A 72,089-nucleotide genomic window follows, 5' to 3' on the forward strand; every position below is an offset into this window, starting at 1 on the left:
ACAATGGGTTGCAGCCCAGATTAAACAAAAGAGAAATAGTAAATGCATCCCTCGACAAACTTCGCAGGATTTGATCTTGGCACATCCAGATACGAAGAAAAGAGTCGACGTCTTCACCTTGAGTATTTACAGGTTGGTCATCTTCCCCAAAGCACTAGGGCACATAGACGATGCAGTTTCAGATTTATTTGACCGGCTTAACAAAAAGGTCACACTCGTCCCGGTAATTTTGGCTAAAACTTTTAGATCTCTTAGTGCATGCTAGAGAGTGGGTGAAGGAAGATTTGTCAGATGTGCACAACTCTTCCTAGCTTAGTTCCATAGTCATTTTTAGAAGGTAGAAAAGGTCTCTTATCGAGTATTCTTCAAGAACTACTCTCTGTTGAAAGAATTCGCGGCTACTCCAAAATAAGACAACATTTTGGAGGAAAAGTGGATGGCGATTCTCTAGAGTCTCCAAGACGAAGACGTTGAATGAAGGGCCCCTTGGATGATCCCTGATGAAATTTTGTACCGATGTGGAGACTTAGACTAGGTCCCTCTACTCGGGATATGGGAAGCTATTGGATATGCCCCTCTACTAGTATTAAGGCAATATAGTTTGAGGTAGTTTATACCGACAACGCAAGGGTTGGCTTAGTGTGAGTTTGCATACAAAGGTGATAATTACAAAAAGAAGGTCCATGAAATATCAAACGCTTGGAACCAAACTCACAAAATGAAAAGATTTGTCACAAATCCCATGACGACCCCCGAATATGATTGGTGGTAGGGTAAACGAATCAATGACAATATCCCTACGTCATGTCAAGAAAACACTCGATCAATAGAAGAGCACTTACAAGTGATCCCGTTTGAGTTGGAGATCGTAAAGAAAGACTTCGAAAAGAGGAGTTCAGAGCTGGGGATAGAACAGTTGGAAGAGGAAAAGATGCAACTTGGATTAAAGGTCGACGTCCAGAAGATAGAAGTCGAGAAAATGAGAAAAGGAAATAATAAGGCTGAGAAAGACTTGGACAGTCTAAAAATAGATTCTAAGAAGTTGCGTTTGTCGATAAAGACTGTCGGTTTGGGTAAAACATCAGAAAAATGGTAGCAAGAAATTAAAGAAGAAAAGATTAAAGCTGATCAGCGGGAAAGGAAATTCCAAGATGCTCGAGTTCAGATTTGTTAGAAAGCCGAAATGAAAAGGTTAGATTGAGAGCCTAGGCAGCAGAATTAGAAAGTTTAATGCATTAATATCGTAGTTGTATCCGCAATTAAGTTGAAAGCAAGCCTAAATAAGATTGAAGAGTTGAAGGGAAAGATAGAAGAGCTCAAGGCCACACCGCAAAATTGTGAACTTCGAGTTGAGCTTCTTGAAACGAACAACGAACACTGGAAAGAGCAACTCCAACAATCTCAATGCTAGATTAAGGATAGAGATCATATCATAGGCGAAGCTGTGACTCAAGTACGAGAAGTAGCCAACCATTCGCAAACCCTAGCAGTTCAAGCTGACATGCTGAGCTTAAAACAAGGATCAAAATCTGACCAGGGCCGAGAATTAGATTGGCTTATTAGGAAATTCAAGGCTTTGAGTATTAGGGCAAGGTCGTATATGTAAAATATTCATTTTATGTAAAAAGATTTATTTTCTAGTAAAGTTGTTCTAATAGAATTGAATCAGAATCAATGCCTATTTTTGCATTCATTTCATACATCAGCATTACATTTCATCATATGCATTAAATTTTATAAAAAGACCCTAATTAATCGAAATTATGATAGTTACCCTGGAAACCAACAAGAATCTACCAACTGAATATCGTTACGGTACCTTCGGAAAAACCAAAGCCATGGATCAAAGATTAGAGAGATTATAACAAATTCAGAAAGATATGCAAGATCAGTTGCAAGCACAGCTGCAGGAACAATTAGGTAAGGTATAGTAAGACGTAAGGGATCAAATACAAGAATCCTAACAAAGTATGATAAGCCAGTTGACCCAATTGCTGGTCGGAGGGATTGAAAAAAGGAAAAGTATTGTGGTTAACTCTAGGGATGATAATGAAGACCCTACATCCCCCCAAGCTTACCCCAATGAATGTCCAAGACCAACCTGACACATATCCACGAAGGGCACCCGTTACCATAAGACTTCAACAATACCAAGTCGGCACTTCAACAGCGTTGAATTACGCAAACAGGTTCAGGCTCCAATCTTGGAGATAATCCAACCAACCTTGTCGTTCCAGATTTAGACGATATGGGGGAAATGGATAGAGTAAGAGTAGAATTGCCAAAACAGCTAGAAGATCGGTGCAAGTGGTTGGAGGAGAAATTCAGAGTTATGGAGAATGCTGATTACCTTTGTAGGGTCAATGCTAAGGAATTGAGTTTAGTCCCATATCTAGTGCTCCTACCGAAATTAAAAACTCTAGAATTTGAAAAATATAATGGGACTAATTGTCTTGAAGCCCATATCACAATGTTCTACCGAAGAATAATGGGATACGTCAATAACAGCCAATTATTAATCTATTGCTTCCAAGATAGCTTGATCGGGTCGACTGCCAAATGGTAGAATCAACTAAGCCATGCCAAAATCAACTTATGGAAATGTCCTAGTATACTTAGTAGAATAGTTAGGATATAATTGGCATGTCATAGGGATTAGTGTATGTGCTTATGTTGAAAAGATTGTTCAATGTTAAGACAGTGATTTATCCCTTATGGCATAGCATGTAAGTGCATCGTGGGCCAATATTTCAAGGTGTTTGAGTGAATGTACCTTTCACAAATTATGTGTTAAGGTGTTCAGTTGAAATTTCAAGTAGTTGAGTGTAACACCCCAAACCCGGCCTAGACGCTATGGCCGAATCTAGTGATGTCACATGGAATGGAATTCGAAATTGAACTTATCAAGTTAAATCGTTCCCGTTTATTTGCCTTTATTTAACTTTCATCCATTTCAAATCTATTTTTCTTATTAATTTGATTCGTTTAAACACATATTCTGTAGCGGAAGCTTTTAAAACTGTGAAATTTAAAGGAAATGTTTGCGTTTAGGAAAAACGTTGTGTTTAATAAAATCGAGTTTTCATTGCAATTTGAAATTTTATGAAAACCATTAAAAATCCCAAAATAAACGCAAACCGTCCAAAAGTCCCAAATTACATCTAGAATAACCCATAAACATAGAGAGTAAACCATTAATGGAGTTTAAGTAGTGCAATAAACATGTGGTCACTGTTGAGTCCTCTATCGCGCCGGACCATCTAAGTTTGGGGATTACCTATGCAGTTAAAATAGAAAGGGGTGAGTTTACATAAACTCAGTGTGTAATCTACATAGAAGACATGCATACAGTCAAATAACAATCATCAGTCAAATGCAGTCTGGGCCTAAGCCCATTTCAGTTTCAATATCAAATATGCATTAGGGCCTAAGCCCATCATAGTAACAGTATCAGATATACATTAATCAGTAAATAGAGTCCTACCCAACCAACCTCTACACACAATCTCCGTCTATCCCTATATTCCATGTGTGGTTTAAAACACCCACCCATCCCTACACTCCAAGTAGTACCGAATGCAACACATAATCAGTAAATTGCAGCCGAGCTGCCAGATAATAGCTTTAAAAGCCCTTCAGTATACTTCCTCCAAATATCAACATCCCAACCAAATGCAATGCAATATACAGCATATGACATGCTAATACATGAATATCAGTTATACACACAATTCAGTAGGCATTCATATTATCATCATGCTCAATACATACATCATACATCCAGTTCACGCATTTAAGGGTCTAAGTAGTGCTTATTGACCCTACAGTGGGTTCACAGTCAACTTGGGAAACCCTTGCAACCTTAGAATAGATTTAAGTTAAATGGGCTCACTCACCCGTGTGGACTACCCGTGCGGACCCACACGCTCATGTAGCCCACACGACCCAAATCAGTCTAGCCCGTGTGTCACACACAGCATACCTAGCTATCACATGGTTGTGTCTCGTGCACAAGGCCTGGCCTCGTTGATTACACGCCCGTGTTATGGCACATAGCCTACTACATAAGTGACCACATGCCTGTGTGGCGTCAACAGTGGGGTTTTCAACTTTCACCGAAACCCTATTTTCTGCATTTTCGTGTACCCACCTATATTGTTTATGTTGCTAAAACAACCACGAGCACTCCCAAGCCTACACATGACATTTTAACACCCAAAAATCAACCTAAAACCATGATTTATTCGAAACCACCACACTAGCAAAGACTTAGAACATCCAATTAACGCTTACCTCGAAACCCCCGAACGCTTTCCACTACAATAGGCACGAGACAACCCCTTACACCTGATTTTCGGCTATCAAAACAATATACATAGGTCTCCAATTAATATCTTAAAAACCAAGATTATGGGGTACCAAAATCACTTACCACTACTGACAAAAATAGAGAGCAAACTCCGAAATAGTAAATACGAACGAATAGCAAAGAGAGTAGTAGCGTTTGAGAACAAATTGACAAAAAAAAAGAGAAGAAGGAAGGAGAGGGTTGCTGTCCAAGCTTTTTTTTTTGGAAGGGGAAAGAGTAAAAATAAAATCTAACCTAACATATGATAACCCCTCAATCTCACAATCCCTTAATTTTTTCAATTAACCACCCAGTAGCATCCACTACTCAGAATTTCAATTTAACTTGAACTCCACCATACGTCATATGCCTCAAGCAAAAATAATTCCCTTGCTCGCGCAAGGACTCAAACATAGAACCTCCAGCCAACACAACACACCCTTACCACTCGAATCAGCAGGCTCATTCTAATATGGTTTTATAAAAAAATTAATATAAGCCTACTATTCAATTATAAAGCTTAAGTTAGAAAAATATCAAAATTTGCTAAATGTAAGGCTTGGACTTGGGACCTCTCATACACACCCAGAACAATTAACTACTGAACTAGATACAGATTTGTGTCACATTTCCACAAAAGCCGAAATAGAAATTTGAGGGGTTATAACTCTACCCCCTAAAAGAAAATTGCGGCTTCAAAATTTATCTGATTAGAACAAATGAGGATACTGCTGACGCATCACATCCTCTGGCTTCTACGTGGCCTTCTTAGTGCTATGATTCCGCCACAGCACCTTCACTAATGGAATAGACTTCCTACGAAGAACCTTTACATCATGATCCAGAATCTAAACCGGCTCTTCCTCGAAGGTAAAATCTGGCCTAACCTCAATCTCCTGAATAGGAACAACATGAGTAGGATTAGAGTAGTAGCGCCTCAACATCGAGACATGGAATACATCATGAATATGGTCTAGCTCTAGAGGTAACTCCAACTGATAAGTGGCCGGTCCCACTCGCTTCAGAATTCAGTAAGGCCCAATAAACCTAGGGCTCAATTTTCCCTTACGAACGAACCTCTAAACCTTCTTCCATGGCGAAACATTGAGAAACACAAAACCCCCACAGAATACTCAATCTCACGCCTTTTCAAATCTGCATAGGACTTCTGTCAATTAGAAGCCGTCTTCAGACCAAGAACCCGTCGTTCACCCAACTCAGTCCAACATAGGAGAGTGTGACACTTACGTCCATACAAAGCTTTATAAGGTGCCATCTGAATGCTAGACTAGAAGCTGTTATTATAGGCAAACTCTGCTAGCGGCAGATAATCCTCTTGACTGCCTCGAAAATCAATAACACAACTCCTCAACATATCCTCCAGTATCTGAATCACCCTCTCAGACTAACCATCGGTCTGAGGATGGAACACAGTACTAAAGTCCAATCTCAAACCCAGAGCCTCATGTAACTTTTTTCGGAATCGAGACGTGAAGTAAGGATCTCTATAAAAAATAATCGACATCAGAACCCCATGTAGTCTAATTATCCCCAAGACATACAGTTTCACCAACTTCTAACGAGAATAGTTAATCCTAACCGGAATGAGGTACGCAGACTTGGCCAGTCGATCCACGATGACCCAAACAAAATCCTTCTTAGTAGGTGCCAAGGGCAAGCCACTAACGAAGTTTATCGTCACTCGATCCAACTTCCATAGCAAAATATTAACCAACTGTAGCAAACCCGAAGGTAATTGATGCTTAGCCTTAACCTGTTGGCATGTCAAATAATAAGCCACAAAATTAGTAACCTCCCGTTTCAATCCTTGCCACCAATACAGTTTTCAAAGATCTAGGTACATATTATTCCCATCGGGATGCATAGGATAAGGGTTACTATGCGCCTCCTTCAAAATAGACTGCCTCAGATCAGTATCATTTGGTACACAAATCCGACCACAAAAATAGAGTACCCCATCGTTATTCAGCCCAAAGTCCGTAGTGCTATCACTTTCAACCTGATAGAACCGAAGACCCAATGATTCATCCTCTAACTGTCTATCCTGAATCTGTTCTATTCAAGTCGATTTAACCTACAGTTCAGCCAACAAACTACCGTAGTCAAACAAACTAAGTCGAGCGAACATCACTCTCAAATCAGTCATCACCCTATGACTCATTGCATTGGCCACCACATTAGCCTTGCCAGGATGGTACTCAATAGTACAGTCATAGTCCTTAAGCAGTTCAATCCATCTACACTGCCTAAGATTCAACTCCTTCTAAGTCAGGAGGTACTTAAGGCTTTTGTGATCGATGTAGATAATACACTTCTCACCATACAAATAGTGCCTCTAAATTTTTAAGGCAAAGACTACGGTGGCAAAAACAAGAGCAGCATAAAAAAGAGTAGGCTACCTAGCCTCAGTCTATCTAGCACCTCTGTCTGATGCTCTTTGTCCACGGCCCATACCGTTACCACCCCTTACTTGACCATGACCTCTTGATGGTTGTTGAACTACCTTCTGTGGTTGCGTAGTACCAGAACCCGGAGCTTGCATCTGATCGACCCTCAACGGATACTCCCGAATGCAGTGCTATAATGACCCACACTTCAAACATGCCCTAGTCTTCCTCCAACACTAGCCCTGATGGCGTCTCCTACAGTCTCTACACAACTGCAATCCAGTAGGAGCAACATGGGGCCCAAATCTAACCGGCCCATCAGTCCTGGCCTTTTTCTTAGGCCTTTGTACCAAACTCGAGGGCTCTGAATCCCTTTTGTTCTTACCCCTCTCACAGTCTCTATTTTGGCGCTCAGCGCCCTTAACCTCCTCGGTGATTTTTTCCTTCTCTACTAGGACGGAGAACTCTCGCTTCCTCTGCAGAGCTATCAGTACCCTCAAATTATCCCTAAGGCCATCCTCAAAACGGATACACCTCTCATACTCGAACGCCACCATACCTCGCGCATAGCGGCTCAATCTCAGGAATTCGGCCTCATACTTGGCCACAGATCAGTCTCTCTGAGTGAGATTCAAAAACTCACGCCTACGGGCATCAATATAACTTGCTCCCACATACTTCCCTTGGAAGGTAGACTTAAAGAGCTCCCAAGACAGGCGATCGGGCTGTGTGCCTTTCTTAACAGTCAGCCACCACTGATAAGCCTCATCGTGAAACAACGAGACAGTATCCTTCAATTTCTACTAAGGGGTACAGTCCAAATCATCCATTATCCTCTCAATATCCAGGCGCAGTAGAGGCGACTCTAGTGACACCCCTAAAAAGTTTAACTCTATTGGACCAGAGTCGTTCTGTAACTGACCCTCAACCCTCAGACCCAGTGTTGGGTCCAGCAACCCTCTCCAGTAACCTTAACATAGCCTAAGAAATGTGTCATCCTCAGCCATGCGATCTTGAAACCCAGTCTTAGTAGCAGGTGACACTGGCGTCTCACTCGTATCTAGATTCGGCATGCTGCCCAAAGAAGAAGACTCAGCTCGAGCCCCTCTACGGCCTCTACCTCGGCCTCTAGTACCTCGTCCACGGATACTCGTGTGCTCATGTCTATTCAAATTATCTATATTATGAATTTTATGAATCAGTTACAGTTTCAGTATTTACTAAAAGATGTTTTATGTAAAGCAGTATCATAAATTCAGAGTTTGTTTTTCGCAAACACAGTTTCTAACAGTTTCAATTTCACTATGGTTTTAGTAGACACTAACTAGAGTGTTTTCATGACAAACTATCTTATAACATCATAACAGTTTATCGAAATACTTACAGAATCAACGCCCGAGACTTTGTGTAGCATATTCTCAGTCTAATCACTTCAAATCATTTGAAAATCAGTTCTTAAAAACCAAGTTTTAAAAACCAAAATCCACAGCCGAGTTTTGCAACCTGGCTCTAATACTACTAAATGTAACACGCCAAACCGGCCTAAATGTTATGGCTGAATCTAGCGATGTCACATGGAATGGAATTTGAAATCAAACTTATCAAGTTAAATTGTTCCCATTTATTTGCCTTTATTTAACTTTCATCCATTTCAAAACTATTTTTCTTTTTAGTTTGATTCATTTAAATACATATTCCGTAGCGGAAGCTTTTAAAACCGTGAAACTTAAAGCAAATCGTTTGCGTTTAGGAAAAGCGTTGTGTTTAATAAAACCAAGTTTTCATTGCAATTTGAAAGTTTATGAAAATCGTTAAAAACCCCAAAATAAATGCAAACCGTCCAAAAGTCCTAGATTACATCCGAAATAACCCATAAACATAGGGAGTAAAACCACTAATGGAGTTTAAGCAGCGCAATAAACATGTGATCACCGTTGAGTCCTCTGCCACACCAATCCGTCTAAGTTTAGGGATTACCAGTATAGGTAAAATAGAAAGGGGTGAGTTTATGTAAACTCAGTGTGTAATCTACACAGAAGACATGCATACAATCAAACAAAAATCATCAGTCAAATGTAGTCTGTGCCTAAGCCCATTTCAGTTTCAGTAGCAGTTCGGGCCTTATCCCATTTCAGTTTCAGTATCATAAATGCATTAGGATCTAAGCCCATCACAGTAACAGTATCAGATATACATTAATCAGTAAACAGAGTCCAACACAACCTCCCTCTACACACAATCTCCGTCCATCCCTATACTCCATGTGGGGTTTAAAACACCCACCCATCCCTACACTGCAAGTAGTATTGAATGCAGCACATAATCAGTAAATTGCAGTTGAGCTTCCAGATAATAGCCTTAAAAGCCCTTCAGTACACTTCCTCCAAATATCAACATCCTAACCCAATGCAATGCAACATATAGTATATGACATGCTAATACATGAATATCAGTTATACACACAGTTTAGTAGTCATTCATATAATCATCATGCTCAATACATACATCATACATACAATTCACGCATTCAAGGGTCTAAGTAATGCTTATCGACCCTATAGTAGGTTCACAGTCGACTTGGGTGACTCGTGCAACCTTAGAATACATTTCAGTGAAATAGGCTCACACGCCCATGTGATTTACCCGTATGGGCCCACACGCCCGTGTAGCCCATACGGCCTAATTTGGCATGTGGATCACACTGCCTGGCCCAGATTTCCACACGCTGGTGTTGACTACCCTTGTGGACCCATACATTTTTGTGGCCTTCACGGCCCAAAACAGTCTAGCCCATGTGTCACACATAGCCTACCTGGCCATCACACGATCATGTCTTACACGCACGGCCTAGCCTCACCGATCAGACACCCGTGTTATGGCATACGGCCTACAGCATAGGCGACCACACGTCCGTGCAGCATCGATAGTGGGGTTTTCGGCTTTTACTGAAACCTTATATTTTACTTTTTCAGGTACACACCTGTATTGTTTATGTTGCTAAAACAACCATGAGCACTCCCAAACCTACACACGACATTCCACCGCCTAAAAATCAGTCTAAAACCACAATTAATCTTAAACCACCACACTATCAAAGACTTAGAACATCCAATTAACGCTTACCTCAAAACCTCCGGACGCTTTCCACTACAGTACGGCACGAGACAACCCCTTACACTCAATTCTCGGCTGTCAAAATAATATGCATAGGTTTCCAATTAATTTATTAAAAACCAAGATTACAGGGCACCAAAATCACTTACCACTATCGACGAAAATAGAGAGCAAACTCCGAAAGAGTAAATACGAACGAATAGCAAAGAGAGTAGTAGCGTTTGAGAACAAATTGACAAAAGAGGGAGAAAAATGAAGGAGAGGGTTACTGTCCAAGCTTTTTTTTGAGAGCGGAAAGAGTAAAAATAAAATCTAACCTAACATATGATAACCCCTCAATCCCACAATCCCTTAATTTTCTTAATTAACCACTCACTAGTGTCACGGGGCTAGACCTTTCGTCTCGCAATCCATGCGACCTTAGGCGATTCGTTCGTCTAAACTCGACTAAGTCAGCCTTTACTCGAGTGAGGATTCCTTAAAAGCTCCTCCAAGGCACCAAATTGAACAGCGAAAGTGATTTATGCCAAAAGAAGCAACCAAAAGAACAACAGAAAGAGCTTACAAAGTGTTTGAGTAAACGCTCTCTATTCTCTTTATTCACAAATAATAATGAAACAATGTATGGAGTGAGTACAAATGAGGGGGAGGCTCTCTATTTATAGTTGAGCTCCTCCAAAACTGACGATCAAGATACATTTACATCGACGGATGAGATTAACCATATCTCATGATTCAAGGGATTTACAAGATATTGCCATATCAAATCCTATATAATATTTACAAGATATGATTCCCTCTATCTTTTAAGATTAGTTACCATAATTGCCTAAGTTGTCATATCTTCACTATTAGGCCAACCAGGCTTCAATCTGACAGGCTTCTCTAACAGTTCCTTGAATTGGGCCAACTCTCGTGGGCCAAATGATCCTTATCTAAATAATAGAACTCCATCAGATACATTTGGTGTGATGGTCATGGGCTTTGAACTCTGACCCGTGACTTCTCCCCCACTCATTCTCGTAACGTCCTCATTGCAACTTCCAAATAGAACTAACTTGATTCGCCTCAATCTCGTCTTGATGCCTTAGTCTTTCTCTTTCTTCGGGACTTTTGTCTCGGCTTTCGTTGCTTCTTAACTCGAGCCATCCTACTCGTTTGTACATCTCAACAATAAGGAGTTATGTCACTCCCTTGTCCACATTCTAATTCCCCTAGAACAGAATCCTCGTGATTCACAACTCTTGGCTTCGCTTTGCCCACTGATCGCGATTTTCGTGACAGGTAAGTTTTAAATATTTATAATTAATCGTTCTTGAAACTAACTATTATCGCGATGTAGGCAAGTGTACCTATCGAACAGTAGTATAGTTTTAGCAAGAGCGGATTGTCGAACCCAAAGAAACTAAAAGTATTAGTAATGACTGTCTTTTTATTATCTAGCCTAAGAATAAGGTGGTTTTGTTTTAACTAGCTAATTAACTAATCTAAGAATTCACAGAAAGTAGAATTGGGGGATTACCTTTGGAAAACGATTGAATTAAGACAATACCTAAGGAAAAATCAACCTAGATTTCACTTGTTATTCTAACTCCAAATTGGACAATTTTATTCATTTCAATTGTTCCGTAGAGATCCCTAAATTATGTTATTATCCCTATTCAAGACTAATAACGTCTAATCCCTAGATTGAATAATTGAGACTTTTCTCTAATTAACATCCTAGGGTTGCATCAACTCGATCTATGAATCCCCTTATGAGGTTTCACCCTATTCTAGTAAAATCTTGTCACCCTATCTCTAGGCGCGTAATCAACTCCGCTTAATTATGACAAATGTACTCTTAGGCAGGGTCTATTCCTCCTCTGAATAAGAGCTTATCTTGAATCAGTATCCGAGGATATCAAAACAAGAATTAAGAACACATAATTAAGAACAAATTAAATATCTATCATACAATTCATAAAATAATAACAAGATTCGTCTTAGGTTTCATCCAGCTTAGGTATTTAGGGGGTTTAGTTCATAACTAAAAAGGAAAACATCTCAGAAGAATAATAAATACAAAACACAAAGAAAACCCAAAACTCCTGAAGGGAAATTGAGGGGAGATCTTCAGTCTTGATGGTGACTCCGGCTTCTGAGATGGATCAACCAGCTTCCCTTGAGTAGTTCTCTGCCTCCTTCTCTCCGTCTCCTTTCTTCCTCCTCTAGGGTGTATTTATAGGCTTTGGAATGCCTAAAAACCATTAAAATTGGCCTTTTTCGAATTGGTCTAAACTTGGGCTCGGTAGGGACACGCTCGTGGGACACGCCCGTGTGACATGCTCGAGTGACACGCTCGTGTGAGTCGTGCTTCAATTCTGCCGGATTGACACGGCCGTGGGAGGAAGTCTAGGCCGTGTTGATTTCGTACTATGGCACATTTTCTCAGTTTTTGGCTTGTTTCTCATTCCTTTCGCTCTCCTATGCTCACCTAAGTATAAAACATGAAATTAAGGCATTAGGAGCATCGAATTCACTAATTCTAAGGAAAAATTATCGATAAAATGCGTTAAGCATTGGGTAAAAATATGTATAAATTACGGTTTATCAAATACCCCCACACTTAAGCATTTGCTTGTCCTTAAGCAAAATTCTCAACTCATAATCAAAATAATTCTTTTCAACTTATAATTTCTATCAATAATAACTCAAAATAATGCATAGGTAATCATACATTGAGAATTCAACTAAAAGAACATCAAAGTTTTAATTATTCCAAGTTGAGCATTTTATTCTGAAAACATAGGTATCTCCTCTCTTCTAAGTAATTACCTTTATTCAAAATGTCATAGAGTTTTACATACTCACTAAAGATTCACTCAAATCAATTGAGGTGTTTAAGGACAATAAATGAAGCACTCAATAGTCAATAATGAAAAGTCATTACCATAGGCTTGCACGAAAATCAAATCTCCACCACTATAATTTGAGATGATACATCAATCAAAAGGTCTTTAGAGGGTTGTAATGAGGCTTGGTTAGGGGGTGTGGTCACAAGCTGAAAGAAAAGGTTAGAATCGAGATTGACTTGAAAAATTGTCTAACTAGAAAAATAGCTAGTCATCAATTGCATACAACAGAGCTTTTCTCAGAATATGGAATTTAACTTCTTTAGCTCAAATGATTACTACTATTAAGATGTATACATTTTTTTAAGAACAGGTTAAATACAAAGTAGAATAAAACTTAGCTAAGCAACTATTTCAATTCCAATCTCGACAAAAAGTAGGGATCAAATTAATTTAGGGGATTTCAACAATAATGGGTTAAGGGTTAATATTAAGGGTAATACAAGAAATGGTTTTTTAGCTTAACGAGGTTCACTAAGGGTTAATCGTGGAGGTAGGCTTTTCATGGCATGAGTGGGTTAATCTTAAGTGCCTTTCTCATTTTGATAAATCAAATCAAATGGTGTGGTCTTGACATGTATAATTAAGCAAGTTCTAGAATAACAATTCAATACTGATGCACTCAAAGCAATAATAAAAGTGAGCATAAAAGAATTAATAGATCAAAAAGCTCAAAAATCTCACAAAAATTATGGCTTTTTTATGTTTAAAACTTCTGAATTCCAACTCAAAGTAATATCTCAACTTTAGGGAAACAGCCTAAAATTTTAAATTCTTAAAAATCAACTTATCATGATTGATTCTCTAATGTCTTAAGGTTTAAACAATCAATGCATAAATGCCTATGTTTTAATTCAAGATATATTAATCAAAATCATAAATCAATCAAAATTTATCCTAAATACGATATGAGAGATTTTCAAGAGAACAAGGCAGTCATTTAGGGATTTTTCTGATAATGAAATAAATACCGCCACACTTAAGACGTACATTGCCCTCAATGTACAAAGATAGAAAGGAAAATATAAATTTGTAATCATAAGATAGGGGGAGAAGTGAAACTTCCTGTATGATGAATTCCTCGAACTGGAGAGTATTCGGTGTGAGAGTGGAGGACGATACTCCGGCGGTGGTAGAGGTTCATTAATCCATAGGTCGATGACGTGCCCGTGCGACATACACCATAAAAAATAGGCGTCGTGAGTGTTGATGACGCCAGTGCTCTCTGGCCTTCCTGTAATTGTGTGAGCCAAAATGGCGTGCAGGTACCTCAGAGATGGAGGGAGAGCCAATGCCTTGGAGTGGCTAGGATTGTAGGTGGCCCCACCTGGTACTAGTACATCCCAGCACCGTGAATGAGAACGATGGATATGGTGGTTAAGAGTATCTAAGTCATTCTCCTCCATGAATTCCTCCGTATATAAGCCAAGTGCTGTACTGAATTCTGGGACACTGAGCTGGAGAACTAATCCACCTAGGCAAAATTGTACCATGCCAAGATTATCGTAGTTCGTTATCACGGTCTGAAGATGAAATGTAGAGCATAATTCCATTATAAGCTCGAGATACGTCGACTCGATGACCCCAAAGAAAAGCTCCCAAGGGTCGGTGGTTAGGAGGGCCAGAATCGCATCAGCCAACTGAACTTGTTCTAATGCAGCCCAGTCGATGCAGCGGCTCGTAATTAAAGGTCAGGCCCAGAGTATTTGGAAGAGTTCTTCTTGGGCCCGATGGGGAACCTCAGGAAAGGGTGATAAACTTTCGCGGTCGGACCCGAGGAAGATGATGCTCCCTTCCTTTTTTGAAGCAGGGACAACAGCCTTTTTACCACGTGAAAACGACATTGTATACCTGCAAGTGGAAAAATCAATTCGTCTTGATGAGTAGACAAGGAAAAAAAGATGCGACTAAATTCGAAGAGAAAAATGCATAAATATGTACAGCCACAACTATAAAGTTTAACTAAAACAATAAGTTCAATGACCTATTTTTATGGCATTAGCATGGTGATATAAGTAAACATGGTAAAGAATGGAATGCAGCATACTATATGAATGAATAGAAATGTCAACACAAGAAGCATGAAAATTTCAACTATCCTAACCATGAATATACACTTTTAATTAATTAAATGGAGTGGAGAAATCATGTAATGAGTAAGACGTCGACCATGAAAAAGATGATAACTTTTTCTATAAATGAAATTTGTGTGATAGAAAGATGAAAATAACATGAAAAATATAGATTACTATGATAAATAGCATTATAAATCAGTGAAATAAAAGAGAAAGGAGTAAACAAACACTAAAGGAAAGAGATTGGGTGTCGAGAATAAAGTTGGGAGCGACGCACGGGCATGGTAGGGAGGGCGCTTGGACTTGCAGGGGCTAGGGTTAGGGTTTTTGGGTGAAGAAAAAAATGAATAGTGCAGCCTATTTATAGATTTTGGGGCACACGGCCATGGAGGACGCCCGTGTTCCCCAATTTTTACCCGTGTGACTCGTGAATTTAGAATTTGGGTGCGTCTGAACATTTAGTCCACTCCCGTGTTGCTTGGGCATATGGTTGAACACTGCCGTGTCGCACGACCGTGCCTGGCTTCGTTCACTTCTTCCACGCCTGTGTATGTAGGCCCACGCCCGTGTTAGTTTAACAGGTTCGACCACGGGTGCTTGGTACGGGCGTGTCGAACGCCCGTGTTGATTTGACAGGTTCAGTCACGGGTTCTAGACACGGGCGTGTCGCACGCCCGTGTTGTTTTGGCATGTTCGCCCACGGCCATGTCGCACGGCCGTGGTGAGTGATCGTAGCTCGTGTTGCGAAAATCTTTACGTTGTTTTCACACGACTGTGTGCTTGGCCGTGTCTATGTGCAAAAGCCTGTATTGAAGATCTCTGTTAGTAAGTTAGGTGTTAAATTCTAAAATTTAAAGAAGTTAATACAATTAGTGCTCGGGTTGCCTCCCGAAAAGCACTTATTTATAATCTAAGCTCGACTTACATTTCCATTGAATGGCCATGGTGGTTCAAGAAGTTTATACTCCTCATTCCTGCTATCATTCTCATCAAAATAAGGTTTTAGAAGGGTGTTGTTTACCTTAAAAGTGCCGAACTTAGGATGACTTACCTCGACTGTACCGAATGGGAAAATGCTAAGTACCGTCAGAGGAATTTCTTCATTCGGTGTGGTAGTGATAATGTGAGGATCTACGGCATCTAATAAGACATTATATCCAACCTGAAGTTGATGTGGAAAGGTGTTGAGCTCATTCTGGCATAGTTTTGGTTTATCGTGTGTTCTCGGTTTATGCGTTCGCCATTGTAGCCTTCGATCTTCATGAAGAGGTCTTCTGCTACTGCTTGAGAATGATTCGTGTGCTTCCTTCAGTACCATATTGTCAATTTTGGTAGAATGGGTTAAAAGATCACCTTCAATTTTCGATGTGTTGCCAGAATTACGTGCTTGAAGGGTGATTGTTTCGTCTCCCACACGGAGTGTGTGTTCACCTGTGCCAACATCAATAATCGTTTTAGCAGTTGCTAAAAAGGGCCTTCCTAAAATCAAAGGAGTGTTGCTATCTTCCTCTATGTCTAAAACAATGAAGTCAACGGGAAATATAAATTTATCGATTTTAACTAACACATCTTCAATAATACCCCTTGGAAATCTATAGTTTTATCTTCTAATTGAATGTTCATCCTATTTTGTTTGGGTTTCCCAAGACCTAATTATTTGAACATTTTGTAGGGCATGACGTTAATATTAGCCCCTAAATCAACTAATACATTATTAACATCTGAACTACCAATTAAGCAAGGAATCGTAAAACTCCCTGTATCTTTTAGTTTGTTAGGTAGTTTATTCTGGAGAATAGCTGAGCAAACTGCGTTTAGCTCCACATGCGATGCCTCGTCCAACTTCCGCTTATTTGCTAAAAGCTCCTTTAAAAATTTCATTGCGTTTGGCATCTGCGATAGGGCTTCAATAAACGGTAAGTTAATGTGTAATTTTTTTAAGAGTTTAAGGAATTTACCAAATTGTTCATCTGAGCGGTCTTTCCTTGTTGCGTTGGGGTATGGCACACGAGGTTTATATTCGACATTCACTGATTTATTTTTACTATGACCTACCTTATCTTGATCTCTACTCACCACAGTTTCTTGCTTCGGTTCTGGCTTAGGCTCAACGAATTCTTCTTCATCCTGAACATTAACCGTGTTGAGCTGTTCCCTTAGGTTGGGTTCAGCATTACTCGGTAAGCTACCCTGTGGTCGTTTGGAGATTAGTTTGGACAGCTGGCCTATTTGCATTTCGAGCCCTTGGATTGATGCTTGTTGATTCTTAAGTGCTGTCTCGGTATTCTAGAAACGAGTTTCTGACACCGATATAAACTTTGAGAGCATCTCTTCAAGGTTCGGCCTCTTTTCCTGTTGGTAGGGTGGTTGTTGGTAGCCTGGAGGTGGTCTCTGATTTCCTTGGCCTCCCCATGAGAAATTTGGGTGGTTCCTCCAACCTGCATTGTAAGTGTTACTATATGGATTGTTTTGAGATCGAGAATTATTACCCATGTAATTTAACTGCTCGTTATCCATGTTGTGGCGATATGGTTAGTATTCCGAATTGCTTGATCCACCTCCACTTACTTCGCACTGCATTACTGGATGAACCTGTGAAGAACTAAGAAAACCATCAATTTTCTTATTCAAAAGTTCTACCTGATTAGAGAGCATAATGACCGAATCGACGTTATAAACACCGACAGTTTTTGTTGGCTTTGTCCTTATGACTTGCCACTGATAGTTATTCAGTGACATCTCCTCTATAAACTCATAAGAATTCAGGTGTTTTATTATTGATGGTTCTGCCAGCAGTTGCGTCAACCATTTGTCGAGTCGAAGGATTCAAGCCATTATGGAATGTTTGAACTTGCAACCATAGGGGTAATCCATGGTGAGGACACCTTCGCAGTAGGTCCTTGATCTCTCCTATGCATCGTAAAGAGTTTCTAAGTCCATCTGCACAAACGAAGAGATATCATTACGTAATTTAGTCGTTTTAGCCGGTGGAAAAATTTTAGTAAAAAATTTCGATCATTTTTTCCCAAGTAGCAATTGACCCTCGTGGTAACGAGTTCAACCACTGTTTAGCTTTGTTCCTCAATGAAAAAGTGAATAACCGAAGATCAATGGAATCATCAGAAACACCATTAATTTTAAATGTATCGCATAGTTCCAAAAAGTTTGCTAAGTGAGTGTTGGGATCCTCATCCTGTAAACCATCAAACTGAACAAATTGTTGTATCATTTGAATAGTGTTAGGTTTTAGTTCAAAAGTATTTGCAGCTATAGCAGGTCTAATGATCGCGATTTTCGTGACAGGTAAGTTTTAAATATTTATAATTAATCGTTCTTGAAACTAACTATTATCACGATGCAGGCAAGTGTACCTATCGAACAGTAGTATAGTTTTAGCAAGACCGGATTGTCGAACCCAATGGAACTAAAAGTACTAGTAACGACTGTCTTTTTATTATCTAGCCTAAGAATAAGGGAGTTTTTTTAACTAATTAACTAATCTAATGTAACGCCACTTACCCGTATCCAAGGCTGGAACAGGGTACGAGGCATTACCAGACTTAACCATACACAAAGGCGAAAACTGGGCCATAAATTTTCATTTAATCCAAAACTTCTCAAACACATGCATATCGCCCCTTAAACATCCATGTCCAAGGCAACATTACTTATCTCCGTATTACATATTTAATTCATAATCCATAGGCATGCATTCAACTTACAGGATATATTACTAATCATGCATAACAAACAACCTAACTATATCATCACATCACAAACATAAGACATAACATGTTTAATTAAACTTACAAACCATAATGAATAAAGGTCATATCTCATGACCATATATGATAGCTCAATGCAGATCAAAACGGTTGTCCAAAGTCATAATAATAATACATATCACAAACTAACTTCCTATACATGCCACTCACTTGATATTTCTAATATTTGAATTAATTCTCCCAAAAGAGATAGCTTGATAGTGTGATTCTGCCTCCAACGATCTCCAACCCCGAGCCGACCTTCCAAAACTAAAGAAGTGGAGAGGAAGGGGTAAGCTTTACGCTTAGTAAGTCCATATGAAATTCATAAGCAATTACCATCATGCTTTTCTAAGATAAAACACCAAAATTGTACAATTTACACATGTTCAGGTTAAGCTGTTTTACCAAGTTACAATTACTAAATCATTTATATCTAGCGATATGAAACTCCAAATTAATTTTTTATAATTTTCCTTGAAACTACACTCATATACCTTTCTTCCATAAAATTTTCAGAATTTTTAGTTTAGCCAATTAGTACAATTTATTCATTAAATTTTCCCCTATTTCAGTTTTCAGCTACTCTAACCTCTGTTCACTACGAATCAGTTTTCTTTTTGTACAGAACTCAAAGCGCTATGCCATCTATTTATCTTAAAAATAGACTCAATAAGGAATCTATATATGTAAAGAATAACTCCTAATTATTTTTGTACAATTTTCAGTGAATTTATAAAATAAGAACAGGGGATCTTGAAGTCATTCAGACTCTGTCTCACAACAATTTAAATATCTCATAACATAAAGTTCAATTGCATGTACCGTTTCCTCTATGTGAAACTAGACTAATTTATATTTAATTTCATATTTTATTAAGCCCTTAAATAAATTTTCACAATTTATGGTGAATTTCCAAAGTTGCACCACTGCAGTAACCCAAAACTGTCAAGGCTGAATTTACTCATTCACCACTATTATTCACCAAATCCATACAATATCATTTCATCCATCATGGTAAGAACACATAATTATGCTTCATAAGCATGGACTCATAATCACAAGGTCATCACAAAAGCATTCTCATGATCATTCTTACCACACAATTACAATATATCAAGTTCTCTACTCAAGAGTTTACGCACATACCTGTTCATCGTACTCATTTCACAACACTTACCAACATGTCTCTTTCATCTGGAGTATTTCACTTCGTTCACTTGAGATTTACCCATTGAACACATCAGAATATAATTCAGATACACGACATCAAGCTACCATAATTTCACCCATATTGAACTCGGAACGCAACTCAACGAACTTGGGTGTTCACATCCATAATGAACTCGGAACACAACTCAACGAGTTTGGATGCTTGCATCCATAAGTGAATTTGGAACGCAACTCAATGAGTTCAGATGCCTCATAATTCTCACTAACTCAGAAGGCAACTCAACGAGTTCGGATCTCAATTTCCTAGTGACATGTCACTTGTATCCTAACCTATTCGTAAGGTTCAAACGGGCTCTTTCCTCGATCATACGCCTTTGCCATCTTTCTCATGATGTCAATATCGATACTCCGGTGGCAACTCATATTTTTCAAGTATTCCACATAATTTGTATAGTAATTCAACAATAATCATAGAATGCAACAATTCGTAAACAATAATCATCATACAATTATAAAGACATCAACAACATATAGTAATGTTACACCATTTACATAATATCAAATTATTCACATATATGTATACTTATAATTCATATAATATCATAACATTAACATTAAAATACACATTGCATTATTAAAATCATAAGAACTTACCTCGTATGCGAAAATGGTTATTTTTACCATTTTGTCCACAACTTGGTATTTTACCGATTTTAGCCCGAATTTCAATTTTCCTTGCTCTGTCATTTCAAATATAGCCTAATTAGGACTAATATTATTCAAATCAACCAAAAATCATATTTTAGAAAAATTAAAATTTTGCCCCTAAACTTTCACATATTTACACTTTTGCCCCAAATCTCGTAAATTAAAATTCATCCCATTTTCTTATGTTTTATGACATGATGATCATTTTTCCCTTTTATAGCAACATCCAATTCTCACTCTAACATGTACTTATGAACATTTGGTATTTTTACCGATTATGTCATTTTACTCGTTTTCACGTAAAATCGCTTAGCAAAAGTCATTTATCTAATACCAAACCTTCATTTTCTAACATTAGACATCAAAATACTTGCATATTATTCATGGGTAAATTTTTAGACATGAACCTTAGCTCAAATTAATGGTAAAAATAAGTAGAATAAGTTACCGGGATTTCAAAAATGTAAAGAACTTTAAAAACGGGGCTAGGGAGCACTTACAATCGAGCTTGGGAGTTTGAACAAACCCTAACCATGGCTAATTCTGGTAGAAATAGTTGGATGAAGAAGATGATAGCTAATTTGGCTTATTTTCCTTTTTAATTCTTTTAATTATTAGTTTACCAAAATACCCCTAACTTAAAAATATTTTATTACACCCATTTCATGTCCATTTTTGTCCAACAATTAACCAATGGTATAATTACCATTTAAGGACCTTTAATTTAAAAACTCATAACAATTTGACACTTCTAACATGTAGAACTCAACTTTTGCATTTTTTACAATTTAGTATTTTTGACTAAATTAAGTGCCCGAACGTCAAAATTTTCAAACGAAATTTTCACGAAATTATTATGTGAACTCATAGACCTTAAAAATATAATAAAAATAAAATTTTCATCATCAAATTTGTGGTCCCGAAAACACTGTACTGACTAGGCCCAAAATCAGGGTGTTACATCTAAGAATTCACAGAGAATGGAATTGGGGGATTACTTTTGGAAAACGATTGAATTAAGACAGTACCTAAGGGAAAATCCACCTAGATTGTACTTGTTATTCTGGCTCCGAATCGGATGATTTATTCATTTAACTTGTTCCATAGAGATCCCTAAGTTATGTTATTATCCCTATTCAAGACTAATAACACCTAATCCCTAGATTGAATAATTGAGACTTTTCTCTAATTAACACTCTAGGGTTGTATTAACTCGATCTATGGATTCTCTTATTAGGTTTCACCCTAATCTGGCAAAATCTTGTCACCCTATCTCTAGGCGCGCAAACAACTCCGCTTAATTATAACAAATGTACTCTTAAACAGGGTCTATTCCTCCCCTGAATAAGAGCTTATCTTGAATCAGTATCTTGGGATATCAAAACAAGAATTAAGAACACATAATTAAGAACAAGTTAAATATTTATCATACAATTCAGAAAATAATAACAAGATTCGTCTTAGGTTTCATTCCCTTTAGGAATTTAGGGGATTTAGTTCATAACTAAAAAGGAAAACATCTCAGAAGAATAACGAATACAAAACATAAAGAAAACCCAAAACTCCTGAAGGGAAATTGAGGGGAGATCTTCAGTCTTGATGGTGACTCCAGCTTCTGAGATGGATCAATCGACTTCCTTCGAGTAATTCCTTCCTTTAAGGCGTATTTATAGGCTTTAGAATGCTTAAAAACCCTCAAAATTAGCCTTTTTCGAATTGGACTCAACTTGGGCTCGGCAGGGACACATCCGTGTGAATCGTGCTTCGAATTTTCCAAATTGACACGGCCGTGTGGTCTGCCCGTGTGTGGAAGTCCAGGCCGTGTTGATTTTGTACTTTGGCCCATTTTTTTGTTTTTGGCCCGTTTCTCGTTCCTTTCGCTCTCCTATGCTCTCCTAAGTATAAAACATGAAATTAATGCATTACGAGCATTGAATTCACCAATTCTAAGGGAAAATCATCCATAAAATGCGTTAAGCATGGGGTAAAAATATGTATATATTAAGGTTTATCAAATACCCCCACACTTAAGCATTTGCTTGTCCTCAAGCAAAATCCTCAGCTCATAATCAAAATAAATCTTTCTCAACTTATAATCTCTATCGAAAATATCTCAAAATAATCCATAGGAAATCATACATTGAGAATTCAACTAAAAGAACATAAAAGTTTCGAACATTCCAAGTTGAGTATTTAATCATGCAAACATAGTTGTCTCCCTTTATCTAAGTAATTACCTTTGATTCAGAATATCACAAAGTTTCACATCCTCACTAAAGATTCACTTAAATCACTCGAGGTGTTTAAGGACAATAATTGAAACACTCAATAGTCAATAATGAAAAATTATTACCATAGGCTTGCATGAAAATCAAAACTCTACCACTATAAATTGAGATGATACATCAATCAAAAGGTCTTTAGAGGGTTGTAATGAGGCTTGGTTAGGGGGTGTAGCCACAAGCTAAAAGTAAAAGTTAGAATCGAGATTGAATTGAAAAATCACTTAACTAGAAAAAGATTTAATATCACTTACGAACAATAGAGCTTCTTATCAAATTATGGAATTAAATACTTAAGCTCAAAAACAAAAGATTACTACTACTAATATGTATACAATTTTTTTAAGAACAAGTTAAATTACAAAATAGAATAAAACATAGTGTTAAGGGTTAATATTAAGGGTAATACAAGAAATGGTTTGTTAGGCTCAAGAGGGTTTGCTAGAGGTTAATCGTTGAGGTAGGATTTTCATGGCATGAGTGGGTTAATCCTAAGTGCCTTAATCATTTTGACATATCAAATCAAATGGTGTGGTCTTGACATGCATAATCAAGCAAGTTCTAGAATAACAGTTCAATACTAACGCAATCAAAGCAACAATAAAAGTGAGCATGAAAGAATTAATAGATGCTCAAAAGGCTCAAAAATCTCACACAAATTATGGCTTTTTTATGTTTAAAACTTGTGAATTCCAACTCAAAGTAATACCTAAACTTTGAGGAAACAACCTAAGATTTTAAATTCTTAAAAATCAACATATCATGCCTGATTCCCTAATGTCTTAAAGTTTAAACAATCAATGCATAAATGCCTATGTTTTAATTTAAGATATATCAATCAAAATCATAAATCAATTAAAATTTAACCTAAATATGATATGAGAGCTTTCAAGAGAACAAGGTTGTTATTTAGGGATTTTTCTAATAGGGAAATGAAGTAAATACCCCCCACACTTAAGATGTACATTGCCCTCAATGTACAAAGATAGATATAAGAATATAGAAAAAAGATAAGGAGAGAAGTGAAACTTCATGTATGATGGATTCCTCGAACTAGAGTTTTAGAGAGTAATCAGTGCGAAAGTGGAGGAGGATACTCTGGCGGTGGTAGAGGTTCATTAGTCCATAAGTCCTGCGCCAAAAGAATATTATATCTAGTGGTAGCTATGGTCATGGTCGATCAGGACATGGTAGTCGTGGAGAACCGTTCTCGGTGGAGTTTTTAGTTCCTATGCGATGATGAGCTTAGAAGCTCTATATAACTGTGATAAAATAAGGAACTTTTTAGGGGATATTAGGAAGAATAATTACTCATAAAGAAATAACCAAAATTGATGATTAAAAAAAATAAAATTCTAAAGTCTAATAATAAAAAAATAAAAAGTAGTTTTAATAAAAATTAAAAACATAAAATAATAAATAAATGTTTTTAAACATCTTCATCGCTGGATGGTTCGCGAGGTGGGACTGGCAATGAGATGTGGAGGTGCTGACAAATCTACTGTAGAGTAGCATCAATGTTGTCAAATCGTTGAAAACACTGCTGCTCGAATCGAGTGAGGCACTCAGAGATGTTAGCATATGAAGCCGCCGCATGAACTGGACGAGAGGGTGGTGGTGGCTGAGACGGGGGGTCCTCGTGCTATGGAGGGACATCATCAGGAATGTCCTCGTAGGCCTCCTCCTCGGTAGATTGGGCGAGACAACATTGAGGAGGGTAGGTTCCTCAGCGCTTTTCGATTATCCTCATGCTAAGCATGCTCAAGATGCCTTGTTGAGACATCTGGCCAATGAGGGTTAAGGATGATTCTTGGACTGCGGTGCTGAGGAGCCCAAAGTGTCAAGCCAACCGAGTAACATAGGGGCCAATGGAGATGACCCCGTTCCTATGCCACTCCGTCTGGTGCTGAATCACGAGGGCAATGAAATAGGCAAGGTCGATAATGTGCCCGTGCGATATAGACCATAAAAAGTAAGCGTCATGAGTGTTGACGACGCCGGTGCTCTCTCGCTTGCCTGTAATCGTGTGAGCCAAAATGGCGTGTAGGTACCTCAGAGATGGAGGGAAAGTCGATGCCTTAGAGGGATAGGATTGTAAGTGGCCCCACCTGGTACTAGTACGTCCCAGTACTGAGAAAAAGAATAATGGATGTGGCGGTTGAGAGCATGTAAGTCATTCTCCTCTTTGAATTCCTCCATATATAAACCCAGCGCTGTACGGAATTCTGGGACGCTGAGCTGGCAGACTAATCCTCCTAGGCGAAATTGGACCGTGCCGGGGTCATCGAAGTTCATCATCACGGTCTGAAAATGAAATGTAGAGCATAATTCCATCGTAAGCTCGAGATGCATCGGCTCGATGATCCCAAAGAAAAGCTCCCAAGGGTCGGTGGTTAGGAGGGTCGAATCGCTTCAGCCAACTGAACTTGTTCTATAACAGCCCAGTCGATGTAGCAGCCCGCAATTAAAGGTCGGGCCCAGAGTATTTGGAATAGTTCTTCTTGGGGCCCGATGGGGAACCTCAAGAAAGGGTGACGAACTTCCTCGATAGGACCCGAGGAAGATGACGCTCCATTCCTTTTCTTTGAAGCAGGGACAGCGACCTTTTTACCACGTGAAGATGACATGGTACCTGCAAATAGAATCATCAAGTCGTCTTGATGAGTGGTCAAAGTAAAACGAGGACAATTTTTAAATAAAAATCATAATTTCAGCCACAACTACTAAAACTAACTAAAACAATAAGTTCAATGGCATACTTTTGTGGCACTAGCATGGTGATATGAGTAAAAATGGCCAGGAATTTAATGGAAATATACAGAGCATAAATTTAGCACATAGCATGGGTTGTAATGGTAAATAACAAAAAACAATTGAAAACTATGAATATTGATTTAGAATAGGTGAGTAAGGCATGAGAGTTTCATAAAAAAATATGTCATGGGGAATGAATGATAACTAATCTTAAAAGAAATGAAACTTGAATGATAGCATAGTGTGAGATACATGAAGATTATAGCATTAAAAATGCATGAAGTTAAAGGTAAAAGAGTGAACAAACGCTAAAAAATGGAAGAATAAGCGACAGGAATGAAGTTGAAAGCGGCACACGGACGTGGCGGAGAGGGCGTGTAGACTTGCAGCGGCTAGGATTAGGGTTTTTGAGTGAAGAAGACAATAAATAGTGCAGCCTATTTATAGATTTTGGGGCACACGGCCAGGTAACACGTCCGTGTTCCCCAATTTCAGCCTGTGTGATTCGCGAATTTTGAGTTTGGGCATGTCTAACATTTAGTACACGTCCGTGTTCCTTGGGGTATGGGTGCACACAGTCGTGTCGCACAGCCGTGTTTGGCGTTGTTCGCTTCTCCCACGCCCGTGTCAATCTAGCAGGTTTGACCATGGGTGCTAGACACGGGCATGTCGAACGCCCGTGCTGTTTTAACAGGTTCACCCACAGTTCTTCCACACGGGCGTGTCACACGCCCGTGTTGTTTTGGTAGGTTCGACCACGGCCATGTCGTACGGCCGAGATGTTTTATCGTAGCCTATGTTTGGGAAATTCGTTGCCCTATTTTCACACAGCTTTAAGCACACCCGTGTGCTTGGCCGTGTCTCTGTGGAAAACCTGTACTCAAGAGCTCCGTTAGTAAGTTAGGTGTTGAAGACTAAATTTTAAAGAAGTTAATACAGTTAGTGCTCGGGTTGTCTCTCGAGAAGCGTTTATTTATAGTTTAAGCTTGACTTACCTCTCCATTGAATGGTCATAGTGGTTCGAGGAGTTTATACTCCTTATTCTTGCTATCATTCTCATCAAAATAAGGTTTCAGATGGGTGTTGTTTACCTTAAAAGTGCCGAACTTAGGATGACTTACCTCGACTGTACCGAATGGGAAAATGCCAAGTACCGTAAGAGGGATTTCTTCATTCGGTGTGGTAGTGTCAATGTGAGGATTTGTGGCATCTAATAAGACTTTATCTCCAACCTTAAGTTGATGTGGGAAGGTGTTGAGCTTGTTCTGGCGTAGTTCTAGTTTATCATGCGTTCTTGGTTTATGCGTCCGCCATTCATCTAGCTCCTCGATTTGTAGCCTTCGTTCTTCATGAATAGATCCTCTACCATTGCTTGAGAATGGCTCATGTACTTCCTTTCAAACTCATTTCCTACAAAGTAGGTTGCACCATATTGTCAGTTTTAGTAGAATGGGTTAAACGATCACCTTTAATTTCTGATGTGTTGCCAGAATTGCGAGCTTGAAGGGTGATTGTTTCATCTCCCACACGGAGTGTGAGTTCACCTGTGCCAACATCAATAATCGTTTTAGCAGTTGCTAAAAAGGGCCTTCCTAAAATCAAAGGAATGTTGCTATCTTCCTATATGTCTAAAAAAATGAAGTCAATGGGAAATATAAATTTATCGATTTTAACTAGCACATCTTTAATAATACCCCTTAGAAATCTTATAGTTTTATCTTCTAATTGAATGTTCATCCTAGTCTGTTTGGGTTTCCCAAGACCTAATTGTTTGAACATTTTGTAGGGCATGACGTTAATATTAGCCCCTAAATCAGCTAATACATTAATAACATCTAAACTACCAATTAAGCAAGGAATTAAACTCCCTGTATCTTTTAGTTTGTTAGGTAGTTTATTCCGGAGAATAGCTGAGCAAACTGCGTTTAGCTCCACATGCGATGCCTCGTCCAACTTCCGCTTATTTGCTAAAAGCTCCTTTAAAAATTTCATTGCGTTTGGCATCTGCGATAGGGCTTCAATAAACTGTAAGTTAATGTGTAATTTTTTTAAAGGTTTAAGGAATTTACCAAATTGTTCATTTGAGCGGTCTTTCCTTCTCGCGTTGAGGTATGGCACACGAGATTTATATTCGATATTCACTATTTGTTTTTATTATGACCTACCTCACCTTGGCCTCTGCTTACCATAGTTTCTTGCCTCGGTTCTGCCTCAGGCTCAACGAATCCTTCTTCATCTTAAACATTAATTGTGTTGAGTTGTTCCCTTGGGTTGGGTTCAGTATTACTTGGAAAGCTACCTTGTGGTCCTTCAAAGATTAGTTCGGAAAGCTGGCCTATCTGAGTTTCGAGCCCTTAGATCAACACTTGTTAATTTTTAAGTGTTGTCCTAGTGTTCTGGAAATGAGTTTCTGACACCGATATAAACTTTGAGAGCATCTCTTTAAGGTTCAGCTTCTTTTCCTGTTGGTAGGGTAGTTGTTGGTAGCCTGGAGGTGGTCTCTGATTTCCTTGGCCTCCCTATGATAAATTTGGGTGGTTCCTCCAACCTGCATTGTAAGTGTTACTATATGGATTGTTTTGATATCGAGAATTATTACCCATGTAATTTAACTGCTCGTTATCCATGTTGTGGCCATAAGGTTGGTATTCTGAATTTCTTGATCCACCTCCACTTGCTTCGCACTGCATTACTGGGTGAACCTGTAAAGAACTAAGAAAACCATCAATTTTCTTATTCAAGAGTTCTACCTGATTAGAGAGCATGGTGACTAAATCGACGTTATAAACACTGGCTATTTTCGTTGGTTTTGTCCTCAAGACTTGCCACTGATAGTTATTCAGTGACATCTCCTCTATAAACTAATAAGCATCTTCAAGTGTTTTATTATTGATGGTTCCGCCAGCAGCTGCGTCAACCATTTGCCGAGTCGAAGGATTCAGGCCATTATGTAACGTTTGAATCTGAAGCCAAAGCGGTAACCTATGGTGAGAGCACCTTCTCAGTAAGTCCTTGTATCTCTCCCATGCATCGTAAAGAGCTTCTAAGTCCATCTGCACAAACGAAGAGATATCATTACGTAATTTGGCCGTTTTAGCCGGTGGGAAATATTTTAATAGAAATTTTTCGGTCATTTGATCCCAAATAGTGATGGACCCTCGTTGTAATGAGTTCAACCACTGTTTAGCTTTGTTTCTCAATGAAAAAGGGGAATAACTAAAGATGAATGGCATCATCAGAAACACCATTAATTTTACATGTCTTGCATAGTTTGAAAAAGTTTGCTAAGTGAGCGTTGGGATCCTTATCCTGCAAACCATCAAACTGAAGAAATTGTTGTATCATTTCAATAGTGTTAGGTTTTAGTCCAAAAGTATTTGCAGCTACAGCAGGTCTAACTATGCTTGATTCAGTTCCTGTTAAAGAAGGTTTAGCATAATCATACAGAGTGCATGGAGCAGGATTTTGATTAACTGCAATTACAGGAGGTAGCTGATTGTCTTGGTTTTCAGCCATCTCTTCGGTTGGGGGTTGAGTATCATCCTCTTGCTCGTTCCCTATGTATCTGAAGCTTCGCCTTATTTCTCTTTGGTTTCTACGAACTGTGCGATCGATTTCTTCGTCAAAAAGTAGTGGTCTTGACAGGTTCCTTCTAGTCATAAACTATAAAAACCTGCCAAGAGAAAGAAAAAGTAAATTAATAAATAATAATTAAATTAAATTAAATTGCAAGAAAAATAAATGGCTAATGTAATAAAAATTGAGAGTTTCTATTACATTAGTTCCCCGGCAACGGCGCCAAAAACTTGATCGTGATTTTCGTGACAGGTAAGTTTTAAATATTTATAATTAATCGTTCCTGAAACTAACTATTATTGCGATGCAGGCAAGTGTACCTATCGAACAGTAGTATAGTTTTAGCTAGATTAGATTGTCGAACCGAAAGGAACTAAAAGTACTAATAATGACTGTCTTTTTATTATTTAGCCTAAGAATAAGGGGGTTTTATTTTAAATAACTAATTAACTAATCTAAGAGTTCACAGAGAATGGAATTGGGGGATTACTTTTGGAAAACGATTGAATTAAGGCAATACCTAAGGAAAAATCCACCTAGACTGTACTTGTTATTCTGGCTCCGAATCAGACGATTTATTTATTTAATTTGTTTCGTAGAGATCCCTAAGTTATGTTATTATCCCTATTCAAGACTAATAACGTCTAATCCCTAGATTGAACAATTGATACTTTTCTCTAATTAACACTCTAGGGTTGCATTAAATCGATCTATGGATCCCCTTATTACGTTTCACCCTAATCCGGCAAAATCTTGTCACCCTATCTCTAGGCGCGCAAACAACTCTGCTTAATTATGACAAATGTACTATTAGGCAGGGTCTATTCCTCCTCTGAATAAGAGCTTATCTTGAATCAGTATCCTGGGATATCAAAACAAGAATAAAGAACACATAATTAAGAACAAGTTAAATATTTATCATACAATTCAGAAAATAATAACAAGATTCGTCTTAGGTTTCATTCCCCTTAGGTATTTAGGAGATTTAGATCATAACTAAAAAGGAAAACATCTTAGAAGAATAACGAATACAAAACATAAACAAAACCCTAAACTCCTAAGGGGAAATTGAGGGGAGATATTCAGTCTTGATAGTGACTCCAGCTTCTAAGATTGATCAATCGGCTTCCTTCGAGTAATTTCTTTCTTCCTCTCTGTACCCTTCTTTTTCTCTTCCTTTAAGGCGTATCTATAGGCTTTAGAATGCCCAAAAACCCTCAAAATTAGCCTTTTCTGAATTGGACTCAACTTGGGCTCGGCAGGGACACGCCCGTGTGAATCGTGCTTCGAATCTGCCAACTTGACACGGACGTGTGGTCTGCTCTTGTGAGGAAGTCCAGGCCGTGTTGATTTCATACTTTGGCCCATTTTCTCCGTTTTTGGCCCGTTTCTCGTTCCTTTCGCTCTCCTATGCTCTCCTAAGTATAAAACATGAAATTAAAGCATTAGGAGCATCGAATTAACCAATTCTAAGGGAAAATCATCCATAAAATGCATTAAGCATGGGATAAAAATATGTATATATTACGGTTTATCATCTAACTATGCTCGATTCAGTTCCTATTAAAGAAGGTTTAGCATAATCATACATAGTGCGTGGAGCAAGATTTTGATTAACCGCAATTGCAGGAGGTAGCTGATTGTCTTGGTTTTCAGCCATCTCTTTGGTTGGGGGTTTAGTATCATCCTCTTGCTCGTTCTATGTGTATCTTAAGCTTCGCCTTATTTCTCTTTAGGTTCTACAAACTGTGCGATCGATTTCTTCATTAAAGAGTAGTGGTCCTGTCGGGTTTCTTCTAGTCATAAACTATAAAAACCTGCCAAGAGAAAGAAAAAGTAAATTAATAAAAAGTAATTAAATTAAATTAAATTAAATTAAATTGCAAGAAAAATAAATGGCTAAAGTAATAAAAATTGAGCGTTCCTAATATCTTAGTTCCCTGGCAACGGCGCCAAAAACTTGATCGTGATTTTCGTGACAGGTAAGTTTTAAATATTTATAATTAATCATTCTTGAAACTAACTATTATCGCGATGTAGGCAAGTGTACCTATCGAACAGTAGTATAGTTTTAGCAAGACCGAATCGTCGAACCCAAAGGAACTAAAAGTACTAGTAATGATTGTCTTTTTATTATCTAGCCTAAGAATAAGGTGGTTTAGTTTTAACTAACTAATTAACTAATCTAAGAATTCACAGAAACTAGAATTGGGGAATTACTTTTGGAAAAAAATTGAATTAAGACAATACCTAAGGAGAAATACACCTAGACTTCACTTGTTATTCTGACTCCGAATCGGACGATTTATTTATTTAACTTGTTCCATAGAGATCCCTAAGTTATGTTATTATCCTTATTCAAGACTAATAACATCTAATCCCTAGATTGAATAATTGAGACTTTTCTCTAATTAACACCCTAGGGTTACATTAACTCGATCTATGGATCCCCTTATTACATTTCACCCTAATCCGGCAAAATCTTGTCACCCTATCTCTAGGCGTGCAATCAACTCCGCTTAATTATGACAAATGTACTCTTAGACAGGGTCTATTCCTCCTCTGAATAAGAGCTTATCTTGAATCAGTATCTGGGGATATCAAAACAAGAATTAAGAACACATAATTAAGAACAAGTTAAATATTTATCATACAATTCAGAAAATAATAACAAGATTTGTCTTAGGTTTCATTCCCCTTAGGTATTTAGGGGGTTTAGTTCATAACTAAAAAGGAAAACATCTCAAAAGAATAATGAATACAAAACATAAAGAAAACCCAAAACTCCTGAAGGGAAATTGAGGGGAGATCTTCAGTCTTGATGGTGACTCCGGGTTCTGAGATAGATCAATCGGCTTCCCTTGAGCAGTTCCCTGCCTCCTTCTCTCCGTCTCATTTCTTCCTCCTCTAGGGTGTATTTATAGGCTTTGGAATGCCTGAAAACCCTTAAAATTGACCTTTTTGACTTGGACTAAACTTGGGCTCGGTATGGACTTACCCGTGTGACACACCCGTGTCAGTCGTGCTTTGATTCTGCCAGATTGACATGGCCGTGTGGTATGCCCGTGTGAGGAAGTCTAGGCCATGTTGATTTCGTACTTTGGCCCATTTTTTAGTTTTTGGCTAAAACATGAAATTAAGGCATTAGGAGCATCGAATTCACCAATTCTAAGGAAAAATCATCCATAAAATGCATTAAGCATGGGGTAAAAATATGTATAAATTACGGTTTATCACCCACAGTCTCTCGGCCTCCTTGCTCAAGAACTTCAAAAGGGCCCCTACATTCTTTCCAAGTTAATAAGTTAGAATGCAACACACTATCAAAGTTTTTGGAATGTACCTTTTCATTTACTCTGGTCAACTGTCCTACATGCATCACTTCTTTTTCGTTTAAGTCTGATGCACCACCCACCTCTCCCATAGGTGGAAGCCTTTTCGATGACTCGGCCAACTCCGACGCTTCACTCGACTTGAGCCTCATTGGTCCTAGCTTCACTGTTTTCATCACAACTTCTTTCTCTAAGTTCAATGACAAACTCACCTCTTCCTTGGGTGGAAGCCCCTCTGACGACTCATCATGCTCGGACATTGCCTTTCCTTTGACTACTACTTTCTTTGGACAATTACACAACTCATGCAGACCACGACACAAGAAGCACTTTACTCACTTCTTTTTGCTCCTCTTTGCCCTCTTGGTTTTGGCTTTTCTCTTGGTCGAACCAAGCTTCTTGGACTCCTCGTCTTCTCCATTGTTCCCTTCCATGACAGACTTGTTCCTTTTTGCCCTATTAGCTTTGGCTTTTATCTTGCTCGAACCAAGCTTCTTGGGCTCCTTGTCTGCTCCATCGTTCCCTTCGATGACAGACTTCCTCGGACACTTCCGCAACCTATGCAGACCATGACACAAGAAGCACTCCACTGGCTTCTTCTTCCATTCAGCCTCCTTGGCTTTGACACCCCTTGCGCTCGAACCAAGTCCCAAGGCCTTATCCACCACTGCTTCTTAAGTGCAAATTTTTGTGAACATTTCATAAATATATGTGGACTGTCATAGAAAAAGCATTTCAGCTTGTCTATTTTCCTTTTGGGTTTCTTCTTCCCAATTCGTGGTTTCCCATTACCACTATTGTTGCCGTTGTCATTGTCTTGTTGCTGTTGTCTTCCTTGTGATTCCCTTCACATATGCCTCTTTCCTCAGACTTGGAAAACCCAAACTTCTCTTTTGATCACGTGATTCGTAGCAAGTAATAAATATTTATAATGAAGATCAAACCTAGACTAACTATTATCACGACAAAAAGGCAAGCGCACCTATCGAACAATAGTATAGTAATGGCAAAACCGAGATATCGTTCCCAAGGGAACAAAAAGTACTAATAATAACTATCTTTTTATTATTTAACCTAAGAATAAAGAGGGATTGTTTATTAAATTAATTAACTAAACTAATTAACTAATTAAACTAAAGCAAAGGGAAAATTTGGAAAAAGACTTAAAGAAGAGTAATTGATAAAGACGACACCCAAGGAGGAATCCACCTAGATTTCACTTGTTATCTGACTCTGAACCAAACGATTTATTCACTTGACTTGATCCGTGAGACTCCCTAACCTATATTATTATCTCTTTCAAGACTAATAAAGTCTAACCCTCAGTTGAATTAATTGAAATTTCCTTCTTAATTAAAACCCCTAGGGAAGTAGTAAATCACTCTATGGACTCCCATATTAGGTTTCACCCTAATCCGGCAAAATCTCGTAACCCTATTTTTAGGCGTTCGATCAACTCCGCTTAATTATGTCAAATCTACTCTTAGACAATGACTTTTTCTCCTCTGCATAAGCACATCAAATCATGAATTAATACCTGGAATATTAACTCAAGCATTAATAACACATAATTAAGAACAAATCGAGTATTTATCATACAGTTCAGATAATAATAACAAGATCCATCATAGGTTTCAACCCCCTTAGGTATCTAAGGGGTTTAGTTCATAATAAAATAAGAGTACAACTCAAAAGTATGAAAATAACAAAACATATAGAAAACTCTAAAACCCCTAAAGGAATTCTGAGAGAGATCTTCAATCTTTGAGTAGCTTCGGCTTTTGGGATGGATCGTCTGGCTTCCTTCAAGTAATTCCCGGCGTGTGGTTCTGTATTCTAGAAAAGTTCTGGAGGAGAGCCCCTTTAACTTAGGGTGTTTATATAGTCTTTGGATTGGCTTTCTTCCTCCCTAAGTATCCTGTTTCGTGTAAAATATAACTTTCTTGAAAAATGGACGCACCCGTCTGCCACGGTTGTGTGACGTGATTGTCAGGCCGTGTTTGATCCGTTAAATTGCACACGGCCGTAGGGTCAATATCCAGGCCATGTGAATCGTGCAAGCCTTAGTCAACACCCTTGAAAGACACGGGCGTGTGAGCTGCCCGTGTGGCAAGGCTTAGGCCATGTCATCTTCTCAATTTTGTCCGTTTTGTCCCTTTTTGACTCGTTTTTGGCTCCGTTTGACTCTTGGTGCTCTCTTGAGTACAAAACATGGAATAACTGGATTAAGAGCACGAAAATCCACAAATCTAGTAATAAACATCCATAAATATGCTAAGTATTTAGGGTAAAAATATGTATAATTTGGCGTTTATCAAATACCCCCACACTTAAGCATTTGCTTGTCCTCAAGCAAAACTCTCATTTACTGCTGGAATTCATTCCTTTCAATCACATAATCCTTTACTGATAATGCTACAAATTATTTCACGAAAAATCATATAGTGAGAATTCAACTATAGGGGCATTAAAAGTCTTAAACAATCTAAATCAAATATTTTGATAATAAAATCATAGGTAATTTCCTTCCTCTAAGTAATTAACTTTAGTCCTAAATATACAAGAGATGACATTCTCACTAAAGATTCACTCAAATCATTCAAAGTGTTTAAGGTTCAAGATTAAGCACTCGACTGTCTAACATGAGGAGTTATTACCATAGGCTTGCTTGAAAATCAAATCTCCACCACTTGTAAATGATATGATACACAAATCAAAATGTCTTTGTATGGTTGTAACGGGGTTTAGGTTACGGATATGGATACAAGCTGAAGAGAAAAAGGTTAGAATCGAGATAATTTCAATATATTACCCCACTATTAAAAACTTAATTACTGAATCACACACAAATATCTAGGACAATATTATATGAGCTCTCTTTTTTTTTTCATGACAACTTTAGCTTGCTGAGGATTACAATAATACTACTGAGTGTGTGTCTGTGTGTGTTTTAAAAACAAATCAATACAATATAGAAATCATACTTCATGATTCAGTAACAAAAAAATGGTGAACATAGTGAGGTAATCAATATTAAATTCAATCTCGATAAAAAGGGTAAATTAAGTAAGAGGATTTCAACAATCATAGGTTAATGGGTTAATGATGAGGGTTCATCAATAAAAAGGTTAATAGGCTCAAGGGGGTTCACTAATGGTTTAATTATGTGGGAAGGCTTTTTATGGAGTAAGTAGGTTAAATCCTAAGTGCCTTTATCATCTCAGTATATCAAATCATACGTGTGATCTCGACATGTATAATCAAAGCAAGTTCTAGAATAATAGTTCAATGTTGACACACTCAAACCACAAAAGAAGTGAGCAAGAAAGAAAGCTATATGCTCAAAAGACTAAAAAATCTCACCAAAAATTTGGGTTTTGTGATGTCATTCATGTATACTTAAGATTTCAAGATAATACATCAATTTAGGAAAATAAAAAATTTTAGTTCTCAAAATATTAACTTATCATGCTCGATTCTCTAATGTCCTATAATCAAATAATCATGCATAATTCGCATGGCCTAATTCATGACATATCAACAATAATTATAGATCAATCAGAATTCATTAGATCAAGATTATGAGAAAATCACTTAAGCACAAGATCAAATTCAGGGATTCGAGAATAATGCAAAAAGTTAGGTATCATGTTCATGTTCACCCCCCCACACTTAAGATGTACATTGCCCTCAATGTACAAAGATAGACTTTTTAAAATAAAGAAGATCATAAGAGGGAAGGAGGTGAAACTCCCTAGTCTATGGATGCAGAGCTTGATTCTGAGGCTGGAGTTTTTGGGGAAAGTGGTAGTTGTCACTGTTCTTGGCTAGATGAAGAAACTGGGTCGTTGAACATGGCACTCATGAGGTATTGTTCCCCATTTGTTTCCTTATTTCGTAAGATATTTCTAGCAACTTTGCTTAGAAGTCTATAGAATCATGAAGAGCTTATCAAGAGTCGGTGTGGAAGAGAGCGTAGTGGGATTACTTGTTAGAAATTCCAGAAAAATGGAGAAAGTAAAATTTACTAATATAGATATATCTTTCAAAAGAAAATAATAAAAGTGAAAATAAAAATAAAAATAAAAGGATAAGAGGATTTAATGATCCTCGTAGTGGGTCCCTTAGGTGGTGGCGCTGGGGTGGCGATGTGGAAGTGCTAGCACAACTGCTACATCATGGCCTGCATGTCGTCCATCTGTCTATCACATCGCCGATCTCGCTCATGAATCATCTCGAACTGTATAGTGTAGTACTGCTCGAAGTGAGCGAGTCGATCGAAAAGGTGTGCAAATGAAGCAGCCATATGAATTGGTCGTTCCCTAGGTGGCATGGTAGAAGGCTCATCGTGATGTGGGGGAACATCATCAGGAATGTCCTCTAGATCCTCCTCGTCAATGGCATGAGAGAGACGGTACTGAGGAGGATCGGTCCCACGTCAGCGCTCAATCATCCTCATGTGTAACATAGTCGTGATGCCCTGTGGGGACATCTGACCTATCAGTGTAAGCGTTGATGACTGGGCCACAGTGTTGAGGAGGCCAAAGTGTCTGGCAAGGCGCGTCACGTAGGGGCCGATAGAGATTACTCCCTTCTGATGCCGTTCGATCTGACAGCGAATGGCGAAGGCGATGAAGTATGCCAAGTCAGTCATATGTGCATTCGCCATGCACCATAAATAGTGGGCGTCGTGGGTGTTGACGATGCCGGTGCTCTCTCTCCTTCCGGTCAAGGTGTGTGCCAATATGACATGGAGATAGCATAGGGAAGGGGCCAGAGCTGAGGCCTTCGACTGACTGGGGTCGTAGGTGGAAGAGAGTGGTGCCAAAGCCTTCCAGCATAAGGAGGGAGAAATATGGATATTGCATGGTAGTGCATTCATGTCCTCATCACGCTAACTAAACCGCCTAATTGGAAGTGAATAGTGCCGGGGTCGTCATTGTTCGTCATCACCGCCTGTAAATTAAAAGTAGAGCATAATTCTAAAGTTAGCTCTAAATAAGTGGGCTCGGTAGTAACGAAGAACTGTTCCTATTGGTCTGTGGACAGGAGGGCTCGGATGGCATCAGCTAGCTGGACTTGCTCCACGGCAGCCCAGTCGATGCAGCGACCTGTAGTGAGGGGTCGCGCGCTTAGTATCTGAAATAGCTCCTCCTGCGAAGCTTGCTAAAACTCAAGGAATGGGTGCAGAACTTCAGCTGTAGCACGTACCGAGGAAGAACCTGGTCCCCTACGTCTCTTTGAGGATGGGATCGCGGCCTTCTTGCCCCTCGATGATGATATAATGTACCTGAAAATGTATGAGCATTGATATAGTAGTTTCAAGATATGTTAACATTTTAATGATATTAAGAGAGAGGTGAAAATTTTATATGATTATTTACAGAAATCAAAAATACATCATCGGTTAAGCAAGAATATTAAAACTAATGTATGCTATTTAATAGTTGAAACAATTTAAATTTAGAGAATACTAAAGCAAATTCCTAATTTAATTAGAACAAATTGGTAGTATTAACAATATCTTTGTAAAGCATATAAAATACTAATGTAGCAACACAAATTGGAAAAACAAGGTTGACAAAGTGAACCAAAAACTGTTGTAGGGTGGCGCACGAGCGTGTTGGTTGCGAGTACGGGCGTATGGCATGGGGGTACAGCCGTGTGGAGGAAAAATAGAGGGAAAAGAGAGGGGAAAGTGAGGATTAATGCAAGTGGAGTAGAGTTTAGGGTGGTTTGGGGGTTGAGGAAGTGAGAATCTGTGGAATGGTGGCCGGAATAGGGATTAGAGAGTGGGGAGGGGCAGATTTCAGCTAGGGTTTTGAAAGGAAGAAGAAAATAAACAGTGATTTACTTATATAGGGGAGGCCACACGGCCAAGGGCCACACCCGTGTACTCTAAAAGTGAGCCCGTGTTTTTCAAATTTTTTCAATTTAGGTCATGCCCGGCTACTATCCCACGCCCGTGTGTTAGGGTACCACGCCCATGTATTGTTGTCCACGACTTATCGGCACGGGCGTGTCGCGCACCCGTGTCGAAGAAACAGAATCGAGCCTTACCTCTGGCACGCTTGTGTTTTTCTATTCTCACTCTCATGTTCATCTATCAAGTTCACCCACAGCCATGTCATACAGTCGTGGGGATTTATCACATCCCGTGTTTTGGGGAAATCATGTCCTACTACCATACGGCCGTGTTTCTTCCCCTGTTTGGCCACGGATTTAGGCACACCCGTGTGCCTGGCCGTGTGTGCTGAAAAAATTTGTTATTCAAAGATAAAGTTAATGATTTAAATGTTAGAAATAAAAAATAAAGAAATCAAAATATGTCAGTGCTTGGGTTACCTCCCGAGAAGCGCTTATTTATAGTCTAAGCTCGACTTACCTCTTTAATGAATGCTCAGGGTGGTTCGAGAAGTTCATGCTCCTCATTTTTGCTATCAATCTCATCAAAATAAGGTTTTAATCGGGTGTTGTTTACCTTAAAAGTGCCGAACTTGGGATGACTCACCTCCACTATACCAAATGGGAAAATACTGAGTACCGTAAGAGGGATTTCCTCATTCGGTGTGATAGTGACAATGTGAGGATCTGCGGCTTCTAGTAAGACTTTATCGCCAACCTTAAGTTGATTTGGAGAGGTATCGAACTCATTCTGGCGTAATTTCGGTTTATCGTGTGTTCTTGGTTTATGTACTCTCTATTCGTCTAGCTCCTCTATCCGAAGCCTTCGTTCCTCATGGGCGTCTTTATTCTCTACATTATAGTAGTGCACTGTCTCTGTTGTCTTGGTTCGAGAAGGTTCCTGCAAGGACGATTGAATATTAATTTTATCATTGACAGGTTTTATGGCATTATCTTGAGTCTTAGCGGTTTTGACTGAGTCGCGTGCTTGAAGTGTTACTGCGTCGTCACCTACACGAAGTGTTAGCTCTTCTGTGCCTACATTAATAATGGTTCTGGCAGTTGCTAAAAAGGGTCGTCCTAAAATTAAAGGTACCTCGTTATCCTCATCCATGTCTAAGACGACAAAGTCTACTGGTAAATAAATTTGTCAATTTTAACGAGAACATCTTCAATAATACCCTTAGGAAATCTAACTATTTTGTCAGCCAATTAAATGCTCATCCTAGTTTGTTTGGGTTTACCGAGACCTAGTCGTTTAAACATTTTATAAGGCATAACATTTATACTTTCCCCTAAATCAGCTAAAGCATTATTCACAGATAAACTACCAATTAATCAAGGAATTGTAAAACTCCCTGGATCTTTCAATTTGTTAGGTAGTTTATTCTTTAGAATAGCTGAGCAGACTGCATTGAGTTCTACATGTGATGTAGCGTCTAATTTTCGCTTATTGGTCAGAAGTTTCTTTAAGAATTTTGCTGAGTTGGGCATCTGCGAAAGAATTTCAATAAAGCTAAGTTAATATGTAATTTCTTTAAGAGTTTGACGAACTTACCGAATTGTTCTTCTGTTCTGTCTTTTCTCATCGCATTAGGATATGGTACACGAGGTTTATAATCCGTACTTACCTGTTTAGGATCATCATTGCTTACCTCTTCTCGACCTTTGTTCATCGTGTTGTCTTGCTGTAATTCTGGCTCAAGTGCAATGAATCGTTCCTTATCTTGAGTACTAATGGCGTTGAGGTGTTCCCTCGGATTAGGTTCAGTATTACTTGGTAAGCTACCTTGTGGTCGTTCGGAGATTAGTTTGGATAGTTGGCCTATCTGAGTTTCGAGCCCTTGGATTGATGCTTGTTGATTCTTAAGTGTTGTCTTTGGAAATGAGTTTCTGACACCAAGATAAATTTAGAGAGCGTCTCTTCAAGGTTTGGTTTCTTCTCTTGTTGATAAGGTGGCTGTTGAAAACCCTGAGGATTTTGTGGCTTTTGATTCCCTTGACCACCCCAGGAGAAATTTGGGTGGTTCCTCTAACCTGCATTATAAGTATTACTGTATGGGTTATTTTGAGATCTAAAGTTATTGTTACCCATATAGTTGACTTGTTCCTCTTCTCTAAAGTTATTGTTACCCATATAGTTGACTTGTTCCTCTTCGGTTGTAGGATTGAAGGATTGATATTCTGTATGCACACCTCCTCCGCTTGAGTCACACTTCATTATTGGATGTACTTGCGTAGAACCAAGTAAACCATCAATCTTTTTATTGAGAAGTTCTACCTGATTTGACAGCATAGTAACTGAGTCAACGTTATAAATGTCGGCTATTTTCGTTGGCTTTGTCCTCATAACTTGCCACTAATAGTTATTCAATGACATCTCCTCTATAAAACTCCTCTATAAATTCATAGGCATCTTCCGGTGTTTTTTGTTGACGGTTTCACCAGCAGCTGCGTTAACTATTTGCCGAGTCGAGGGATTCAGACCATTGTGGAATGATTGTACTTGAAGCCAAAGCGGTAACCCATGGTGAGGGCACCTTCTCAATAAGTCCTTGCATCTCTCACATGCATCGTAAAGTGTTTCTAAATCCATCTGTACAAAAGAAGAGATATCATTACGTAATTCAGCCGCTTTAGCCTGCAGAAAGTATTTTAGTAAAAAAAATTTCGGTCATTTGTTCCCAAGTAGTAATTGACCCTCGTGGTAACAAGTTCAACCACTGTTTAGCTTTGTTTCTCAGTGAAAAGGGAAACAACCGAAAACGTATGGCATCATCAGAAACGCCATTGATTTTAAATGTATCGCAAAATTTTAGAAAGTTTGCTAAGTGAGCGTTGGGATCTTCATCCTGTAAACCATCAAACTGAACAAACTGCTGTATCATCTGAATAGTGTTAGGTTTCAGTTCAAAAGTATTTGCAGCTACAGCAGGTCTAACTATGCTGGATTCAGTTCCTGTTAAAGAAGGTTTAGCATAATCATACATAGTGCGTGGAGCAGGATTTTGATTAGCCACAATTACAGGAGGTAGATGATTGCCTTGGTTTTCATCCATCTTGTAACGCCCCCGTACCCGAGACCGTCGCCGGAGTCAAGCACGAGGTGTTAACGGACTTAATTCATTAATTAAACAGCTTAAACAATTTATTTTAGAGTTTCTAGACAAGCTGGCTAACTATGTCACAGTCGCTAAAAAAATCATATCTCGAGTTAAAAAACTCGAAATCCAATTCCGTAAATTTTTTATGAAACTAGACTCAGACATCTACTTACTAATTTTTTTTAGAATTTTTGGTTCGTCCAATTAGTACAGTTTATTAGTTAAAGTCTCCCTTGTTTCAGGGTTCAGGTACTCTAACCCCTGTGCACTATGAATCAAATTTCTTCCTGTACAGAGATCCAATGACTATTACGTTTGTTTCTATTAAAAATAGACTTAATAAGGAATCCATAAATATAAAATTTGAGTCCTTATTATTTTTACACAATTTATGGTGAATTTATAAAGTCATAATAGGGGATCCAGAAATTGCTCTGACCCTGTTTCACCAAAACGTAAATATCTCATAAAATACAACTTTTTTACCTATTTTGTTTCTTCCACATAAAAATAGATTCATTAAAATTCAATTACATATTTTATTCATCATCTAATTCTATTTCTACTATTTTTAGTGATTTTTCAAATTCACGTCACTACTGCTGTATGACACTATTTTATAGTCAATTTCACCATTTTATGGTTTTCCATGGAGTAGGTAATACATTAAGCATACATAACACTAAATATAAATTTTGATTAGCCATTCCAATAGCTAATCATCAACAAGAATTTCCACATCACTCATTCACCATATCATAAGATTATATACACAAAAGGATTATAATGCTATACATGCCATATTCCCAAAATATGCAAGCCACTATACCGAGATGGTCTGTTGATAGTGTGAACGTGCCTCCGACCATCTTGATCTCCAAGCCGGCTTGTCAAAACTACAAGGAATGGAAGGGAGGGAGTAAGCATAAATGCTTAGTAAGTTTACATGTAAATAGCAAGTAACATAACCATACAATAATACGAAGTCCACATTTGCATAATATCACCAAAACATTCATATCATATTTCTCATTCATGATCTTACCATATTATTGTTATATTGAAGTCTCAACCCGAGGGTTAAGTACATACCAGTACAAATTATCCGTTCCACAACACTTACTAACTAGTCACTTTCATCTCGAGAATTCTTCCATTTCACTAGAACATTACTCGTTGAACACAATCGGAATATAATTCGGATACACGGATTTCATGCACATAAGTGCCATACCCGCAGCTAGACAAACTCAATAGCCTGCGAAAATTATGTAGCCAAGCTATCATGTAACCCGCCCATAAGTGAACTTAGACTCAACTCAACGAGCTTGGGCATTCGTATACATAAGTGAACTCGGACTCAACTCAACGAGCTCGGATGCCTAGTTACATCTCACGAACTCGGACTCAACTCAACAAGTTCGGAACTCAAATATCCTAGTGACATGTCACTTGTATCCTAATCTATTCCCAAGGTTCAAACGGGCTTTTTCCTCAATTACACATCTTTTCCCTCTTCCACGGAATGTCGAAACCGATACTCGCTAGCAATTCATATTTAACAAGTAGCACACATAATTTGCATATTATTCAATAATAGCCACAAAGCATAATATTTCATGATATTAATCATCATATCATATAAATAACATTAAATTACTTAAAATGACAATTATGTTACTACATTTACACATGAACTTACCTCGTATGCGAAAATGGACATTTTTACCATTTTGTCCACAACTTGGTATTTTGCTGATTTTAGTCCAAATTTTGATTTTCCTTGCTCTATCATTTCAAATATAGCCTAATTAGGACTCATATTATTCAAATCAACCCAAAATCATATTTTGGAAAAATTACAATTTTGCCTCTAAACTTTCACATATTTACACTTTTGCCCCAAATCTCGTAAATTAAACTTCACCCTATTTTCTTATGTTTTATGACATGATGATCATTTTTCCCTTCTATAGCAATATCCAATTCTCACTCTAACATGTATTTATGAACATTAGGTATTTTTACCGATTAAGTTATTTTAGTCGTTTTTACGTAAAATCACTTAGCAAAAGTTGTTTAACACAATCTCAAGCTTCATATTCTACCATAAAACATCAAAATTCATGCATATCATTCATGGATAAATTTTTAAATATAAACCCTAGCTCAAAATATTGGTATAAATAGGTAAACCGAGCTACGAGGATTTCAAAAATGTAAAGAACATTAAAAACGGGCATAGAAATCACTTACAATCAAGGCTAAAAAGTGTTGAAACCCTAGCTATGGTGGAGAGCAAAATTCAGCAGCAACTTATAGAGAATATGATCATTTTTTTGTTATTTTTCCCATTTTATTTCATTTAATATCCAAATGACCAAAATGCCCTTCCTTACTAAACTTTCAAAAATTCCATCCATGTCCATTTTTTGTCCATAAACTTAGAAATTGGTCAAATTGCTATTTAAGACCTCCTAATTAATATTTCAAAGCAATTTCATACTAGAAAATTCTAGAATACAAGTTTTGCAACTTATTCAATTTAGTCCCAAATTTCAAATTAAACACTTTATGCATAGAATTTCTTCACGAAAGTTTCACACAATCATGAAATCATATCATAGACCTCAAAATAATTATAAAATAATTATTTCTATCTCAGATTTGTGGTCTCAAAACCACTATTCCGATTAAGCCGTAATTCGGGATATCCCACTTCTCTTTGATTGGGGGTTAAGTATCGTCTTCTTGCTCATTCTCTGTGTATCATAAGCTTCACCTTATCTCTCTTTGATTTCTGTGAACTGTACGATCGATTTCTTCGTCAAAAAGTAATGGTCCCGACGGGTTTCTTCTAGTCATAAACTATAAAAACTTGCCAAAAGAAAGAAATAAATTAATTAGTAATAATAATAAATAAATTAAATTAAATTGAAAGAAAAATAAATGGCTAAAGTAATAAAAATTGACCGTTCCTAATATTTTAGTTCTCCGGCAACGGCGCCAAAAACTTGATCGCGTGATTCGTAACAAGTAATAAATATTTATAATGAAAATCAAACCTAGACTAAATATTATCACGACGAAAAGGCAAGTGCACCTATCGAATAATAGTATAGTAATGGCAAGACAGAGATATCGTACCCAAGGGAACCAAAAGTACTAGTAATAACTATCTTTTTATTATTTAACCTAAAAATAAAGAGGGATTGTTTATTAAATTGATTAACTAAACTAATTAACTAATTATACTAAAGCAAAGGGAAAATTTGGAAAAAGACTTGAAGAAGAGTAATTGATAAAGACGATACCCAAGGAGGAATCCACCTAGGTTTCACGTCAGCTAACTCTGAACCAGATGATTTATTCACTGGACTTGATCCGTGAGACTCCCTAACCTATATTATTATCTCTTTCGAGACTAATAACGTCTAACCCTGAGTTGAATTAATTGAATAACCCTCAGTTGAATTAATTGAAATTTTTTTCTTAATTAAAACCCCTAGGGAAGCAGTAAACCACTCTATGGACTCCCATATTAGGTTTCACCCTAATCTGACAAAATCTCGTAACCCTATTTCTAGGCGTTCGATCAACTCCGCTTAATTATGCCAAATCTACTCTTAGACAATGACTTTTGCTCCTCTGCATAAGCACATCAAATCATGAATTAATACCCAGAATATTAACTCAAGCATTAAGAACACATAATTAAGAACAAACCAAGTATTTATCATACAGTTTAGATAATAATAACAAGATCCATCATAGGTTTTAACCCCCTTAGGTATCTAAGGGGTTTAGTTCATAATAAAATAAGAGTACATCTCAAAAGTATGAAAATAACAAAACATAAAGAAAACTCTAAAACCCCTGAAGGAATTCTAAAAGAGATCTTCAGTCTTGAAGTAGCTCCGACTTTTGGGATGGATCGTCTGGCTTCCTTCAAGTAATTCCCGGTGAGTGGTTATGTATTCCAAAAAAGTTCTGGAGGAGGGCCCCTTTCTAAGTCATACTTAGGGTGTTTATATAGGCTTTGGATTGGCTTTCTTCCTCCCTAAGTATCCTGTTCCATGTAAAATATAACTTTCTTAAAAAAAGGGACATGCCCTTGTGCCACGGCTGTGTAACGTGATTGTCAGGCCGTGTTCGATCCGTTAAATTGCACACGACCGTGTGGATCAATGGCCAGGCCGTGTGAATCGTACAAGCCTTGGTCGACACCCTCGAAAGACACGGGCGTGTGAGCTGCCCGTATGGCAAGGCTTAAGCCTTGTCATCTTCTCGATTTGGTCCGCTTTGTCCCTTTTTGGCTCGTTTTAGGCTTCGTTTGACTCTTGGTGATCTCCTGAGTACAAAACATGAAATAACCGGATTAAGAGCACCAAAATACACAAATCTAGTAATAAACATCCATAAATATGCTAAGTATTTGGGGTAAAAATATGTATACTTTGGCGTTTATCATCTTTCCCTAGACCAAGCTTAACCACAGATTCTGCTATCGTCATGGCTTCCAACAGCTTTTGGACACCTCTTTGTTTGACCTCTCGTCTGACCCACGGCTTCAATCCCTATTGAAAAGCAAGCAATGCTTCTTTCTCGGTCACATCTGAGACTTGGAGCATAAGTTCTTTGAACTCTCAAACATACTCCCCTATTGTCCCCCGTTGCATTATCCCTTGTCACTTTGTCTAAGCTTCTTCCTCGGGAAACTCTGGGTAAAAATGTCCCTTCAACTCACATTGGAACTCTTGCCACATTTCAATCTCACCTTGCCTTTTATTTTTGGTCCTACCTCGCCACCATAAAAGCACAATATCAGAAGAAATAATGAAGCAGTATTTACCTTAGCCGCATCATCCATGATGCCTTTGGCATGGAAGTAGTTTTCCATCATTCACAAGAAATTGTCCATATCACATGCAGACTTCGTCTCCACAAACTCTTTCAGCTCCGGGACATACTCGTTACTGAGTGCTGCACTTGCCACTCCTTCCCCTACCTCTGCTCGATACAAGGCCAGCTCTCCCTCGAGCTCCTTTATTCTTGTGCTTAAAGCCAGCTTCGTGGCTATTGTTTTCTCCTTCAAAGCCTTCACCATGGCTTCGAGAGCATTGTTCCTGTCCAACAGTTTATCTTTATGTGAATCAAACAACTCATTTACCTTATCCATGGTTTAATTAAGAGACATCTTTACATAGTCTCTGGACTGTTCCTTCCAGTTGTCTATGTGACCCTCAACATCGAGTACCTTCTTTACGTCCTCCATGGATCCCTCGAGTTTACCCACACGTTCCTCTACTGCCACAGCATCTCCCTCAAAGACTTTCTCACCCACCTTTGTTCGAACTCTACTTTCGACATCCCAACAGTGCCTTCGAACCAACAGTTCGGATACCACTTGTCACGGGGCTAGACCTTTCGTCTAGCAATCCATGCGGCCTTAGGTGATTTGCTCGTCCAAACTCGCCTAAGTCAGCCTTTACTAGAGTGAGGATTCCTTAAAAACTCCTCTAGGGCCTCAAATTGAAAAGCAGAAGCAATTTATGCCAAAAGAAGCAACCAAAAGAACAACAGAAAGAGCGCTCGCAAAGTGTTTGAGTCAATGCTCTCTATTCTCTTTATTCACAAAGAATAATGAAATAATGTATGGAGTGAGTACAAATGAGGGGGAGGCTCTCTATTTATATTGAGCTCCCCCAAAACTGACGGTCAAGATACATTAACATTGACGGATGAGATTAACCATATCCCATGATTCAATGGATTTACAAGATATCGTCGTATCAAATCCTATCTAATCTTTACAAGATATGATTCCCTCTATCTTTTAATATTAGTTACCATAATTTCCTAGGTTGCCATATCTTCGCTATCAGGCCAACCAGGCTTCAATCTGACAAGCTTCTCCAACAGTTCCTTGAATCGAGCCAGCTCTCGTGGGCCAAATGATCCCCATCTAAACAATAAACCTCCATTGGATGCATTTGGTGCGATGGTCACGGGCTTTGAACTCTAACTTGTGACATTAGCATCCGCAACTTAGAATTTCAATTTAACTTGAACTCCACCACACGCCACACACCTCAAGAAAAAATAATTCCCTCGCTCACGCAGGGACTCGAACACAAGACCTCCAACCAACACAACACACCCTTGTCACTCGAACCAGCAAGTTCATTCTGATATGGTTTTATAAATAAATTAATATAAGCCTACTGCTCAAGTATAAAGCTTAAGTCAGAAAAATACCAAAATTTGCTAAATGCAAGGCTTGAACTTGGGACCTCTCACACACACCCAGAACACTTAACCACTGAAGCAGATACAGATTTGTGTCACATTTCCACAAAAGCCGAAATAAAAATTTTAGGGCGTTACATTGAGTGTATATTACTAAGGTTTACTAAGGTTGAAATAAATCAAAATTTTGATAATAAGACTTGTTAATAGACATAATGAGCTATAAGTGTTACAAAAGTAATACATGTTAAAACTGGGGCTAATAATAATGATACACGAATTGAGAAAGGTGTTTAAATACTTGGCTAATGAGAAAAAGCAATGAAAACTTATTACTTATTAACTTTTCATAAGAATGAGGTGAGAAACTTTGAAACAAAAACCACTGGAGTTAATTGGCTAATTATTGAAAATGTGTATGCATTATGTAAAAGAAGTGTATTTAAATTGTGGATAAAAAAAATGCTCATTGTAAGAGCAAGAGTAGCATATTAAGTACATACCCTAATTGTATAGTAGAAAATAAATTATATGAATTGGTCTTAGGAGATTTGAGCACTAGTGTTATGTTAGTAAGAAATATAGGAGGGAGTTTTATTAACATATTATTTAAGTTCTCTTGCTAAAAAAAATTAAAAGATTGAAGCTACTAGTGGTTAAGGGAATTTATGATAATCTATGAGTATTTGCTAAGCTTTCGAGCTGGACATGTTAGTGATTTCAACACATAGGTGAAATCCATTTCGAGAAGATTGAATTAGTGAGTTAAAGGCATTACATCATCACATGAGGAATAGAAGGTTTAAACTATGGTATTGTATAAGATTTTCTTAGTGGTGGAATGTACATAAGGGCTTAGACCTTGTAAGGAGTTGTACCTATGATGTTTTATGATTTTGAGTGAAGAATGTATTTAATTCGATAATTTGTAGGTTATACTTTGGCTTGGAATTGCTCTGAACTTAGTTTTGTGTTGAATGATGGTCCTAAATCTCATTTGAAAGTGTTTTAAAATTATTTGAAACACATTGATTTGTTATGGGGATGTTTAGGGATGTTTTAAAATGTTTTTAGACTAATTTCCCACTTTAGGCGCTTGAGTATCGATACTTGGCTACTATATGGTATCATAACAAGTCAAACAAAATAACCCTATATACATTAACAAGGACTTGCATTGCCACAACTTTGGACTTATGCCTCAACAACTGCCCTTGGTCCAAGCCATTGCACTGTTTTGCATTATTTTAGCTTTCTAGGGTCCGTTTTGGGTCCCAGACACCTCCGACCACCCTCGAGCAACTTTAAAATGATTTTAAGTTTTCTTCAAAGTCTTTTAATGCTCAAAAACATGCATTAGTACTTTAATAAAAATGTATTTAAGTTTTAAGCTTTAGAAAAAAAAAATTCCCTCTAAACAATCTCGATTTTAAGCCACAATCACATGTTTTATGATTTGGTAATGTCCATACATGTCTTCAATAGATTAAAAAGAATTGGAGTAAAAAACAAAGATTCACCTAGAAATAAAAAAAAAAAAATTATGGGCCACTATATAACCAAATCCCATCTCTTATTTGCATGGTTTCTTTTATTTAAGTTAGGAAAAGTAAAAGAGTTGAATTTCCCCTTCTTTACCTTAAAGTTATTTAAGCTTCCTTTGATTTCAAAAAATAGAGATCATTTTGTTGGAAATGAATAATATTGCAGAAAATGTGTTCAGGTAATTTTTTTAAAAATGATTTTTTTAAAAATAAAATGAAATATGTAAAATTAAATGTCTTATAAACATAAAAATATTCTTTTTTTCTAACTGTTTTTCAAATATTAAATTAGATGCCTTGGTTAGAATCCATATAAATATATTTTTTTATTTTATTTCTATTAAATAAAAAAAGTTATCAAACATATTTTCATTCTTGTAAAAAAAAATTTGTTTCTATTTACGAAATGCAATTTTTGAAAATGAAAATAGATAATATTTTCAAGAGAGCCTTAATTTTTATTTACCTCAATTAAGTAACAAAGCTAAAAAAAATAATAAAATTACTTTTAATCAATAATTTCATTTACTGTCTACAATTTAACCAAACATGATTGTTAATATTCCTTTACTTCATGTTAATATATTCCTTTACTTCATTTCTTTATTAATTTTAATTTTGCAAACAAAATAAACATATCATTTACTTTCCTTCCCTAACTTCGGTGCGTGAATGGTACGACATGATACTTTCATAAAAATAACAACAATGAAACATAGATACGTGTCTTGGTATATTTTCATCATAATCTAGAAGCCTCGACCTCATCCACTTATTTTAACTCCTTAATTGCCATCTGCTTTATCGTTTTTATACCCCCTCATTTTATTCTTATAAATGTCACCACGAGTTAGGGAAGGGGATTCATCATATCTTGAATTTTCACTACTTGACTTCATTGCTTAAAGATGGATTCTATTAAACCGCATGCAGTATGTCTTCCATTCCCATCACAAGGCCATATTAACCCCCTTATGCAACTGGCCAGGCTCTTGCACTCTAGAGGTTTTCATATAACCTTTGTCAACTCTGAGTTCAATGATAGACGGTTGGTACGGTCTAGAGGGGAAGAAGCTGTTAAGGGTCTGCCAGACTTTCGGTTCGACGCCCTTCCCGATGGGCTCCCACCTTCCGATTCCGATGCAACTCAGTGCGTTCCAGCACTATGCGATTCTACACGAAAAACTTGTTTGGCTCCATTCATGGAGCTACTATCTAAGCTTAATTCGTCACCATATCTGCCGCCTGTTACTTGCATAGTTTGTGATGGAATCATGAACTTTGGAACCAAGGCTGCTCAACTCATTGGGGTGCCTTACGTTCAACTCTGGACGTCTTCTGCTATTAGCTTTTTGGGAGATTTGCAGTTCAAAGAACTACCTCAAAGAGGCATCGTTCATTCAAAGGTTAGAAATTTTATGTTTTCTTTTGTGCTTGTAACTTAATTTGGGATATCTTACTGGTCACCCATGATAACAATTAATATCTTTGAGGTTCTCTATGTTAACATGTAATTTGTAGAGTATTCCATGTGTTCTTTTGCATATTGGAACAAAAACATTGGTTTTATTTTCCTTACAGATGAACACTTTGTTAGCGACGGGACACTTGAAATGCCCATTGATTGGATCCCTGGTATGCCTAACATGCGTCTCAAGGACATACCAAGCTTCTTAAGAACCACCGACCCTGATGACTTCATGTTTAATTACATCATGGAAGTATCACAAGAATGCTTAAATTCATCTTCAATAATCTTCAACACATTCGATGAGTTGGACAAAGAACTGCTACAAGTTCTTGCATCCAAATCCCCTAATATTTATGCAATTGGCCCACTCACCTTGCTCAGTAAGAACTTTCTTAAAATCCACCACGACTTAATAAATTCAAGCCTATGGAAGGAAGACACAAGTTGCATTAAATGGCTTGACAAAATGAAACCCAACTCAGTGGTATATGTGAATTATGGGAGTATAACAGTGATGTCCAATTATCATCTTAAAGAATTTGCTTGGGGACTTGCAAACAGTAAATACCCTTTTGTATGGGTTGTTAGGCCCGATGTTGTGATGGGTGAATCGGCTATTTTTCCGGTGGAATTTATGGAGGAGATAAAAGATAGAGGCTTCATAACAAGTTGGTGTCCCCAACAACTGTTGTCTCACTTAGCAGCTGGTGTTTTCTTGACGCATTGTGGATGGAATTCTCTGATGTGTACCTTTAATTTGTTGGCCATTCTTTGCTGATCAATTAATGAGTTATAGATATTCGTGCACCACGTGGGACAATGGCATGGAAATCAACCCTGATGTAAAGCGTGACGATGTGGAAGTTCTCATTAAAGAAATGATGGAAGTGACGATGTGGAAGTTCTCATTAAAGAGATGATGGAAGGAGATAAGGGGCATAGGATAAGGCGAAAGGCCTTGGAATGGAAGAAAAAAGCTGAAGCTGCTGTTACTGTTGGAGGATCTTCTCTTACCAACTTTGATAGAATGATAAAGGAGGCCTTGCGTTATAGTTGAGTAGCATTATTTGAGTCTTTTGGCACGCAGTATTAATAGTACGTAAAAGACTTCGTTAAAATGAAATTTTGATTGAAATCATTTCTTATTAAATGTGAAAAAATTTAAATATTGAAATATTAATTAAATGTATGGTGTTATATTAAACGTATCATAATATGAATAAAAATATGTTATTAGTCCTTGCAATTTGATCAAATTTAAGATTTAATCCCTATATTTAAAAAGTTAAAAATTAAGTCCTATTTTTTAATTAAAAAAAAAATTGTCTGATCATTGACATTATTAGTATTTTTTGTTAAAATTTATTTACTTGACATAATAATTAAGCTACCATTATATGACATAGCATATGATTGATGAAAACTAAATATTATAAATTGTCAAATTTTAACATAAACTACACCAATAATAATAGTTGGGCTAAGAGTTTTGAACGAAAAAAGAAAAAAATTTAATTTTTAATTTTCTAAATATAAAAATTAAATCTCGAGTTTATTAAAAATACAAACACTAACACCATATTTTTACCTCAATAAATAATTATTACTCGGTGTGCCAAATTGTGACATAATATGATTGGATTTGCTTTTGTCTTTTATCAGTAAACTTTTTGTGTGTTGCATGCTCCATCTGTTTCTCTCATTGTCTCACTTCGATTTCCTTTAGGATTTTAAGACCATTCATTTCTATATATCAAATTTTAAATGTGACCCATATTCAATTTAAAATATATTTTATGATAGAAAGAAAACAAATTATTTCAAGTTTTATCTCTATTATCCTGTAATAACCTCAAATGTTGACTGTTGTGTCATTTAGTTGGACTTCCTTAATGAATTGAGTTTTAATTCAATTAGTATACATATTATTAATACAATTATAAGGATAATACAATAAATATAAAATAAGTCGAAATAAATATAATATATTAAGTGATGGACAACCAAAAAAAGATGAATCTTTACTGATTTTTTTTATAAAATAGAATCAAGACGGTAAACTTATAAAATAATTTCAAACTTTGATGAAATACTAAAATAAATAGAGTAAGGTTATACTAGTCTAGAACAGGTTTGATTAATATATGATTGACAGAAAAAAAATATTAAATATATTTTGTATTGTGTCATCTAATTGAGTGATTCCTTCTATCGAAGAACAGACACTATGAATCAATTAATTGAAATTGAATTCATTTTTCAAAAAATTATCGAAAAAAATGATTTATTTGTTGTGATTTATACGACCAGAACAAAAGCAATACAAGATCTAAAACAAAGCTACACCTCAACACAATTCCAAAACATCCAATAGAATCATATGACACCAATAAAATACCAAAACACAATTGAGAATTGAATCAATTCCAATATACTCAACCAAAGCGCGACACCAATAATCTATTGTGTGTAGTGGTCAATTTTAGTTCTATGAATTTTGAAATTCCATTCAAGATTCAAACCGTAACAATTAAATTTAGATTATAGTAATTAAATTTATTTAGTTAAATTTTGCTACTAATTTTACACTACGCATAAAATTATAGTTTCTTCATGGATTTAAAATCTTGACACAAATTATAACAATTAAATTCATTAAGTCAGTTGTTTTTTTAAAGATTAATATGTGAAAATAGCTAATACCATGTGATAATATGTTGTTGCATTTGATTTTGGAAATAGTAGAACTTAATAAACTTAACAGTTACCATTTGATAAGGATTAAATTTTAAAATTCAAAAAGTATAGAAGCAAAAAAAAAACAATTTAAAGTATATGAACTAAATCACAACTTACGCATAGCATGGAGACAAATAAAAAATTTTAACTAAATTTTTTATTTATTTTATTTAATTTAACACTTTAAATCTATTGTCGGCAGAGTCTTAGTTCAATTGGCTTCGGTATTATTACTAGTGTAAGAAGACATAGGTTCGAGTGTGTTGTTTATCTTCTTATTCAAGGGTTAGAAAGGGATTATGCTTAGTTATAAGCATTGTATACAAAAAAAAAACATTTTAAATCTATCCATATTTGGCATCTCGTGGAAATATGCTTTCATTATTTTCTTTAATACAACTTTCAATATAATCACAAGTTGATTATATTTGATGCATTGCTAGTATATAAGTGATGCGGTCATTGAGAGCATCAAAAATATCCTATCCATATAAAATAATGAAAAGAATAGTGTAACACCCCTAACCCGTGTCCGTAACCGGAATATAGTTACGAGGCATTACTGGACTTATACACTAACATTTATATAAAACTGAGTCAAAATTTTTCATTCCAAATCAAAACTTTTCATATTTCACCATAATGTCCCTAATATGGGCCTAGGGAGCCCAATACATGCTTTGGAAGTGATTCTGGACTAAACCGGCAACTTTAGAAATTTTACCTTGAAGATAAGGGCACACGCCCGTGTGGCCTGGAACATGTCCGTGTGGCCAGTCCATAGGGATCCCATGGTCGTGTGGCCAGCCCGTGTGGAATTCTGACTTGCAACTTCTTAAGTATCAAAGGGGCACACGGCCTGGGCACATGCCCATGTGACTAGGCCGTGTGGTACACTGATTTTTCACCATTTTTAAGTCATTTTTATATGATTTTGACACACGACCGTGCTTGAAACCCGTGTCCTTCACACGACCAAGACACACGGCCGTGTGTTTTGCCCGTGTACTAACCTGACCTCATATTTAGGGATACAGGGGACACACAGTCATTTCACATGCCCGTGGGCTGTCCATGTGTCACACACGGCCTGGACACACGCTCATGTGTTTTACCAGTGTGGACAAAATAAGGCCATTTCCTAGCCCTATTTCTCACTCAAACTTAACCATTTTCCTGCATGAAAACTTACAAGTATATACCATCCATTTCAACCAATTTCCAATATTCAAATTGATATGTTTTTATTTTCAATCATGCTTCTAAACTTACTCTTACACAAAATTTGACAATTTATGTTCATGGATGGTTTTACTTAACTTGATTAACTTAAAACAACTCATGATACAATACCATACCATATCACCCTTAAAACATACTGTCGAAACCATTTTAAAGTTTGAAAAAACGGGGTCGACTTTGGAAATGAAAACAAAAGAACGGGAGTCGCCACCAATCCTTTTTGATGAGGTGTGATCGGGTCACTCAAATTAATCATTTTAATAAAAGTTAAGATTTACTAAAATGATAATTTTTGGTCTATGAAAATTAGAAAATGAGTTCGGGAGTCGGTTAAGCACGAGGAAGGATTAGCACCCTCGATACGCCCAAAAATTGGTACCTAGTTGATTAATTAGTGTCTTAGTGTCGAAAATTGAAAACTTGAAAGACTTTAAAATTCAATTCCTATCTTTGTAAAAAAACACTCGAATGTTAAAGACCTTCTCGTCTCAAAGTAATAAAATGTCACATCCAGTAAGTTAGGACACGACATCTCGAACTTTTGAGAATGAGCTTGCCTTTTACTTAAAATTTGTGTATTTTAACCCTTTTTCAAAAAGGTATTCGATTATTTAGAGAGAACGAGAAAATTCAAAACTCAGTAAGTTAGGGCACGATATCTCGAACTTCCAAATACCGAATATTGCCTTTGTTTGCAAAAATCTTATCTCGAAGTAACAAGATGTCATATCCAGTAAGTTAGGACACAACACCTCGTATCTCCGAGAATAAGCATTTTATTCAAAACTCGCGTTGCGATTTAAAAGAATATTTCGTTTTTTAGGTGAAATGAGAAAAATCGAAACCCAATAAGTTAGGGCACGATTTTCTCAAATTTCCAAATACGGAACATTGCCTTTATAAAGGAATTAATTTTGGGTTGGGTAAAAGTTAGTATAGGTTTGTAATAAAATGAGATAATAAAGAATGCATAAACGAATACAAACTTTGGTATTAACAGGCATAGCAGAATGAACGTAGATGCTAATGTGAATGATAATGATGATAAGAGAAAAAATAAAATAAATGAATAAAATAAATAAGCTAAAATAAAAAGGAAATAATAAATAAGCTAAAAATATTCGAAATTAAAAAAGAACTAGTAGTAAATAAATAAAAATTATGTAAAAATATTAAAAAATGATAGTAATAGTAATGATAATAATAATATTAATGGTAATAATACAAGTAATAAATATTTTAAAGTTTGGAATGATGTATAAAATATATATACATAAATAAATAACATATAATGTGAGTGATGAATAAAAATAAATGAGTGTATTTATAGGGTAATAGGTGAAAGATAGTATGATGATAATAATAATAATAATAATAATAATAATAATAATAATAATAATAATAATAATAACACAACAAGTCAAAGTAGAAAATAATAATATATTAACAAGAGCAATAATCATATATATTAATAATAAAACGATGACATGTTAATAAGGATAATAATAATTAATGATTAATAATACTAAATTAATTAATAATAAAGTAATAAGTAAATAAACGCAAAAAATATATATAATAATAATATGAAATCAATTAGTTTAATACTAAGATAATAATAATAGTAAATATAATAATAATAATATATTGATAATAAATAATAAAAATAATAAAAATAATAGTAACAATAAGAATGTTAATAATAACAATAATCATAATATATACATGAATAATAACAGTAACAATAATAAGTAATAATAATATAAGTAGTAATAATAATGGTATTAGAATAAAATAAATATAAATACAAGTATAATACTAATATTAATAATATATTTAATTGATAATAAAATAACAAAAGTAACGAAAAAGACTAAATTGAATCCAAAAATGAAGTTTTGGGGCAAATCCGAAATAAACAAAGAGTAAAAGGGTCTATTTGAACGCGCGAATAACAAGGAGGGACTAAAGGAGAAATATCCCCGCCCTCCTAAACGCAGCGTTTTATGCGGGACCAAAATGAAATAAAAACAAAATTACAGGGCAAAATTAAAAATAAAGAAAGATTTAATTATAAAATTGAAAAAAAGCGGAAGGTTTAAATGCATAAATATCCCCTTTGTGGAAAACACGCGGATCCTAGAAGCAGGTCGGGTCAGTGCGCAGGTCATAAGGCAAAATGATGTCATTTTGGGCTTTTAGGGCCAGTCCCAAAACGACGTCGTTTTGGTGGCCTATATAAATCAGATTTTTTTTAAAAACTTCATTTTCTCTCTTCTCTCTTAAAAAAAGGAAAACTCTCTCAAGTTCTCTCTTCCCCTCCGATCTCAGGCCAGGAATTCGACCAAGGTCCGGCCAGCTGCCACCGTGGGCTCGGTGGCCGGAACTCCAAAAAATGATATTTTTTATATTATTTTTTATATGTATTTTTAATATATATGTATATGTAAAAAAGAATAAAAAAAGGAAGATTCGAAAAAAGAAAAAAAGAAACGAAAATCACCTCTTTTTCGTTTTGATTTTGTTTTTCATTTTTGCTATCTTTTTTATGTTCAATCTCGATTATGTGTTTGAAAAATATGTTGTTTTCATTGATAAAAAAAACCTCTCCTCTACATTCGGTTTTGTGTTGGCTTTTATAGCCTTTTTACATCACTTTTTATTATTTACTGTCTTTTCTTCTTGTAGGCGGTGAAGCAAGTGGTGGAGCAGGTGGCTGACAAGGGCGGTGCTAGTCAGAAGGTAGGGGCGGCACACCTAGGGGCTAAGGTTTCTTGGAGGAGTTTAGGGTAGTGGGCTAGGGTTAGGTTAGGTTTGGGTTTAGTTTGGGCTTGTTTTGTAATTGGTTTTTTTTTTTGTGTTTGCTGGACTGTTCATTTTGGGCCTGGGCAAATTTTGGGTCCTACACATACATTACTAGCCATTCCAATGGCTAGATTACAAACCAACATTTTTAAGTATTACTTGTCTACATTAGTCTATACATGCCATTATATCAAAATAAGTCTAACGTTTATACCAAAATCAAGGGATTGATAGTGTGATGATAACTCCGACCCCAAATCCAACCTTCACGAGCTTTGAGCACTATAAAACAGGAAAAATAAACCTAGTAAGCATTAATGCTTAGTAAGTTCATATAACCAAAATACACTTACTATTCATGTTCATTAAGTAATTCACACATTAAGTAATATGTCCATTAACTTAGTCAATTAGCAAATAAAACCTATATACAATCATTCAACCAATTGATTAGTTTCCAAAAATACTAAAATGCATAGATGAGCTCATCATGCCATTTCTCTTTATACCAATATGTATGTCATTACCGCTGAATTATTGAATTTCCGATGGACCTTTCCTTTTTTAGTTGTCATTCATTTCCAAGTGGTACACACAAAGTATGCCTTTCCTTTTCATATGGTATACACAAAGTATACATTTCCTTTTCATATGGTATACACAAAATATACCTTCCCTTTTCATATGGTATACACAAAGTATACCTTTCCTTTTCATGTAGTATACACAAAGTATACCTTCCCTTTTCATATGGTATACACAAAGTATACCTAACCTTTCCAAATGTACACACAAAGTGTTCATAGCCTTTTCAAGTTGTACCATTTGGGTACATAAGTCCTTTTTAAGTATTACCCTTTTGGGATACATTTCCTTTTCATAATGAGATCAAAAGATTATCCTTTAGGGATAACCTTTATTGCAACATATGCAAGATCTCATATTACCTGTCCAATCGGAAATCAATATTCAAACGGATTCATGCACCATTTCATCATTTATATAAGTCACAAATCAATAATTGTTCATTACATGTACTTACCGAAAACAAGACATGATGCACATAGTTTAACAATCAATTCAACACATTTACATGCTTAATTAAGTTATATGAACTTACCTTGACAATTAATCGTATCTACTACTCCGAAACTTTTTCTTTCCTTGATCGTTTTCTTTGTTAGACACTTCCAGATCTATATAAATAAATTTAATCATCAATTTTATGATTTTTACATTCAATCAAGCCCATTTCACATTTTAGGCAAAAGTACCATTTTGCCCCTAAACTTCTAATTAATTTCAATTTCGTCCCTAGGCTCGGAAATTGAAATTCATGAAATTTACTCCTTATTCTAAGCTTATTCAAAATTCCAATATAACTTTACAGCACATGTATTTCATAAATTTTAGAATTTTTCCAAGAATTTCACTACTTTGCAATTTAGTCCCTACACATGTTTTCACTAAAAATCACTTTGTAAAAATGGTTTATCTATCAATAATCTTTCATTTTCTATCAAAAACTTTCAATTTACAGCATATTCATCCATGGGTAATTTTCTAAACTTTGGTTTTCTTTCAATTTAATCACCCAAATAAAGAAATTAAGCTTTCCCGATCTCAAAAATATAAAAATTACTAAAAAGGGGACATAAAACTTACCAATTCAAGCTTGAAAAGTTTCCTTTCTCTCTCTTAGGGTTTCCATATATTTTCTGAAGAAGAAGATGATATAAAATGAGTTTTAATTCTTATTTAATCATTTATCACATATTATTTAATTCAATTTCCATTTTAGTCCTTAGCCTTTTTCAATTTTTCCATGGATGACTCATTAAAAATATCTACATGTTTTCCATCAATGGTCTAATTGCCATATAAGGACTTCTCACTTTTTATTCTATAGCTATTTAATGCTTATAACTACTAGAATTCAACTTTGACATTTTATTCAATTTAGTCCTTTTTGCAATTAGACACATAATTGATAAAAATTTTTAATAAAAATTTTCATGCAATATTCCTATCATAATATCTATCATTTTATGAAATTTAAATAATTTTATTTTTTGGACTCAGATTTGTGGTCTCGAAATCACTATTTTTATTTCACTGAAATTGGGCTGTTACAAATAGTATAAGGGAAGTAGGGTCAAATCCTCAAAGACTGGATTTGCACAAGTTCCGGATCCTCGAAATTCTGAATAGATTCGTACCCAAGAAAACTTACGTACCTGAAATAAAAATAAAAAGAATTTAAAGTTTAATTGAATTGAAATTATGAAAATTAAAATTAAAACTGTAATGAAAGACAAAGTTGAGTAAGAGAGAGAGATTTTTTATGGAGAGATTCCAGCCTCCGGTTGTCTCGATCCACCTTGGGTTCTATCATCGGCTTTTAGGTGATCCTTCTCGAACAGAATAAGCTAGTTATAGTGGAAGAGGATGACTATGATCACCAACTCCACATAGATTTTAAACTTACGATTAGAGGAACCTGACTCTAGCCAACCGTCGTTTTTGTGGGACTGTCTTACACTAGATCATCACTTCTTAATGGCGAATGCCACGCTATTTTGTCTTTTGGGCTCGAAAACCACTGATGTAATAAGCTAACGAACAGACTTTGCAACCTTCCCAAAACATACAAAGCAGTCGCCTTTGCACAAGATGAAAAGATCACCTTTGAAGGGATATGGACGGAAGCATCAATCCTGTAGTGCGGAGAAGCGAGGAATACTCGTTGAGAAGGCTAAGCGTAAATTCTAAGTGATGGTCGTGAAACTAACTAATAAAATTTGACTTAAGGCAAGCGCACCTATCGAACAGTAGTATAGTTATGGTGAGACCGGAAATATCGTATCCACGAGGACTAAAAGTACTAGTAATTACTATCCTTTTGTTATCTAGCCTAAAAATTAAGAGAATGGTTTATCTAAAACTAATTATCTAATTAACTAAGATTGCGACAGAGATTAAAGTTGAAAAATACTTTTTAGAAAATCGATAGAGAAGACAATACCCAAGGAAGAATCCACCTAGACTTCACTTATTACCTTTGAGTTAGACGCTTTATTCACTTGACTTAATCCGTAGAAATCCTTGATTTATGTTAATATCTCTCTCGAGACTAAAAACAACTGACTCTAGGTTGATTAATTGAAATCTCTTTTTAATTAAAACCCCTATTGTAGTATTAATTCAATCTATGGATTCCATTATTAGATTTGACTCTGATCCGGCAGATTTATGTCGTCCTATCTCTAGGATTGCATGCAACTTCGCTTAATTATGAATGATCTACTCTTAAATAGGGACTTTTGGTCCACTGAATAAGCACATCAAAAACCTGAATAAATATCCTAGAATATTAAAACAAGGGTTAATCTCAAAATTAAGAGTAAGAACAAGTATTTATCATATAAATCAAAGAGTAATAAGATTCGTCTTAGGTTTCATCTACCCTAGGTATTTAGTAAGTTTAGTTCATGATAATGGAAAACATCTCAAAAATTGGAAAACAAAAAAACATAAAGAAACCCAAAGAACTTCTAGGAAATAGGATGGAAATCTTCAATCTTGCTGTAGATCCTGCTCCTAAATTGATTCCGATGACTGTCTTCGAGTATTTTCTGCCTTCTTCTCTCCGCCTTCCCTTCAATCCTCTTCTAGGGTGTTTTTATAGACTTTTGAATGCCCAAAATAGCCCAAAATTAGCCTTTTCTGAGTAGAATTAGACTTGGGCTCGACAAGGACACGGCCGTGTGCCACACCTGTGTAAAGGTGTTCAGGCCGTGTGCAATTTTGACTTGGTTTAGTATCAACATGGCCATGACACACGGGCATGTGGCCTGTCCGTGTGTAATGCACGGGTGTGTGGATTACCTGTGTGAAAGTGCCTAGGCCGTGTGAAACACTGAATTAAGCCCAATTTGTCCATTTTTTGGCCCATTTCTTGCTCTTTTTTGCTATCCTAAGCTCTCCTGAGTATAAAACATGAAATTAAAGGATTAGGAGCATCAAATTCAATGAAACCAAGGAAAAATCATCCATAAATATACCAAGCATGGGATAAAAATATGTACATATTACGGTTTATCAAATATCCCTACACTTAAGCATTTGTTTGTCCTCGAGCAAAATCCTCAACTCACAATTAAAATAAATTATTCTCAACTTATAATTCTCATCAATAATGCTCGAAATAATTCACAAGTAATCATACATTAAGAGCTTAACTAAAAGAACATTAAAGTTTCAAACAATCCAAATTGAACATTTCAAACATTGTAATATGAATGGATTCGACATAAGTGACACTTAATCAAAGACAAAAAAAACTTAGAAAACGCAAGATGGAATTTTAGTCCTATATGCACCATCAATCAAACATGCGGAAACAAAAATTTGACACTATGTGAAGTCAACTTAAGAGCATATGGATCTAAGTGGTCATAATAAGAATTTAAACTATCAAGATGACCCACTGCACTTAATAAGCAAAAACAGGTATAACCAAAGAAATATAACATTGAATCTAAAACTAAAAAAATTAATTATAATAACAATGAAAAATGGAAAGAATAAAAAAAGAACATAGAAAATAAAATAACTATTTGCAAATAATAGAAAAATAGGGGAAAGATGGTGAACCGATGCCGGCGGCTAGGTGGTGAATGGCGGCAAGGGGTGGTCAGAATAGGGGACAAGGGAGGAGCAGCGGTTGAGGTTTGCGTGAGGGAAAAAGAAAAAAAAGGGTTATGGGGTTGGCAAAGGATGGGAAAAAAAGAGGAGCGGAAGAAATAAAGGGAAGAAAAGTGGAGTGTTGGTCGCCGAAAGTTTGTCGAAGAGTGGTGGCTAGAGTGGAGATGAATAGTGGAGAAGATAATGAATAGTGTTAGGAGGGGTTTAAATAGAAAAGGGGGAAATTAAGGTTAGGGGGTTTAAATTGGGGGCCACGGTTGTGTAAGCCCCGTTTTGGGCCACACGGCCATGGCACACCCCCGTGTGGTGCGTTCCTAGCCTTTGTTTTTCGTGAAATAATAGTCATGTTGCACACAGTTCGTTAGCCACACCCGTGTGCCCAGGCCGTGTGCACGTTCGTTCGCTTCTCCCACGCCCGTATTAGGTTCTACACGTCCGTGCTCATGGCTTATGCTTATAGGTTGATGTTTTAAGTCAGTATCGCACATGGCCTGTGAGCACGCCCGTGTGTCTCGACCATGTCGCACGGCCCTGTGGTGCTCCTTTCGTTTCTCCCACTCCCGTGTCAATTAATCAGGATTGCACACGGCCTTTAAGCACGGCCGTGGTATAAGCTCGTGTTCTATTTTGACTTGTTTGAACGTTTTGATATTGAATCAGGTTCCCACACGGTCTCGAGCACGCCCGTGTTCATGCCCATGTTCCTTCCACGGTTGCCTCGCACGACCGTGGTGATTTAACGCATGCCATGCCACTGCTGATTCTATGGGGAATTAAAGTGCAGTTTTACCACAGTCTAGGACAAACCCATGTCCCTTAGTCGTGTGGTGCAGATGGTCGTGTCGCACAGCCATGGCTATTTATCACAGCCCGTGTGTCATCCTGTATTGGGAAAAATGTTTGTCCTGTTTTAGCACAAGCAGGGCCACACCCGTGTTTGCTTCCCGTGCACGCTCGTGTGCTTGGCCGTGTGTGCTGAAAACACCTGCAGTTAGATTATAAAACAAAAGGGAAAACAAATTAAGTTATTTAGTGGGGTTAGTACTCAGGTTGCCTCCCGAGAAGCGTTTATTTAGAGTCTAAGCTCGACTTACCTCTCATTCGCATGGTAATGGCAGATCACGGAGTCGAGACTCCTCTTTCTCACTATCAATTCTATCATCCACATAAAATCTAAGTTGATTAATATTTACCTTAAAAGTACCGAATTGAGAATGATTTACCTCAACTGTACTGTATGGGAAAATATTCAGTACCGTAAAAAGAGTCGCTCCATTTGCATTAAGCTCTGAAGTAGCAATTCAAGGGTCTTTTTCATCTAACAATACTTTGTGCCCGACCTGAAATTGGTTACGCCTATCGTGGTGCCGTTTTGATTCATCGTGTGCTTTTAGTTTCTCCTTCACATGTGGTCGCCATTCGTCTAGTTCATCGAGCTGAAGCCTCCATTCTTCATGAGTCATTCTGTTTTTATTGCATGGACTAGAATGCGGTTCCATCACGTTCTTCCTAAGGTTTTCCTGAAAAGAATTTTGAGTTGCAACATTATTCAAATTAACCGAACTTAAACAATCATCTCGATTACTAGATATTTTAGCAAAATCACGAGCTTGAAGTTTAATCGTGTCGTCACCCACACGAAGTATCAATTCACATGTACCAACATCGATGATAGTTCTAGCAGTGGCTAAAAAGAGCCTTCCTAAAATTAAAGTTACGTCACTATCCTCGCCCTCGTCTAGAACAACAAAGTCAATTGAGAATATAAATTTATCAATTTTGACCAGCACATCTTCAATAATACCCCTAGGAAATCTAATCGTTTTATCTGCTAATTGAATGCTCATCCTAGTTTGTTTGGGTTTTCCAAAACCGAGTTGTTTAAATATTTTATAAGGCATGACATTAATGCTCGTGCCTAGATCAGCCAATGCATTGGTAATATTTAAACTACCAATTAAACAAGGGATAGTAAAACTCCCTGGATCTTTCAATTTGTTGGGTAGCTTATTCTGTAGAATTGCTGAGCAAAACTGTGTTTAATTCCACATGCGACGCATCATTTAACTTCCGTTTATTAGCCAAGAGCTCCTTTAAAAATTTCACTGCGTTTGGCATCTGCTAAAGAGCTTCAATAAATGGTAAGTTAATGTGCAACTCTTTTAATAATTTAAGGAATTTTTTGAATTGTTCGTCCATGTGGTTTTTCTTTGTCGCATTAGGGTATGGTACACGAGGTTTATATTCTTTTCTTATCGGCTTCTCTATACCATAATTCATCTCATCCTTACCATTACTTATCACAAGTCCTTACCTCGGTTCTGGTTCAAGTTTAACTAACTCTTCTTCATCTTGAACAGTAATCGCATGAAGCTGTTCCCTTGGGTTAGTTTTGGTGTTACTTGGCAAGTTACCTTGTGGTAATTCAGAAATCAACTTAACAAGCTGTCCTATTTGAGTTTCGAGCCCTTGAATTGACGCTTGTTGATTTTTAAGAGTTATTTTGGTATTCTAAAAATGAGTTTCTGACACCGAGATGAATTTCGTAAGCATCTCTTCAAGGTTCAGTTTCTTCTCTTGTTGGTAAGGTGGTTGTTGAAAACCTGGGGGATGTTATGGTCTTTGATTCCCTTGACTACCCTGCGAGAAATTGGGATGGTTCTTCCAACCTGCATTATAAGTGCTACTATAAGGATTTTTTTGAGCTCGAGGATTATTACCCATATAATTCATTTGCTCATTCTCCATGTGAGGGCCATAAGATGGGTATTATAAATTGCTCGTTCCACCCCCACTTACATCACACTGCATTACTAGATGTACCTGTGTAGAACCAAGTAAACCATCAATTTTCCTATTCAAAAGTTCTACCTGATTAGAGAGCATAGTAACTGAATCGACATTAAAAATGTCAGCAGCTTTCGTCGGATTTGTCCTCATGACTTGTCACTGATAATTATTTAGTGACATCTATTCTATAAACTCATAAGCCTCTTCAGGTGTCTTATTATTAATAGTCCCACCAGCAGCTGCGTCAATCATCTGTCTAGTCGAGGGATTCAAACTATTGTGGAAAGTTTGAACTTGTAGCCAAAGGGGTAACCCATGGTGAAGGCATCTTCTCAATAGATCCTTGTATCTCTCCCATGCATCGTAGAGTGTTTCTAAATCCATCTACACAAAAGAAGAAATATCATTCCTTAGTTTAGCCGTTTTAGCCGGAGAAAAATATTTTAGTAAAAAATTTTATGTCATTTGTTCGCAAGTAGTGATTGACCCTCGTGGTAACGAGTTTAACCACTATTTAGCTTTGTTCCTCAATGAGAATGGAAACAACCGAAGGCGAATGGCATCGTCAGAAATGCCATTGATCTTAAAAGTGTCGCAGAATTCCAGAAAATTTGCTAAATGAGTGTTTGGATCTTCGTCCTGCAAACCATCAAAATGAACAAACTATTATATCATTTGAATCGTGTTAGGTTTCAGTTCAAAATTATTTGCAGCAATAGCAGGTCTAACTATACTCGATTCAGTTCCTATTAAAGTAGGTTTAGCATAATCATACGTAGTACTAGGAGTAGGATTCTGATCTACTGGATTTGCAGCAACCACAGGAGGTAACGGATTATTTCTATTTTCAGCCATCTCCTCAATGTTATTGGTGTCGTCTTCGTGCCCTTCCTCTATGTATTGTAAGCTTCGCCTTATTTCTCTTAAGTTTCTTCGAGCTGTTCTTTCGATTTCACTGTTAAAAAGCAAAGGTCCTGACGAGTTTCTTCTAGTCTAGTCATAAACCGTCAAAAACCTACCGGTAGTAAAGAAAAAAATTAGTAAATAAAAACAAAATTAAATTGCAATAAAATAAAAATGGCTAAAATAATAAAAATTAAGTGTTCTTAATATCTTAATCCCTAGCAACGGCACCAAAAACTTGACGGTCGTGAAACTAACTAACAAAATTCGACTTAAGAAAAGCGCACCTATCAAACAGTAGTATAGTTATGGTGAGACCGGAAATATCGTATCCACGAGGACTAAAAGTACTAGTGATTACTATCTTTTTATTATCTATTCTAAAAATTGAGAGAATATTTTATCTAAAACTAATTATCTAATTAACTAAGATTGCGACAGAGATTAAAGTTGAAAAATACTTTTTAGAAAACCGATAGAGAAGACAATACCCAAGGAAGAATCCACCTAGACTTCACTTATTACCTTTGAGTTAGACGTTTTATTCACTTGACTTAATCCGTAGAAATCCTTGATTTATGTTAATATCTCTCTCGAGACTAAAAACAACTAACTCTAGGTTGATTAATTGAAATTTTTTTTAATTAAAACCCCTATTGTCGCATTAATTCGATCTATGGATTCCATTATTAGATTTGACTCTAATCCGGCAGATTTATGTTGTCCTATCTCTAGGATTGCATGCAACTCTGCTTAATTATGAATGATCTACTCTTAAATAGGGACTTTTGCTCCACTGAATAAGCACATCAAAAACCTAAATTAATATCCTAGAATATTAAAAAAAGGGTTAATCTCACAATTAAAAGTAAGAACAAGTATTTATCATATAAATCAAAGAGTAATAAGATTCGTCTTAGGTTTCATCTCTCCTAGGTATTTAGGGAGTTTAGTTCATAATAATGGAAAACATCTCAAAAATTGGAAAACAACAAAACATAAAGAAACCCAAAGAACTTCTAGGAAATAGGATGGAAATCTTTAATCTTGCTGTAGATCATGCTCCCGAACTGATTTCGATGGCTATCTTCAAGTATTTTCTGCCTTTTGTTCTCCGCCTCCCCTTCAATCCTCTTCTAGGGTGTTTTTATAGACTTTGGAATACCCAAAATAGTCTAAAATTAGCATTTTTCGAGTAGAATTAGACTTGGGCTCAACAAGGACACGGCCGTGTGCCACACCTGTGTAAAGGTGCTCAGGCCGTGTGCAATTCTGACTTGGTTTAGTATCGACACGGCCATGACACACGGGCGTGTGGCCTGCCTGTGTGTAACACACGGCCGTGTGGATTACTCGTGTAGAAGTGCCTAGGCCGTGTGAAACATTAAATTAGGCCCAATTTGTCCGTTTTTTGCCCGTTTTTTGCCCGTTTCTTGCTCTTTTTGTTATCCTAAGCTCTCCTAAGCATAAAACATGAAATTAAAGGATTAGAAGCATCAAATTCAATGAAACCAAGGAAAAATCATCCATAAATATGCCAAGCATGGGGTAAAAATATGTATATATTACGGTTTATCACTAAGCCTCATGAACTCTTTTTGGGGAATTTCGACAACCATTGGCTAGATAAGTTTAATGGCTCGTGATTTTTGGGGAAAAAGAAATAAATGTAATGATAATGGAATTTTTATTGAATAATATGAAAGGAAATAAGGCTAAGTTTTTGGGAGAGGGAGTGTTTACAGAAAAAGATTAGTCAAATTTGCATCACTCCATCCCCTATTTATAGTACTAGGAAACCTAGTCTATTCCTAATTAAATTCTAAAAGATAAATACAAATAATTAAAGATATTTAAAGATAAAAGCTAAAACTAAATCTAAATAATAATCTTAATATAATTAAAATTTAAATAGAGTCTTGTGTTTATATAATCTCTTCTTTGCACTTTTGCCCTCAATTCTCCCATATTTTGCATTTCTGGCATCACTTCTTTCCTACTTCGCATGCTGGCCCATTTTATCTTTAAATTCACGCTTTTTACCTCCAAATTTTCTTTTTCCTTTAATATAGTCCCTACAAGATAAAAAATCATAAATAGCTCAAATTAGTAGGATCATACTCAAAATAAATATGTAATTAATACATAAAAATATGTCATTCTAGAGTATTATCAAATTCCCCCTTATTTAGCCCATGTTTGCCCTCAAGTATGGTTTCTATCCACCGTGAAATTTAAAATTTTGCCATGAAAGAAATATCACTCCAAAGTTTTGTAAGAAGTAGGCATAATGTATATGAGAAATAAAGAGAACCCTTAGCTTGCTTTAAGTAAAACTGAAAAGGTATTCCAATTAATACGCACAAAAATCAAAATCGACTTGAATTATTTCATGAAAATTAGGTAATTTACTAAACTTACCAAGACACCCTATTTTTTTCCACCTTTAGTCTCCAAATGCAATTTTATTATTAATAAATCTTTTTTTCTTTTTTTCTTCTTTTTTTTTTGCTTAATAATATATTGAACCTTTTGACGCGAAGAGAGATGACTGCCAAGCACCTCACCCTGGTTACTCAGCCCAACATACTCCTAATTTATTATATTTATCTTAAGAATATATTGAACATTTTGATGCGAAGAGAAATGACAGCCAAGCACCTCACCCCGGTTTTCAGCCCAATACATTTTAAAAATTTTTTGTTTAATTCCGGTTACTGGAGTTTTACCAAACACGTCACACAACCTTTTGACGTGAAGTAGGATGACAACACGAGCACCCTACCCCTATTATTCAGCCAGTCACGGTTTTAAGCTGCACTCATAACCACAGAGACATCAAAATTTGTTATTATCATTAAACGAAATTTTAATTTTGGAGGACTAGGAAAAACAATCAAGTGTCAAAAATAAGTTTCATCAACCACCTAACAATCATGAACATAATTTTAGCATGCAATTATATTAAGTGTCCTCTTTGCATTTAGACTTAATCAATTTCACTATAAGTAAGATGGAGTTAACTCTATTAATTATAATTATTTTAGCCTAATAGAAATAAAACAGTGGAGATGAAATCAAACTAGCAAAATCACAATTAACTTAGTAGACAAGAATCATGCTCGCAAGTCAAACAGTGGGCAATTCCTGGTTAAAATTTTGGGCATGAAAAAAGGCAGAATATTCTTAAAAAAAATAAATATGGGCAGAAACGAGCATAAGACAGTAGCAACAGTAACACAACAGTAAAAACAGTAGATAAAATAATAGAAATAATGAGGAATGCCTCCCTCTACTTAAAACACATTTTCCTCGATGTGAAAAATAATATTAATAAATATGATGAAAAGAAAAGGTTTAGAACACTCCCCATGTTGTTTTCGTTAATGTCTTCACCTGTTTCCAAATTTAATTTTTTTCGATTCCTCGATTCTCCTAGATATAAGAAGAGAGATAAATTTTATTAACATGCAAGAAAATAAGAAAATAGAAAATATAAATATTAATTAAAAATGAAATAAAATAAAATTGGGTTGTCTCCCTGTAACACCCCTTACCCATGTCCGAGGCCGGGACAAGATACGAGGCATTACCGGACTTAAACATACACAATCACATAAAATCGGGCCATAAAATTTCATTCAAATCAAAACATTCATACATATTTATAATGTCCCTTAAACGGGCTTATGAGGCCCTAAACACGCATCGAAGATGATTCGGGACTAAACTGGAAACTTTGAAAACTTTTGGGAAAACTTAGAAAATTTCATCATGAAATAGGGTCACACGCCCGTGTGGGTAGGCCATGTGGTCACAGACGCTAGTGTGGCTTGAGACACGCCTATGTCCTCAGCCCGTGTAACTCTCTATTTATGATGTCATCACCAAAGTAGGGGCACAGGCCAAAATACACACCTGTGTGTCTACCCGTGTGGACAAATGCTAGGCTATTTTCCAAGCCATTTTGCCACCCTCACAACACATGCACACTCACATATCTCAATGGCATCCAACATGGCATAAATGAACACTTAATAATCGTAAATATGGCTTATGCATGACATTCTCATTACAACTAACGCATACACAAGGCATCATGCTTTATCAAGATTAATCATAACAACTTTCATACCGAGATTATCATTAATATATTTTTCACATTTCACACTTATGCTATAATCTATCCATATGCCAATTATGCCAAAATCAATCATCGAGTACTTAAGTCGTAAGCACACATTCATCCATATCAAAAAACATGATCACACCATAAAACATTGGCAAATACACATGAATAATCATATGATTAGCATAAGCCATCGTTCATGGCTATATATAAATTATACTATAACCATTATAGGCCAACATATTTGGTCGCATTAGCATTGACATAATTACAAAGATAGAGCCCCTATACATACTATAGACTTAAGTATTTGAATACTTATACCCCAAATGATAGCTTGATAGTGGGATTGAATCTCCGGCGATCTCCAACCCGAGCTAGCTATATAAACCTATAAGAGATGAAAAGGAATGGGGTAAGCTATAAAGCTTAGTAAGTTCATATGAAAATAATAAGCAATTTACTAATATGATTTTGTCAAACTCTTACAACATGTTCTCAAGGTATCACAATTATAATTGCATATTATTCCACTATTTGTTCAAATTCCAATCAAGCTATCTACTCAAGTCATAGTCGCTAAATTATTTATTTTTGGAGATATGGAGCTCCAAATTAAGATCCGTTAATTTTACCTGAAACTAGACTCACATATCTTCTTATCATAAAATTTACATAATTTTTGGTTTATCTAATAAGTACATTTTATTCTTCAAAGTTACCCTTTTTTCGCTGTCCAACAGTTTTGACCTCTCTTCACTAAAAATTAATTATATCTTCATACAGGATTTGAATGATGTTCTCGTTTGTTTCTTTAGAAAATAGACTCATCAAATATTCTAATAATATAAACTATAACCCTTAATTATTTTTTTACAATTTTTAATAATTTTCCAAAATCAAAATAGGGGATTCCAAGATCATTCTGACCTTGTCTTACAAAAATTCAAATATCTTATAATCTGAAATTCTTTTGTGTACACTGTTTCTTCTATGTTAAAATAGACTCAATAAGATATAATTTAATATTTTATTCATCCTCTAAATTTATTTTCACAATTTTTGGTGAATTTTCAAAGTTTGCTACAACTACTGTCCAAAACAGTTTTAGTACAAAAATGATTATAACTAAGCTCATCACACCTTCACCAATCATTTCAACCATCATGGTATAAATACATATTTATACAACATAAGCATGGAGCCATAATCACAAGGTCGTCACAAAATCATTCTCATAAACATGACTTACTTATTTACTTCGTTACAAAGATGCATCATAACTCATGTACATACATGTACCGATCCTTACCATTTCATACATACACGTAATGTCGTTGCATCTTCGATGTCTCGCACACTAAGTGTTATACTCAATATCTCGCACACCAACTGTCATTCTTAATGTGTTGCACACTAAGTGCCATATGCATATACAGCTGAAGCTATCTCCAATCGCACACTAAGTGCCACATTTAGCCGAAGCTATTTCGAACCGCACACTAAGTGCCATTTTTTTCAGCCGATATGTCGTTAAACATAAAAATAGTCACGTATATACAATTTATATAATATCAAAGAATTAAAAGCATAAATTTAACAATGCTTATTACATACAAACTTACCTCTATCATTAAAACGATGGAACGGATCAATTAGTCCAGTAGTTTTATTTTTCCCCCATTCTAGATCCAATTCTCGATTATCTCAATCTATATAATATCAAAATTTACTTATTTAATCAACATTTCATTCAATTTAACACAAATTACATATTTTGTCAAAATTACATTTTTACCTCTATTATTTCACATTTTTGCAATTTAGTCCTTATCACTTAAAATCACAATTTCATGAAATTAAACACAAACCCAAGCTATCCGAATTTTCCATATATTACTATCAGCCCATATTTTCAATTTATTTCACATTTTAACCACTAAATTTCCACATTATATAATTTGGTCCAAAATTGACATTTTTACTCAAAATCACTTTATAAAACTTGTTAATCTAACAACAATGATTTATTTTCCATCATCAACACTCAAAAACATCAAGCTATCATCAATGG

At 36.5% G+C, this 72,089-nt stretch overlaps 3 non-coding genes and 1 pseudogene across 3 annotated transcripts; all 4 read left to right on the forward strand.

Annotated features, from left to right (window-relative positions):
- The first annotated feature begins 28,499 nt into the window (after positions 1–28,499).
- LOC121217608 (small nucleolar RNA R71) lies at positions 28,500–28,606 on the forward strand. The gene has a single exon (XR_005913756.1). It is a non-coding gene; the product is annotated as a small nucleolar RNA R71 (small nucleolar RNA).
- Positions 28,607–40,854: 12,248 nt separating this feature from the next.
- LOC121217256 (small nucleolar RNA R71) lies at positions 40,855–40,960 on the forward strand. Its single transcript, XR_005913368.1, has one exon. It is a non-coding gene; the product is annotated as a small nucleolar RNA R71 (small nucleolar RNA).
- Positions 40,961–50,093: 9,133 nt separating this feature from the next.
- Positions 50,094–51,828, forward strand: LOC107934619 (linamarin synthase 2-like; annotated as a pseudogene).
- A 13,465-nt stretch (positions 51,829–65,293) lies between these two features.
- Positions 65,294–65,400, forward strand: LOC121216746 (small nucleolar RNA R71). Its single transcript, XR_005912924.1, has one exon. It is a non-coding gene; the product is annotated as a small nucleolar RNA R71 (small nucleolar RNA).
- The last annotated feature ends 6,689 nt before the right edge of the window (positions 65,401–72,089 follow it).

Source organism: Gossypium hirsutum, chromosome A02, assembly GCF_007990345.1.
Source record: "Gossypium hirsutum isolate 1008001.06 chromosome A02, Gossypium_hirsutum_v2.1, whole genome shotgun sequence".
Classification (NCBI taxonomy): domain Eukaryota; kingdom Viridiplantae; phylum Streptophyta; class Magnoliopsida; order Malvales; family Malvaceae; genus Gossypium; species Gossypium hirsutum.